This window comes from Monodelphis domestica, chromosome 1 (genome assembly GCF_027887165.1).
Source record: "Monodelphis domestica isolate mMonDom1 chromosome 1, mMonDom1.pri, whole genome shotgun sequence".
Taxonomy (NCBI): domain Eukaryota; kingdom Metazoa; phylum Chordata; class Mammalia; order Didelphimorphia; family Didelphidae; genus Monodelphis; species Monodelphis domestica.
This window is the reverse complement of record NC_077227.1, coordinates 472389894-472461982: the sequence shown is the minus strand read 5'-3', so window position 1 is coordinate 472461982 and position 72089 is coordinate 472389894. Positions and strand designations below refer to the sequence as shown.

The 72089-nt window shown below is 41.9% G+C and overlaps 1 protein-coding gene across 2 annotated transcripts; it reads left to right on the top strand.

Moving 5' to 3' along the window:
• The first annotated feature begins 23168 nt into the window (after positions 1–23168).
• Positions 23169–64081, top strand: DIPK1B (divergent protein kinase domain 1B). 2 transcript variants are annotated; one of them, XM_056812682.1, is made up of 5 exons: positions 23169–23915; positions 31155–31175; positions 57849–57956; positions 59249–59425; positions 62308–64081. In XM_056812682.1, the coding sequence occupies exons 1-5, from the start codon at positions 23853–23855 to the stop codon at positions 63118–63120; spliced, it is 1182 nt and encodes a 393-aa protein (XP_056668660.1). In that variant the 5' UTR covers positions 23169–23852; the 3' UTR covers positions 63121–64081. The 2 variants fall into 2 exon arrangements, with proteins under 2 accessions (XP_056668660.1, XP_001366197.1); XM_001366160.4 differs by having other exon boundaries at positions 31155–31289.
• Positions 64082–72089: the final 8008 nt, after the last annotated feature.

Sequence of the window (72089 nt, the reverse complement as noted above, 5' to 3'; positions counted from 1 at the left end):
AGCCAAGGCAAAGAAAGGGGTCAGTCCTTATCACTCATGTGACCAGTCTGAAGGAAAGCTGTCTGTGGGGCTCCTCCAAGCTTAAGCTCCAGGATTGAACTGAACTCTAGCCCTCTCCACAAGAAGCCACGAGAACTCCAGAGGCTGTTCTCTACTTCACTTCCTGCGTCTCACATGTGCCAATGGTGGCTCAAGCTTGACTTAGGACAGCCCAGAGGTCTGTCCTTTTTTTGCACATGTCTGTTGAAGGCCATTTTCTCAGATAATTAAATCTTGAATTTGATGCAGATCTTCCTAAACTTGTTAAACTAAGAAGGGAGGAGAAATGTAGTTTCCAAGACCTGATTCTGTTATTCCAAGTATCTCTATTGTTATTGATCAGGAAATAGCTAACTCAGATCTTCTAAAGAATGGTCTGATTAGGGTGGAATAGTTTTGAAATTCACAATATATATGTATATGTATGTGTGTGTATATATATGCTAGCTCTGGGCTTGTTAGGGTCCGAATGCTGAAGAATGAATAGGGACTAAAGCTAGGTGGGGCAGTTCCACATAGATATACACATGCTGGTGAACATCTGCCTGCGAGATGACAAAGATTTTTTGTTTATGGAGGGTTGGTACAAGAGGTCTAAATCTTTCCCAGAGACAGAACAAAAACATCTCTAGGGGTTTACAAAAACACTCCTTCAACATATCCCACTTGCAGCTTGCTATAACAGCTCAGCTTTGTACATGACCTTTGGCAGAGAGTCACAGCGTCTCTCTGTGAGAATTATTTGTGTCTTCTTTCTCCCTAGGCCATTCCCCAACATTTATTCATGGCTCTTATTCACATATATATGCAGGAGTCAGTGTGATCAGTCTTGGAGTCATCATGACCTGCGTTCCTGACTGTGACATATACTATGTGACTCTTGAAAAGTCATTTGATTTCTCAGTGTCCAGTACAATTCTCTAAGACTAGAAGTTTTAGAGCAGTTGCCAACTTGCAGTGGGGAATCTTTACAGGTAGTTCCCTACACCAATGAAATATGAAATGGAAAAAAAAAAACCCAAATCTGTGTATCTAGCACAGTGCTTTGTATGGAGTGAATGCTTAATGAATGTTTGTTGAATATTGAGTTGGCTCCATTAAAGAAAATTACCTGTTGAATGGAAGAATGTCTTCATTTCATCAATCAACAAGTATTTTTTGCATGCTTACTCTATATAAGGAAATGGAGAGGATCTAAGGCACAGCTTCTAGAATTTAGAACCTAGTTAAGATATAGCAATAGGAAAGAATAGATGTTTTGTTTCAATAATACAGAGGTGAGATGGGAAGCTGGATGATTCAGATAGATATTCTGGACAAGTGTGTACAAAAGTAAACCAGACTGACTGGGCCCAAGGGTTCAAATAGGAATTGAATGTTGAAGGTGTATGGGCGTTCTGGGAGGATTAACATCTCCTTTTTAGGGGTGCACATCCACCTTTGGTGTCCACCTTGTATGGAATAAAAATGGATTACAAGTGCCTGACTCAAAATTGAGCACAAGTACCCCACACCAATCTGTGTGAGATGTAAGGCCTCACTTAAAAATGAGCACCAGTGCCCCACTCACTCAAATAAACAAAATCAGAGTCAGAATATAGAAGTAAAAAGAGGCAGTTGTTCCCCTTCATGAAAGAGAGCACTTCAATGATGGACTAAGAAATGTTGACTGACTAGGCAGCAAACAGGCAATATATACACAAGACTCTTCCCCTCTCCCCAGTCAGGTTACCCATATCAGACTTTTACCTACATATCAAAACACCTGTGCTTCCAGCCTAACTCAGGTGAGGCAAGGGAAGCAACTGAGCTATTCATTGTCCCTTCTGTCCTTCATCAGTCTCCCTCCCAAGCTTGTCCCAGAGTCCTCAACCAACAAAATGGTAACAAGCTTTTGTAAGCAAAATGCTCATTCTGAGACTAGCACACTCAATCTTGTTCCACACAACCTTTTCCACCCAGCTCTTACCTATGGCTTAAAGAAAGTAGCTACATTCTAGTAAAACTGTCTGGACAGATGGCTAAACCAGGTTAGAAGTAACCAACAGGTTTCAAGCCTGAGTTAGGGGGATATCTACCTTAAGCATGTGAAGACTTCCTCAGGGATGAGTGGAAAAGAATAATATTTTTCTAACAGCCATGAAGGAAGCTGAAGTAGACACTATGGAGAGCTTAGAATTTGGTCACACATGGAAGATGTCCACTGCAGTCACTGCATCCACTGCACCCTGGGCCATCACCAGTCACCCTAGTTTTTGTTTTGCTATTTATTGTACTTGGATGACTTTGGAAGAAAGTGAGATGGATGACTGTGCAATTTTGCTTTACTTAAATTCAATTCACAGGCAAGTCATCTGTTCAACAAATTTCCTTGGATTCCCATTACCTCTGGGATCAAATAAAATTTCTCCTTTGATCCTTAAAGCTCTTCACAGCCTGATACTCACCTTCCTTGGCAGACTTTTTATTTTTTGTTATATGTAGAAACAATGTTTGACAATTATTTTCTGATTTAGATCCCCCACTTCTTTCTCCCTCTCCCTAATATGGCGAATAGTCTGATATAGGTTATACTAGTGCTTTCATGCAATACATATTTCCATATTGCTTACCTTTTGATAGAAGACACAATGATACAATAAAAAAAAACTCATGAAGGAAATAAAATGGAAGATGTCATGCTTTGATCTGCTATCGGACTTGTAAACCTCAAATTTCCTTAGACTTATAAATGTTGGAAATTTCACCATTGGGATATTTCATACTTGGAAAATTTCTTACTGATAGTCTATTGGAATGGGAACCCCATTGGCATGGGAGGTTCCTTCTCTTCCCTTCTTAAGATTACTTTAGGACAGAAACCTTTTGCTGAACAATGGAAAGGACTTTGACCTATGCTTAAGCATAGAACAGGAATTTCTTTGAGTCATGATTGATTTTAGAATTGATACAATGGAGATACTTGGAATAAATCTCCACCCTATTCAGTCCTAACAGGATTGAGTAAGGGCTGCAGCCTAGATCAAAATTTAATTATTCCAATCTCTACCCTACTCAGGTTAACAGGATTTAGAAAGGGCTGTAGCAAAGGAGCAAAGATTTAATCATTTGAAAATATGACCTTCAACAGACATGTGCAAAAGCCAGAAACCTCTGGGCGGTCCTGGGTTAAGCTAGAGCCTCCATTGGCACAGGGAAATTGATGAACAGTGATTGGTAGATGGGAGAACTGAGGGGAGGAACTTGGATGGTTTCCTTAAAGATAGGGGGTCTGAAGACTCGAGGGGGGTTGAGTAGTTGGTCGGTGTGGTTCGAGTGTACTCTGGGAAGCTTGCTCTGAAGGAAGCTGAAGGTGGGGGCCTCTGAGACTGTTTCTCCATTTTGGTCACGTGAGTAATAGGGACTGATCTCTTTTCTTTGCCCCAGCTATCTAAGGGCTTGGGCCTTTTGGCCCAGCCTAAGCAGAAGGGGTATTTAAGCCCTATTTCCTTCTCTCCCTTTTCTCTCTCTCTATCTCTAATTACTTCCTCCTATTGTAATTAAACTCCATAAAAGATTGACGGCTGACTTAAGTTTTCATTTAGGAATTACATAGCTGATTCCTTGGCGACCTTAAATTAATATATATCAGTCTTTTAAAGTGATTCCCTTGTAACAGACTCCAACAGTTTCTTCTCTGGCTGTGGATAAATTTTTTTTTATTCAAAGGTATTTTATTTTCCCAATTACATGTAATAACAATTTTCAACATTCATATTCTGAATTATAAAATCCAAATTGTTTCCCTTTCTTCCTTCCCTTCCTCTTTTTGGAGATGATAAACAGTTTGATCTGGTTTATGCAAGTATTTTCATGCAAAACATACTTCTTTATTGGTCATTGTTGTAAAAGAATACGCATATAAAGCCAACCCCCCAAATAATCTGTAAAAAAAACTAATGTGAAAGATAGTATGCTTTTATCTGCATCTGACTGTGGATAACATTTTTCATCCCAGGTCCCTTGTGGATATCTTGGGAATTTGCTTTGCTGATAATGGTTTAGACTTTCACAGTTGATCATCCTACAGTATTTGTTTCTGAAGAAATTGTTCTAGTTCTACTCATTTCATTTTTCATCAATTCATATGAGTGTTTCCAGGTTTTTCTGAACTCATCTTGTTCATCACTTTTTATGGCACAATAATATTCTATTACAACCATATGCCAAAACCTGTTCAGCTATTCTCCAAGAGATGGATGACCCTTCAGTTTCCAATTCTTTGACACAGAGCTGCTAAAAATATTTTGGTACCGGTGGGTCCTTTCCCCTTATCTCTGATCTCTTTGGGATACAGACCCAGAAGTGGTATTGCTGGATCAAAGGGTCTGCATAGTTTTATGGTCCTTTGGGCTTGGTTTCATATTTCTCTATAGACTGGCTGTATCAGTTCTCAGATCCAACAACAGTATATTTGTGTCACAATTTTCCCACATTCTCATTGACATTTATCATTTTCCTTTTTGCTCCTTGGTAGACTTTTGATCCATTATCTTCCTTCACAAATTCTTTGGTCTATCCAGGAATTGATGCAGAGTGAAAGGAGCAGAACCAGGAGGGGAGGGAAAGAACAGGAATCTTGTGACCATGGAAATTTTTTTCTTAATTAATCAATAAAATAAAATAAAAACAAAAACAAAACAAAACAAAAACAAATTCTTTGGTCTAGTCATCAGTCTAGATATATGGACCTTGCTGTTGCTGCTGCTCACCCACTTCCTTCCTGCCTTCTCTGTGCCTTTGCAAAGGCTGTCCCAGATGCTTTGTTTTTTAATCTCTACCTTCCTTCAAAGAACTTAATTCCTCCTTTCTTCACCTTCTGAGTTGTTGGTGCCTCCCTGATGAAATTACCTTCAAATAGTATTTATTTTGTCCATACTTTGCATATATTTTTCCTTGTTAAATTCCTAGAAAGCAGTGAATTTTATTTCCATCTTTAAAGCTTCATGCCTAGTACAATAGAGTTGACACACAGCAGGTGCATGGCAAATGTTTTTTGACTGATTAACTGAAGAATATTCTATAGAGAGGCATCATTTCATAGAGGACAGAGAGCTGGCCTCTATGCCAGGAAGATCTGAAGTCAATTCTGGTCTCTGACAGATAACTGATGGCACAAGTCACTTAACTTCTCAGTGCTCTAGTAATAATAACTAACATTCATATAGGCCAGGAACTGTGCATAGGACTTTATAAAAATTATCTCATTTGGTTCTCACAGTAACCTTGGTAGATAGGAGCTATTATTCCCATTTTAGTTAGTGGTAGTCTCTTGGTGACCGAGAATGACTATTGTCTTTGTGCATTGTCATCTATTGATGTACCCTCATGTGGCTTTGAAGTCCAAAGACTAAGGCGCAGAGTTTGTGGCACATGGGGCCTGGGACGCCAGTTGTTACGGGAGGTGCGGTTGTGGCCTGGTGTCGGCGTTCACGCACAGCGGCAAGACGTCGACGTCGCTCATCTTCAAAGGTGGTGGCGGCATGGTGAATGTGGGTTCGCCAGCTGCTTCTGACAGAGGCAGCGAGTTCCAGTTGCTTTGGTGTAATGCCAGCCCACTTCAAGTTGGACTTTAGCTGATCCTTGAATCTTTTCTTTGGTCGGCCTTGTTTCCTGAGTCCAGCTGACAGTTCACCATAGAATACCTGTCTTGGTATTCGCTGTGGGTCCATGCGGATGACGTGTCCAGACCATCGTAGCTGGGTTTTGAGGACCAGGACTTCGATGCTGGTGGAGTTGGCTCTGTCGAGGACTTCCTGATTGGTGATTCGGTCCTGCCATTGGATCCTCATGATTGACCGGAGGGAGTGTTGGTGGAATTGCTCCAGCTGTTTCATGTTCTTCCGGTACAGTGTCCATGTCTCACAACTGTACAGGAGCGAGCTGAGGTCCACTGAGTTATACACTTTGAGCTTCGTCGCAGTGATTACACCGCTGTGTTGGAGGACTTTGGAGAGCAGCCACCTGAGTGCCTGGCTGGCCTTTTGGATCCTGGCATTGATCTCATGGTCTAGGGACCCATCGCTGGCGATGGTGCTGCTCAGGTACTTGAAAGTGTTGATGTTAGAAAGCTGCGTGCTGTCGATTGTAATGCACGGCTGGTTAGTTGGCCTCCCTGGTGTAGGTTGGAACAGCACCTCTGTTTTGCTGAGGCTGATAGTCAAGCCAAACAGTTTTGTTGCGGTGGAGAACCTGTCCACAATGGTTTGAAGATGATTTTCTTGGTGGGCCATGAGAGCACAGTCATCTGCAAAGAGAGCTTCCAGGATGAGTCTCTCTGTTGTCTTTGTTTTTGCAGTCAGGTGGCGAAGGTCAAATAGTGAGCCAACCAGTCGGTATTTGATGTAGACACCCAGGTCTAGATCCATCACAGCATGTCGTAATAATTGGGTGAAGGATAGGTTGAATAGTACCAGAGCGAGGACACAGCCTTGTTTCACGCCATTGGAGATGTTGAAGCGATCGAAAGTCTCTCCACCAGATAGGACTTCCCCTGTCATGTCGATATGAAAGAGCTGGATCAGTTTGATGAATTTTGCTGGGCAACCACGCTTGCTGAGGATCACCCACAATGCGTCCCTGTTCACTGTGTCGAACGCCTTTGTCAGGTCTACGAAGACAATGTAGAGACTCAGGTTCTGCTCAAGGCATTTTTCCTGCATTTGCCTCACCGTGAAGACCATGTCGATGGTGCTGCGATCTGGTCGGAAGCCACATTGTGATTCAGGCAGGTTCTGCTCTGAAACAGATGACAGGAGTCTGTTGAGTATAACACGGGCGAGGATCTTTCTGGCAGTGGAGAGTAGTGAGATGCCTCTGTAGTTGTCACAGGCTGCTCGTGCGCCTTTGTTCTTGTATAGGGCTATGATGGAGGCATCTCTGAGTTCTGAGGGCATGTCTTCCTCTTCCCATATGCTGGTCAGCACTATGTGGAATGCCTGAAGCGCCTTTCCATTTAAGGCCTTGTACACCTCGGTTGGGATCCCGTCTTTACCGGGTGCCTTGCCTGCACTCATTTGTTTAATGGCTTTTTATGAGGGTAGCCATCTGGTCATCGATTCCCATTTTAAAGAAGAGGAAAATGAGGCAGGCAGAAGTTAAATGATTTGCCCAAACATTTAGTGAGTGTCTGAGGCAAGATTCAGCAATTCTCTAAGACTAGAAATTTCAGAGTAGGTACTAACCTGCATTGGTAGGGAAAGTTCCTCACCAGGAACTTCCTCCATCAATGAAATCTCAGATCCAATCCTTCTCCTATATACAATAAAAATGGCAACAATTAATGCTACAAACATTTATATAGCACCTTATATGTGGCAGGCATTGTGCTAAATGCTTTACAATCATCTTATTTAAAAATTTTTATTTATTTATTTAATTTAGAATATTTTTCCATGATTATAAGATTTGTTAGATTTATAATGGTTGAAGGCCTTAAACTGTAACAGTTAAAAGAGTGATGTTGTAAACTGTAGTGAGTTAAAATGGTGGAAGATATAAATTGTGATAGATATAAGAGAGGGTGAGTAAATTTGACTGCAGAAAATATGTTTCACTACAATGTCTTGGTTTTTAAATCAAATATAAGGTGGTCACCAGGGAAATATTCCCAATTATTCAAATACCCAAGTCAACTGGGTTTTATAGAGATTTTAATTAATACAAATGTGGAATTAAAGAAAAGAGAGAAAGAGAGAAAAAGGAAATAAGTATGAAGGGCCGTAAGCCAACATGAGCTAGACCTGAGTCTTTTTTTTTTTTTAATTTTTAAACATTATTTTATTTGGTCGTTTCCATACATTATTCACTGGAAACAAAGATCATTTTCTTTTCCTCCCCTCCCCCCCCACCTTTCCCTCTCCCATAGCTGACGCACGATTCCACTGGTTATCACGTGTGTTCTTGAATCGAACCCATTTCCCTGTTGTTGGAATTTGCATTATAGTGTTCATTTAGAGTCTCTCCTCAGTCTTATCCCCTCCAACCCTGTAGTCAAGCAGTTGCTTTTCATCAGTGTTTTTACTCCCACAGTTTATCCTCTGCTTGTGGGTAGTATTTTTTAGATCCCTGCAGATTGTTCAGGGACATTGCATTGATACTAATGGAGAAGTCCATCACCTTCGATTGTACCACAATGTATCAGTCTCTGTGTACAATGTTTTTTTGGTTCTGCTCCTTTCGCTCTGCATCACTTCCTGGAGGTTGTTCCAGTCTCCATGGAATTCCTCTACTTTATTATTCCTTTTAGCACAATAGTATTCCATCACTAACATATACCACAATTTGTTCAGCCATTCCCCAATTGACGGGCATCCCCTCGTTTTCCAATTTTTGGCCACCACAAAAAGTGCAGCTATGAATATTCTTGTACAAGTCTTTTTCCTTATTATCTCTTTGGGGTACAAACCCAGGAGTGCTATAGCTGGATCAAAGGGCAGACAGTCTTTTATAGCCCTTTGGGCATAGTTCCAAATTGCCCTCCAGAATGGCTGGATCAATTCACAACTCCACCAGCAATGAATTAATGTCCCCACTTTGCCACATCCCCTCCAGCATTCATTACTTTCCATAGCTATCATGTTAGCCAATATGCTAGGTGTGAGGTGATACCTCAGAGTTGTTTTGATTTGCATCTCTCTGATTATAAGAGATGTAGAGCACTTTTTCATGTGCTTATTAATAGTTTTGATTTCTTTGGCTGCGAACTGCCCGTTCATGTCCCTTGCCCATTTATCAATTGGAGAATGGCTTGATTTTTTGTACAATTGATTTAGCTCTTTGTAAATTTGAGTAATTAAGCCTTTGTCAGAGGTTTTTATGAAGATTGTCTCCCAATTTGTTGCTACTCTTCTGATTTTGGTTACATTGGTTTTGTTTGTACAAAAACTTTTTAATTTGATAGACCTGAGTCTTAAGAGAGAGAGATCAGTCAGTCAGTCTTTTAACACTCACCACAAGGTCTGTCTAAGCAAAGATTCTAGTGACACCAGGCCAGCTCCATCTCAGCTGACTTCACCAGAGAGAGTTCCAGCCAGAGTCCTCCTCAAAGAGAGATCCAGCCAGAGACTGTTCCAAAGGGCCTCTCTCCAGAGCCTCCAGAGGGACAGAGTCCCCTCAGAGGAGCTCCAGCGAGACCTCCTTAGAGATTGTCCTCCAAGAGCTTCCCTTCTCCAGAGCCTCTCTCAAGAGATTCTTCCCAAGAGATCCTCATCAGAGATCCTCCAAAAGGATTCTCTTCTCAAGAGATTCTGCTTTTTCTTATATAGGGGTTTTTCTCCTATGTCACCTCCCCTAAGTCCTTACATCCACCAATCACTGTAGATGTTTTCCAAAGGACTGCCCATCTGAATTCCTGCTAAGTCAACTAATCTCCTCAGTAAGTCTGAACCAGAAAAAATGCTGCTGTGTCGACTAATCTCCTCAGTAAGTCTGAACCAGTGAAAACAGAGCTGAGTCAACTAATCTCATTAAGAGAAAACTTGCCTGACCCTTTTAGGTACCTAGCATCTCATTGTATCAATTCTAAAAAACAGGCATGGCTCAAAGAACTCCTTACCTTATTATAAGCATGGGTCCAAGTACTTTCATTGTTTAGCAAGGAGTTTTCTCCCCCAAAGCAGTCCCAAGTACGGGTGGAGTAGAGGTCCTCCCATAGCAAGGATTTTTCTCCCCTGAAGCAGTCTTAAGTATGGGTGGAGTAGAGGTCCTTCCATTTCTGATCCTGGCAAGTTCTCACATCAAAATGGGGAATGTTTCCCAGTAGGGAATTTGTTCCAATGGAGGATTCCTCAGTGTGGAAATCTTTAACATTCACAAGTCTGAGAAATTTCAAGATTTACAAATTCACGTTCTTTCCCTCACCTCCTCCCTCTCCCTGCACTATAGCCAACAAGCAATTCCACTGGATTTTACATGTATCATTGAATTATCTTATTTTTTAAAAATTAATTTATTTATTTTTATAACCCTTACCTTCCATCTTAGAATCAATACTGTTTATTGGTTTCAAGGTGGAAGAGTGATGAGGACTAGGCAATGGGGCTTAAATGACTTGCCCAGGGTCACACAGCTAGAAGTTTCTGAGGTCATATTTGAACCCAGGACCTCCCCTCTCTGGACCTGGCTCTCCATCCACTGAGCTATCCAGCTGTTCCCAATTATTATCTTATTTGATCCTCATGACAACCCAGGGAGGTCGGTGCTGTTATCTCCATTTTACAGAGGCAAACAGAGGTTTAAAGGCTACCTAGGGACACACAGCTTGTTAATGCCTGAGACTAGATTTGAATTCATCTTCCGGATTCCAGGCTAGCACACTGTGTGCTTCTGTGTCCCCTTGATGATGTCAGAGAACACTTGTTGCCAGAGAAGGAAAGTATTGCATCAGAGAAGTGGCATTGTAGGCAGATGAATCCCTGATGGGTAGAGACTGACTTTATTATAATTGACTATGCTAAAATGGAAAGTTAAAAAGAGAGTGGGAGCTATAGGAATAGAGAAGGAAAATGAATAGGAAGAGAGGCAGTGATGTCTTTCTTGTTACAGGATCCCAAATTTTGAGTTGCAAGGTACCTTAAAGAGTATCTAATGTAACCACCTTATTATTTTCCAACAGGAATCAAAGAATAGAGTGCAAAGTCAGAAAGTCAGGAAGAGGAGTTCAAATGCAGCCTCAGGGGTTTACTAGCTGTGTGATCCTGTACAAGTCAAAGTCACCTTACCTCTATTTGTCTCAGTTTCCTAAACTGTAAAATGGAGATGATAATAATAAAAACTCCACCCAGAGTTTTTGTGAGGATCAAATGTGATCATATTTGTAAGATGCTAAGCACAATGCCTCGTCGTACATGGTTGTTCAGTCAAGTCCGAGCCTTCATGACCTCATTTGGAGTTTTCTTTTTTCCTTTACTTCCTTTTATTTTATTTTTTAATTTGGAAGACTTTATTTAATTAATTAAGAATATTTTTCCATGGTTACAAGATTCATATTCTCCCTACCCCCACCCCCATCCTGTAGCCAACACACAATTCCACTGGGTTTTACATGTGTCATCGATTAAGATCAATTTCCATATTATTGATAATTGCACTAGGTGCTCATTTAGAGTCTACATCCCCAGTCATATCCCCATCAATCCATGTGACCAAGCAGTTGTTTTTCTTCTGTGTTTCTACTCCCACTGTTCTTTCTCTGGATATGGATAGTGTTCTTTCTCATGAGTCCCTCAGAATTGTCCTAGATCATTGCATGGCTGCTAGCAGAGAAGTCCATTACATTCAATTGTGCCACAGTGTATCAGTCTCTGTGTATAATGTTCTCCTGGTTCTGCTCCTTTGCTCTGCATCAGTTCCTGGAGGTTGTTCCAGATCAAATGGAATTCCTCCAGTTCATTATTCCTTTGGGCACAATAGTATTCCATCACCAATAGATGCCACAATTTGTTCAGCCATTCCCCAATTGGAGGGCATCCCCTAATTTTCCAAATTTTTGTCATTTGGGGTTTTCTTGGCAAAGTTACTGGAGTAGTTTCTCATTTCCTTCTTCAGTTTATTTTACAGATGAGGAAACTGAGGCAAACAGGGTGAAGCAACTTGCACTTACTAAGAAGTATGAGGCCAGATTTGAACTCCAGAAGATGCCTCCAGCATTTAATAAATGTTTGTTTCCTCCCTTTCTCCCTGTCTTCTTCCTTCTTTCCCTTCCTTCCTCCACCTCTTCCCCACTGCTTCACTTCCTTCCTTAACAATTTCCTCTATACCATTCTGACTCTTACCACTTGTAGCTAGGTGGTACAGTGGATAAAGCCCAAGCATTGCGTCTAAGAAGACCCAAGTGCAAATCCCATTGTACTACTTACTCTGTGAACCCATGTATTTCACTTACATTCTTTCAGCTCAGGTTTCCTCATTTGTAAATTTGGGATAATTAATCTCACCACTTTACTTAGTAGTTGTGAAGGATCAAATGGCATAATATACCCAAGGCACCTCAAAACCCTTAAATCTTATATAAAACTCAGCTATTATTAGGAGAAGGCTTAGAATCTTTAATAGCCATTTGAACCCTTCAATATTCATGACCCTATTCTGCTAGTTCTTCATACCTTCAATTAGGGCCTGAGGGCAAGTAGCTATCAAATTCTTCTTTTGTATCCTCCCCTAGCCTGGCACAATACTATAGACTCATTTCTCTGTTAGTTCAATGAAATTGAACTTCAAGACTTTGTACTTTTTTAGCCATGATGATTGTCTAGTCAGGGCTTGAGGACCCAGAGACAGACTCAGTAGCCTAGCATTATGGGAATTCCACTGTTCTTGCTGGGACCTGATGAGACAAGTATGAATTTTTACCACAAGTTATCTCAAGAGGGGTTGAGGATGACTGATTTAGGTGGGATTAAGTACTGGAAGAGCCTGCTCTGGCTTTGATGGGAGAAGCCTCCAGTGAGAAGAGGAACAGCCTCCCTCTGACCTCAGACCTTCCATCTCCTGCTGTACCTGGCCTTGAGGGAAGAAGAATAAAGTTTGTATGCCCTGGGATTTCCATCTCTTCTTGCATAGAGATGACTGCCTTCTTCTCTAATACCTGTGTTGGTGAACCTATGGCAGGTGTGCCGGAAGGGGCTGCTCCCTGTAAGAGAGTAATATATTTTAAGAGCATAAGACTGTAGAAAACTTGTAGAAAAGACGCAATGAATGGAAGCTTGGAGATCTGTCCATCAAGGAAAAATTCCAGGGGAGAATGTGACCTGGAGAAGGCAGTTAAAAACAGAAACACACAAACTGCTTTGGGCTGACTCTTTTTCCTGAGACCATTGGGAGAAAGAGTTGAGGATTTTCCTCTCCCTTTTGGTCACTAATTTCCTCTCTGAGATATTGGAGTTTGACTCTGAAGACCCTTTCAAAGCTGTTAAGAACATCCCTCTTATAAGGCTATATAATTTTAGTTATTCAATTTAAGATTTATTCTAGATTAAGGAAATCCTAACCCCTCTCTCCTATCCAACCTCCTTTCCCCCTCCTTCCTTAAAATAAACCCAATTTCTAACAAATTTAGAGAATGAGTTATTTGTCAGATTTTCAGTTAACTTACTCAGTCTGAATCCCAACTTCACTCCAAAGGAAGAGAACAAGGGAAGTTGGTGGGAGGGGAGGAAGAAGACAGGGTCTGATTCCTCACTACCATATTGCTCAGTGTGCTTGCTCAACAGCCCCATATTACCATAAACCATCTAACAAAATAACCACCTAATACATCCCCTTCCCCTCTCCACCAGGCCTGAGGACACACTCCACTTCACTTGTCCCTCTGCCCAGCAGCCCAATGGGAATTCTTCCTCCCTCCCCTGTCTGGGCTAAGGTGGTGGCTCACATGTATCATGAGGGTTGCAGTTTGGGTCCTCTGTCTCCAAAAGGTTCACCATCACTGTATACTCTTTCCTGTCTAATCTCAGCCTTGAAAGTGTAGTAAGGAAATTAGGAAATATATTGATTAAATATTGATAAGAACTTTAGGAAAGGGGTCTCTGAGGGTATAGGCAAAACAGAGTGCTGTGCGTGAGATCAGAACTTGGAAGGAAGGAAATAGGCCTTGGATCTTTCTTCTCTCAAAACCTTTCTCCAACAAAGCAGATATTACAGATTCTTCTCCATGATGATTTCTCATGGTAAGGAAGGTAGGAAAACCTCTTCAGATGGTTTAGAGTTCTCTCTCCCCTATATACAGCAAAGAGCAAGATCTGAGTTGTCTTGTTTTCACCAGGAGCCAGAGAAAGAGAGAATAACTCTCGCAAGCCCTGACCAACAGTCAGCGCTTTGCCTGTTTTCCAATCTGTTTTGCCTGCAGTCTCAGAGACCCCTTTCCTAAAGTTCTTATCTTATCAATACTTAATCAATACATTTCCTAATTTCCTTACTACAACTGGGAAGAGTAGGGCAATAGCACCTCCCATTGGACAATCTGACCACATCTTCTCCTGTTGTTTCCTTCCTGATCCTCTAAGAAGGGGAGTGGTACCCTCTACTCAATGATGATATCTGATATCTGCTCATACCCTATATGTGCCAGTGATTCTGAGCCCCTGAAAGTCATCATCCAAATTTCATTCTCCATCTCCCCAGGTGTACTGCAGTGCCTACCATAATAGGTGCTTAATAAATGTTTATTGGTTCACTAACTATAGATGGCCATTAACAAAGTGCTTGGAAAACACAACCTCATCCTTCCCTGGAACATTTCAGGGAATACCACAGAAAACATCCAGAAGAATGGCTGTACCTGAAGATATTATTGAACTGACTAGTAGAATGTAAACTCTTTGAAGAATGGGACATTTTTTCTCTTTTGTCTTTATATCCCAAACACCTGGTAAAAGGAACTTCCTTGCTCATTGAATAAATTTCTATTATCCTGAATTTAATCTGGGGAGTTCTTGTCTCTCTGTCCTTTCTGGTCTATAATATGGATTCACCCAACTGCTGCCAGTGATAATATATGAATTAAAGGGTAGGAAAGAAAGACATGGGAAGACTTTCTAGAAACATTATTAACCTTAGTAAAATTGTGAAGAGACGGGCAGACAGCATCTCAAGATACCAGGGGTGGAAAGAAAAGAAGAAGCCTGCTCAGAGGAGAGCCAGTAGACCCCCCCACCCCAAAAAAAGTGATATGAAAAGAAAAAATCTGGTAGAGACAGAAAGGATACCCAGAGAGTAAGAGACCCAGAGGGAAAGTGGGAATGAATATCAAAGAAGTTTAGGGAAAGGGCCAGTCTTCTAGGGAAGTGCCTCCAAGAAGTGTGGCCCTAATTGTGGTTGCCAAATTTTTATAGCAATTGTGATTGGATTAATTAATCATTCAGTGAAAACTGTTCTTCAGACATTTTAACATTCAATACTAATCACTTAATTACTTGGCTTTATGCTTCTGGAGGAGGTCTGCTCCTCCTAATTAGATTCTTAAACCCTGGATCCAGCAGTCACTGGTTCTCCTCATGGTAGTCTGTAGCATGTCAGATCCTGGAGATGCTGATGCCTTTTGACTGCCTTCTGTTTGTTGTCACCTTTCATAATCTCTGCTGCTCTGGGACAACCAATGGTCTAGCTTGTCTTAGGTGGTTATTGCCTCAGTAATCATGCTATGGATTTATCTGGGGAGTGAATCACGTGATAAAATGAGTTCCTATCACAAGCCACAGGCTAGGAAAGAAAGGTCAGAGTTATCTGATAGAGACAGTATTGTATGGGCCTTAGAGAAGCAGCTTCCAGCCCAGGAAAACCAGGATTTAAAAGCTGCTTCTGATACCTGCTGGTCCTGTGGGTAAATCATGCAAATCATTTAAACCCTCAAATGTTCTAGGCAACTGGGTTTAGAATATAAGAAAAGGCGCCAATCTACATTTAGTAGGAGTTTCCTTACTAAGGAAGAATATCCATCTATACCAAAGAAATCAAACGTACTGTATCTCTTTGATAGTGAGGTGGAATGCAAAGTAGAATGGAGAGAAAGTCGAGTGTTTCTGTGTTCTAGAAGTTACTCTACCTTCCTGGCCACAGCTGAAAATGGGACAGTACTACCATCACCACTGAGAGTTTCACAGCTAAATGTAAAAGGACCTTGAGCTCTCCAGTGGGGAGGCATCATGTTGCCCAGGGTTAGCTATGCAAATGTATGTATGTATGGGCTTATTTTCCTGGGTTGCATGAGTTCATTAGAGCAGCAGTAGAAAATTCTTTGGGGGCTTCTCTGCTTCTCTGTTGGTGAGATAGGCTAGTCCCTGGCATGTTAAAAAATCTTTTGCTTCAGGCTAGTCAGAGAGGGGGATCCCCCTTGCTAATTACAAGCTAAATGCAACCAGGCAACATGTACTGCAGTGCAGAAGGGTCTCCAGCCAGCAAGAACTCAGAAGAGTGTGAAAATAATGATCTTAGCAATTCACAGGTTTTCAATAACATTGCTTAGTAACAGGTTGAGTGTCTGCCTTGGTGACCTCTTTCCCTCCCTCCATCCCTCCCACCTCTAGCAGACAGACAACTGAAGGGGGGATTGTCTTTGGGGAGAGAAGGGAAAAGTCTAGATGTGATGTAGAGAGGAAAAGGTAATGAAAATTTGAGGTTGGTTTTTACTTTTAACTTGAGGTTATTCAATCCCCCCCTTCTCCCTTCCCTCTCTCTTTCTGTCTCTGTCTCTCCTTCTCTCTCTCTCTCTCTCTCTCTCTCTCTCTCTCTCTCTCTCTCTCTCTCTCTCTCTGTCTCCTTCTCTGTGTCTTTCCTTCTCTGTCTGTCTGTCTGTCTGTCTTCCTCCCTTCTCTTTCTTTGTTTGTCTCCCCTCTATTTCTCTCCTCTCCCCTCTGTCTCTCTCCTCTTTCCTTTGCCTGTTTTTTTCTCTCTCTTTCTGAAGTCTTTAGAATTCAATTAATGAATAATTGACAAACATCTACTGGGGGAAAGGCACTGAAGAGGGACAAAGATAGAACCTTTGCAGATGTCATTCTCCAAGAGCTTACTTTTGATGAAAAAGGGGAAAGGAGATTGAGGTGGGGGAGCACAAGTGTTGAAGTAACAGAGAAATCTGGCACTTTCCACAGAAAAGTTGCTTACCTCCTCTCCCTCCATCCCAATCTTTTCTCACCATTCTTGCCAACTAAATTAGTGGGTAAATTCAGCAGGGAGAAAAGACAAAGGGTCTTAGGTCTAGTGAACTTTAAAAATTTTGGCTTTGAACTTGAGGGAAACTTATCTCTGCCGTCCCCAGAGTACAGCCAACTCACTGGGCACTGCCACTAAACCAGGAACCCAAGTTCAAGATAAGCAGCTTCCTGAACTGAAAAGACTGCTCCTATAAAGGGTAATGGAACATATTACTACCAGCAGAAACCCTTTCAGATCCTGCTTCTTCTTTCTTGTCAGTGGTCTGAGTGGAAAAACAATTTGCTAGCCTTTATCTAAGTGCTCCATATCAATAATTTGGTACTGGTGGTGACAAAACAACAATTAATACTAATAGAAATGTACTCTGATTTAGGCTTGTCTGTCAGAAGCAATTTTATTTAATGTGAATCTCTATCCAAGTCATTTTTAGTGTGGAGACAGGGCTGTCCAAATTTGCATATATGACTCTCTGCCCCAAGGAGATTTCACGTAATAATAGGAATCTTGAACAAAAATACAATCTGGCATAACATTACAGTCCAAGTCATAATTTTATCTTTACTCTCTTATATTCTTTTGGCAGCTATATGGCATAGTGGACAGAGTGCCAGACTTGGAGGCAGGAAGACTCATCTTGAGTTCAAATCTATACTCACATACTTATCAGCTATGTAACCCTGGGTAAGTTGTGACTTAACAATGTTTGCCTCCGTTCCTCATCTGTAAAATAAGCAGAAGAAGGAAATGGCAAACCACTCCAATATTTTTGCCTAGAAAACCCCAAATGGGGTCACTGAAGAGTTGGATATGACTGAACACCACCGACTTCCCCCTTTTCTTTATTAGTTCTTTCTCAGTGGAAAAGACTAGGTCCTAGCATTAGTCACTTCAAATAGGTAGGTAGGTTCTTAGGTGAACACTGCAAGAGTTATATTTGTTTATTACTCTTAATCCATTTCCCTAAGAAAAGACTTTTCTGTCCTGAATCAATTTCCTTCCTTCCTTCCTTCCTTCCTTCCTTCCTTCCTTCCTTCCTTCCTTCCTTCCTTCCTTACTTCCTTCCTTCCCTCCTTCCCTCCCTCCCTCCCTCCCTCCCTCCCTCCCTCCTTCCTTCCTTCCTTCCTTCCTTCCTTCCTTCCTTCCTTCCTTCCTTCCTTCCCTCCTCCCTCCCTCCCTCCCTCCCTCCCTCCCTCCCTCCTTCCTTCCTTCCTTCTTTCTTTCTTTCTTTCTTTCTTTCTTTCTTTCTTTCTTTCTTTCTTTCTTTCTTTCTTTCTTTCTTTCTTTCTTTCTTTCTTTCTTTCTTTCTTTCTTTCTTTCTTTCTTTCTTTCTTTCTTTCTTTCTTTCTTTCTTTCTTTCTTTCTTTCTTTCTTTCTTTCTTTCTTTCTTTCTTTCTTTCTTTCTTTCTTTCTTTCTTTCTTTCTTTCTTTCTTTCTTTCTTTCTTTCTTTCTTTCTTTTCTTTCTTTCTTTCTTCTTCCTACCCTTATCAACCACCTTTTTTTTTCTTTTTTTAAAAATCCTTACTTCCCTCTTAGAATCAATATTGTGTATTGGTTCCAAGGCAGATGAGAGATATGGGCTAGGCAACTGAGGTTAAGTGACTTGCCCAGGGTCACATAGCAGGAACTATCTGAGGCCAGATTTGAATACAGGTGCTCCCATCTCTAGGCTTGGCTGTCAATACACTGAACCATCAATACCCATACGAACTACCTTTCTAAGGAATTTCTCTCAGTCTAGAAAGGGCTTTGGAGGAAAATAGTGTTTCTTAATGGTTCTAAAGAAACCAAGAAGTATGTCTTTATTCTTCCACAATGGTTATAGGATTCAGAGCTGGATGAGGCCTTAAGATCATCCATTCCTTTCTTTTTCTATACCTTTTCATATCTAATTAAAGAGGAACTCAAAACTTAGAGGTTAAGTAATTTGCCAAATACCTCTCAGTTAAGTAAGTAGCATATTTGTTGTTGTTGCTGTTCAGTTGTGTCCAACTCTTTTTGACTCCATCTGGGTTGGCAAAAAAGATACTGGAGTGGTTTACCAGTTCATTCTCCAGTTCATTTTGCAGATGAGGAAACTGAAACAAATTTAGGTGCTGTATGAGACAATATTGCTTAAAAAAATAGAGACCATTTAAGTGAACAGAAACAAGGTTTAATTTTTCTCATTAGAAGGAGTCACACCCTAATGGCGATACCCAATGCATGGGTGCAGATACAAGCATTTTATAGACTCCTGATGCAAACCCCCACCCACTCTGTTCAATACCCGTGGTCTGGGACAGAATTTACAATCTAGGTGTGAAAGATTACCCCATCAGAAAGCAAAACGTTACATAGCATGAGTGCCTCCCACACCCTCCACAGCAAGTTCCTTTAGGTGGGGGGAGGAGGGATAGTTATGAAGAGGTAGCTATGTCTTCAGGAGGGACTCTTCTGACTTCTAAAGGTCAGAGGAGATGAGGAGGTAGGGTAGCGTAATGGTTTGCTTTCTTTGATAAGAGCTCTCTTAACCCACTGGGCCTGTGGCAATAAAAAAATGTCCTTTAGATGCTATTCTGAACTCCTAAACAGGTTTTTCCTTCTCTAATGGAATCCCACCCTGAGAACAAATTAATTATGTTCTCTCCATACAGGTGCTCTAAATAAGTAGTAGAACCAGAATTTAAACCTTGATCAGTCATTCAGTGAGTCAATAAGCATTTTTTTAAACTCTTACTTTTGTGAAGATTGGATTTGGCTCTCCCTTGATTGTAACAATGAAGGTACTTAGCTCTTCCTTTATTGTGAAGATTAAATTGTAATTCCTTGTCTATTTTTAGATTTTAATCCCCAAAATGTTAACTCAGTATTTAAAGTAGAACTACCCATTTTAACTACAAAAAGATGTTAACTAACCAAAAAAGGTGTTAAAAAACCACAAAAGGTTCAAACACCCATTTCATACATTAAGTGGGCAGTCCTGGACAGGACTGTCTGCTGTGATTGGTAGACATAAAATTTAGGGTTGGTGACACAAGAGAAAAAAGGTCTTTAAACAGAGAGACACTGGTTATAGATCAGTCACTTGGGCTTGAAGTGAAGAAGAGTCACTCAGAGGAGAGACTGGAATCAGTCACTTGGAGTTGGACTGGAAGACAGACACTTGAGGAGAGACTGGAAGACAGACACTCAGACTTGGAGTGAAGACACTTGGCTGTGAAACTGGACCCCTGGAGGAGCTCATGCAGGAGACCTTAGATTGCTTTCCTTTTAAAAGACAGTCACTGTGGTGAGTATAAAGGCTGACTTCCTTGCTCTTTCTGGAGGTGTGAACCTCCAAAAAAGGCCCATTGTCTTCAGACTCCTTTCCCCTGGCTGGGGCCTTAGAATTGCTGCCTGGGTCTGAGGAAGCCAAGGATCTCTCTCTCTCTCTCTCTCTCTCTCTCTCTCTCTCTCTCTCTCTCTCTCTCTCTCTCTCTCTCTCTCTCCTCTCTCTCTCTCTCTCTCTCTTCCCCCCCTTCTCTCTCTCCCCTTTTCTCTCTGTTTAATATCTTCCCTCTATTGTAAATAAACTACCATAAATTCCATTCTACTTTAGTAATTCATTTTGGGATTTAGAAATTAAATCCCTGGTGACCAGCAATTTAAGATTCAATCCAACCAAAAATTTAACACTTTCTGTTTTAAAATGATCAGTTTCAAGGAAGAAAAGTGGTAATAGCTTGGCATTTGGGATTAAGTGCCTTGCTCAGAGTCACATGGCTAGGAAATATCTGAGGTCACATTTGAACCTAGGACCTCTTGGCTCTCTATGAGCTACCTAGCTGCTCTCTGAATAAGAACTTATTAGATGCATACTATGTGCCAGACATCTCCCATCATAACATGCTACCTACATGTTAGGGAATGCTAGGGAATACTATATCTGTCCTTCTTTCAAGTAGAACTGAAAACTACTACTAATCTTTTTCTTGTAAGAGATACTGGTGTGCACACATGGCTAGTCTCTGCTGGTTTTAGATCTGAAAGAGCCCTATCATGTACTCTGTCTATGTGGTATAATCTTCACTGAATCAAACAGCTTGTTTCCAGCAGAAAACTGATTCTAAAGACATTTGGGTAGATGGATAAATACCCAAATTCTTCACCTCAGAAATTCTTTGAACCTGTCCTTGATTTAAGAAATCAGAAGCTGCTCCAGAACCAAATGAGAATCTTAATAAAAGAGTATTACTACAATGACAGTGGGATTTGTTTACTGGAAAAACTGGACTATTAAAGCAGAGAATGTCAAATTAGTCAAAGCAGATATCTATGAGCTCTTTTGAAAGCAAAGGAGATCCTATAGCCTCCTTGTTACAAGGGGATTTCCCAAAGACTGGAAACAGCCTGTCTTATTGTGGGGTATATGTATTTCTTTAAGATTTTTCTGACCATTTTTTTTAATTGGGTAAAGGTTGGGAGAGGATGTTATGAATAACTGATGGATAGAAATCTCTTTCTTGAGACAAGCTAGAACCAAGGAGATGGTTAAGGTTGGAGCAAGCCTCTCTCCCACCTCCAGCTTTATCATGGAATCCAGGTATTTACAGGAGACTAGCCCTTGCTGGCTTGGCAAGTAGACAAGGAAAAGAATAAGATGCCCCTTGAAAAGACAAAGAAAATGAAAATCGCTAAGGATGGAAGGGGCGCAGGAGAGAGGTGAACAGGGATAGGAACCAGCCCATGGCCTGTGGTCTTTGATGTAGCCTCTCAAACAGTTTAGCCCAAGGACAAAAAGTCACAGCCATTAAAATTTGAACAGCAGGCACAAGGCATGGAAAGAGGAAGAAATGTACCAATGGTTCCTGGGCAGCCTATTTGGTCAATTACTGGAAAATACTCATCTTTAGGGAGGCCCCTGGGGGGAGAAGAGAATGGGGTTTTCCAGAGAAGAGTTTTTGATCTCTTCCTCTTGTCCTCCAAACTGTTAATCAGCCTCTGGGATTCCCCCATATCTTCCACTGAGTCCTCTATCCAGGCAGAAACACTGTGATATGGTGCAAAGATGTCAGGCTCTGTTCTTCTCATTCACTAAGTAAGAGAGTAAATCATTTAAACTTTTGGAGTCTATTGTTTCCCTATCTGCAAAAAAGGGCTAATAATAATATAACTCTGGGAATTGTGGTAAAGATTAAGTGAACTAATCTGCCTGGGAGAGAGCACTTGACAAACATAAAGGTCTCTACAAAAGTAAATCATTATTTGTTTTCCTTTATTATATGTAGAGGGACTTATGGGGTGTTCAGGGAAGACTAGCACTTCCAGTCTGAGGGCTACTCATCCCCTTTTGGTGTCTACCTGTCACCCAACATTCATCTTTGGCTCCAAGAAGCTGTAGCATGTGCAGTGGCCATACCCTGGTAAAACTTTCTCCAGAAACAGACTAGACCATGTTGAAGGTAACTGACAGGCTTCCAACCCCTCTGTGAGTGGGGGTGGGGTGGGGTGGTCTACCCCAAACATGTGAAGATTTCTCTGCCCTGTACTCCAGGGACAGATGATAATTTGTTCAAATGGCCCTGAGGGTGTATGAAGCAGGCACTGTGGATCACCTAGACCTTGGCCAGACATTAGAAGAAGCCAAGGACATCCACTCCAGCCTGGGTCATCACCATTCTTCCTTCCAGACTTCTGTCCTGCTACTGGCCTTTGATGACTCCAGAAAAGAGAATAAGACTGACAATTGTGTACAGAGATGTCACTTTAATCTAATCTACAGACAAATCAAGACCACCCCATGATGTCATTGGTCTTTTTTCAAATGAAGGATGAATAAGTATGGGTAGAAGAGATACATCTGTCGGAAAGGTCATAGAGTAGGTAGCTAAAGAGCCTAAATGGAACTCAGGTCCTGGGGCTCCAAATGCAGGGCTCTTTTCTTTGTGCCATGCAATGAACTATTAATGCCATTGTTAGTTACAGAAATGTCCAATTCTTCCACCAAAGTAGCCATTTACAATGTACTGGTGGTAGAAGTTGCTCAGGAGAGGGGATTGGAGTAAGTCTACTTGATGTGGTGGTGGTAGGGAGATGGGGCAGGATCCAGGGCTAGTGCTTGCAACTCCTCTGTTAAACCCATCCTCAAACTGGGTAGGAAGGAGACTGGCTTCTGCCCTATGCCTTTCACGAGTCGTAAATGTCCTATGAGAAGGTCAGGGCTGATTGATCTTCTGAGGACAACCAACAAAATCAAAAGTTGTAGGGATAACGGTGGAGGCCTCATTAGCTAAGGCACCCAAGGAAGAATAAGGCCTGGTTTAGAAGCAGATAACTAAATCCTCAATCCTTCTCCCACCCCTCTACCTCACCCCACCCCCTACTCCCACCAGACAGCTTCCACCATCGTAACCTCACCATCCTCTTTCCATCGGCAGTCAAAAAGTCTCGACTGCCAAACGCCCTCCCCTTTAACTGGAGCGCTACGCCGGCTCCGGCAGTGGCTGGAAAGCTCTGGGGAGTCGGAGCATCCATCCCGCTGCAGTAGCAGCAGCAGCACCGGCGGCAGCAGCGGCAGCAGGAGCAGTAGCAAGCATCAGCTGCTACTGCAACCTCCCCCTCCCCGCTTCTCGCGGCCCGAGCCGGCGGCGTGCGCCCGGTCTAGGGGCCAGCGGGCAGGCTGAACGGCTCGGATGCGGAGGCGGGGAGGGGGCTGGCGTGGCTGGGCCAGGCCGGCGGGGCTGAGCCGCTAACAAGAGAGCAGCACTGCAGCAGCCGGGGGGAGCTGGGGACGCCGCGCCGGGTTGTGGGCTGCGAGGCGGCGCTGGCTCTTGTCTCGTCCAGCTACTGCTCAGTGCCCGCTGCGGCCCCGGCGGGCTGCCGGGATGGAGAGGGAGCAGGGGCGCCGGTGGCTGGGGGCTGTCAGTTCCAACCGGGGCTGAAGGCTCTCGTCCTTCGAGGGGCTCCCCGGGGCGAGGGGTACCCAGAAAGATAGCAGACGGGTAACAGGAAGAGAGACGAGGTGCACCGAATCCCACTCTCTTCCGTGCCCAGGGCCGCGCGGAGTCTCCCAGGCCAGCTGTGGGCAGCTCCCGGGGACTCCGTACCCCTTTATTGCCTTTCCCCTGCCTCCGCCGTCGGGCTCTGAGCCCGGGTCCCGGCCAGGATGAGGAGGTTGCGGCGTCTGGTACACCTGGTTCTTTTCTGCCCATTGACCAAAGGCTTGCAGGTAAGGCAAGGCAAGAGGGGCACACTGATGGCCAGAAGTTTGGGAGGGGGGGGTGACAGGGTAGTTGGCCGGTTCCCAAGTATGGAGGGCGGGGGCGGTGCTGGGCAAAGAGAGAAAGGTCGCCACCGCTAGGAAGGGACCGTCAGATGGGCTACTTTCAATTTTTGCTGGGGCCATTCTATGGCGTGTACTCTGTGCAAAAGGAAAGTCATCAATCAACCATAGGATTTCCTTAGTTCTCCACCTTCCCAATCCACCCACTCCCCTCTCCCAAGTTGGTATCACCCGGGAGATTGGGTACGCCAAAGTTGTTTGTTCCTATTCCTTCCAGGAAGGGAAAATAAGGAAGGTACATTCCACATTCCCTTCTGCTCCACTCCCCATCCCCCATCCATGGCTAAGTCTTTGTACCCCCTGCTTTTTTCCAAGCTGTGTAGCCTTGTCAGTCCGCCCAGCCCCACCCCAACCGTGATTCTTCCTCAGGCCAAGAAGTGAGGAGGGCAGGCCATCACATACGGTTTTCTGCTGTCCCCTACCTAGGAGCTAGATTCTGGACCCAAACAGCTGATGGGAAAGATACCTCAGGCCAAAATGGAAATGCTGCCCTCTGCCAGGTCAGACACCCTTCCTAGGCTGGGTAAAGGGCACAATTATTCATTGGCAGCCTAGAATTCTCTAGGTTTTGGAGAGGTGCTTCTTGCCTCTAGCACACTTGCTTTCATGCCTTCTAATCTGCTTTGTTTTTAGAAAGGGAATCTGTGTTACATTTCATCCAGGCAGAAACCTAGACCCTTAGTACAGGCATTGCACAACTCTAAGCTTTAGCTCTTCCTTTCCCTCCGGATTAGCTTGTAAGTGGCATTGAAAGAATAGGTTCTGGGGGGGGGGGGGACAGGGAGAGAGGAGGGAACAGAAAAATAATTTCTGCCATTAGATTATTTTTATTCCTAAAGGCTGAGGTCAAGTCTGTGTTGATAGGTGAGAAGGAAGAGAAAGGAAATGATTTGAGAAAATAATTGTGAGATGTGTAGAGCACAGAAATTGAAGAAGTGTCTCCTACTTACCCTAAGTTTGACAGAGGGGTGAATTGTGTGTTACAGGGATCTGGTGCTTTAAATATACAGAAAGCACAGAAAGAGAGCAAACATGCTCTAATATTTAGTGCCTTCCCACAAAAAGGTTTTGAAATTGTCTAATTTTTTATTCACTGAGTCCTTGAGATAACTAGTCAGAAATCAGCCCAGCTAAGCAGGGTTGGGGGAGAGAGATTGTTTATAGGTTAGTTGAGTGATTAAGATCAATCTAATATATTTTGAATGATTTCTCATATTATGATTGATATCATATTGCTTCCCTTTTCAATGAGTGGGGGAGGGGTTGAAGGGAGAGAATTTGGAGCTCAAAATTTTTTTAAATATTAAAAATAAGTAAATGATAAATTATTATTATTATTAGTAGTAGTAGCAGCAGCAGCAGTAAATATAAAGATCATTTTGATTTTCTAACTTGGTCTTAACCCGTTAGGGGCAAAACCATGGAGGAATGATTCTGGCCAGTAACAGACAGGCCTTCCTGGCATACACATGCCTACTGCTTCTCCTTCTGTTTAGGAAAGAGAAAAGGGCAGAGGTATAGTGGGGCCCAGGGGCCCTCTTTTATGATTCAAATCTGGGGAGGGAGTAGATATGTCTGAAGGCTTTCCCCCTATCCATTTTTCTATATTTTTGTTCTCAGCAGCTAACATCAAATAAAATGTGCATTCTCATATACACTGTAGTAGAGAAGCAGGAGAGGCAGATTTATACATGAAATTGTAAATCTTTATTATGTAGAGATTACCTTTCTTTCAAGTATATAATAAATTCAGTATGTAACTTTCAAAGCTGCCTTGCTTTATCAGTGATCCCTTTGTGGCCTTCCTTCTCTTTTCTTTCCACTTTTTTTTGAGAGGAGACCTTCCTTCCTTATCCCTTCCTTCCCTATCCCTCCTGCCATCCCCCAATTTGAAAGAACAGAAAATCAAAAGCTCGTAATAAATAATGCAGTCAAGCAAAACGAAGTTTCATATTGGTCATGTGCAAAACAAATGTTTCATTCTATATCTTGCTGTCTTTGAAGGTTTTCCTTTGGAAAACTATCATGTTTATATCTATGCTGGGTTAATATACCAACAAGAATTTATTAAGCACCTACAACATGTCAGGCATTGTACAAAGCCCTGGGGATATGAAGAAAAAGTTGAAAAACATCCCTTGCTCTCAAGGAGCTCACATTCTAATGGGGAAGGTGGCATGGACACAAATGGGTATATACAACTTACATAGAAAGTCTGTGTAAGTTCCCTTTAGAGGGGAAGATAACTGGGGACACCTGGAAAGCCTGCTGTAGAGGGTATCCACTGCAGGAATGCATAATTTGCATAGCTTTGAGTACTAAGGGAGAAGACCTACCTCTTCTGACCAGGAAGAGGCAGGCCTTCCTGGCATATACATTCCCACTGCTTCCCCTGTTTAGGGGAGACTTAGAGTCTTGGAAAAAGCTGGGGATTCTAAGAGTTAGATATGAAGAGAGAGAGCCAGGCCTGGGCACAGACAATGCGAAGGCACTGAGTAGAAAGATGAATTGGTATGTGTAAAGAACAGCTACCACCATTCTGGCTGTGGAGCAGGTAGAAAGAAAGAAAGAACATGGGAAAAGCCTGAAAATGCAGAATACCTCACACATTTTTAACCACAGCAGCCAAAATCTTGTCCAGCTCCAAGGATAGTCAAAACTTCTCTCTGAAAAGGGCACTGATGCCGATGGGCATTGAAAGCCTCACACTATGTCCAGGGCTGTAAAGGCACCAGGATACTCACTTAGGTAATTGAAGAGTCTAACAGCTTCTGGGCCCTGAGAGCCAGTGGGGTGATTTTAATCGCCCATTTCTGATTCTTTTTTTATTTTTCTATCAGCATCTGAGCTGCCAACTGTGTAGCCTGAATGGTGTGGAAGGGAACTCTCTTGGCATGTGTGCTAGTGTGCTTCATTTTCTCTTTGGTATTTCCACCTCTAGTCTCACCCCAATAGATGAGGCTGCAGGTTTGCATAGGTTAGAGGACTAAGAGAAAGGACTTACCTGCTCATCTTGTTCACAGGAACGGAAGCTGTATGTATACTGGATATGATTCTGCTGGAATTGGTAGCCTGAAACAAGGACCTTGAAGGAGTTAAAACCTTATAATTTTCCGCCACTTTGGACACTGGCTTTCTGGACTCCCTGTGTGAGGCAACAGGATTGTGTTCCCAGGCTAGTGTCACCTCAGTGATATTAGGACTGAGGGAGGAGGAAGGGTTTGGCAGACTGATTATCCCAGGCTAAGCCTAATTAACTCAGCCTCTGCCTCGGTAATGCAGGACTTAGGGCAAGCTGTCAGGGAGACCTTAGGGATGCAAGAGCTTCTTGTCCATCAGGAAAAACAAGCAGATAAGGAAAATACATGTGCTACAGACTGGGAAGCCCTCCACCCTCTCACCCCTTCCCATGTTCAAGTCCTGCCTCTACATTTCAAACCTGAGAAGGCAGACAAGTCTGAGCCTAGCCTGACAGGTGGAAGAGAGCTGTGGTAAGAGATAGAGAAGAGACCAGCTGCCAGGAAATGCAATTTGATGGTCTGAAAAAAAACAGCCATGCTCCCCTACCCCCATCTCTTACAAGTTACAAGTGCTCCCTTACAGCTGGCTGCAAACTGAACACTTACCTAGTGCTAAGTCACTCCACAATAGAGCACAAGCATGAACCCTCAGGAACACCCAGATGTGCCTTTGAAGAAACTACAATCCATGAATGCTAAATCCCCCCCCCCATTTCCTTTGGGGCTCTGACCACTGCCAGGGCCTGAATTCCAGACCTCTCTCTGGCCTGCCCAGGAGAAGGGGTGCAGATTTAACTCACGTGAATCTTGACCCAGCATGGGATTTCCTCCTGGTCTCAGTCTGCCCAGCTTTGAATCTCAGCAGCATTGGGGTTTTTCCACTTTCTTTGGAAGAAAGCCGGTCCCATAATCAAATGGCTGGCTTTTCTGTCTTCTGGATCATTAGCCACCCCTTACAATTCTTGCTTCATATCATGTTCTCTTCTGGCATTGTTTACAGTAACCACAGGGATGTTCGCTCAGCTCCTCTCTCCTTGATCAGTTTCCTAAACCTCCCGAATCTCATTCATTTGTTTAATAGGCATCACCTAGTGCCAGCAAATGTACAATACTGGATTGGTTTTTAGAGAGCATGGGGTATAAAGATGAGGACTGTCCTAGTCCCTTAAAAGCTCTGCCCATGTGCTTTGGTTTCAATCTCCTCCTTGACATTGTGCTCAGACATAAAGATGCAGGTCCTTTTTTACCCAGGATTGTCAAGATGTCACTTGCATAGAGGCACATTTCTTTTGGATTCTGACATTAGAAAGTGCCACTGAAAATAGAAGAAATAAAAAGAATCCTTTCTCCTTATAAAATTCTGATTTAAGACTCTTCCCCAGTTTCCCACTGATAATTCCTGGGATTCATTTGGCACAAGATTTTGCCCAAAGAGACACTGACCAACAATGGACAACAACTTATACGAGTTAGTTAATTGAATCCAATTCCCTCATCTAATAGCCAGGGAAACTGAAGCCCATATGGCATCTCCAAAATCCTGTGGGAGGTTAGTAGTAGAGCCAAGAAAATCTTTGTCTTCTCTTCTCTGTAAAGGTGTCTTTTCTACTTTCACCTAAAATGCCAGGACTTTCAGAAAAATTAAGTCAATGAGCATTTATTCAGTGCCTACTGTTTGCTGGGCCCTTTGCTGAGAATGCAAAGGAAAGCAAAAACAGCTCCTGCTCTCAGAGTCTAATGGGAAAGTCAGCACACCAAACAACTATGTGCACATAAGATGCATACTAGATAAATTGTATACATTTCTCAGAGGGAAGGCACTCAAAGAAGAAACATCTACTTGGGGATATGGAAATTTCTGATGTAACCAAAGGGACTTGATCCTTAACAGAAAATTCCATCCATTACAGAGTGAGAAAGGATAGATGCATTGGTGTGCAGGAGGCACCTGGGAGAGGGGGCTGATTCTCCCCCATCCTCAGTGTGAGCATTTGCACTGTGGAAATAGGCAAATGCTACAAACTGGGGCATGATTTATTGTTTTGTTGATTGCTTAGACTTAAGAAAGTGATGGAGAAATTTTTCCTAATGTAGATTAATCTTAAAAGTATGTGGTGTTTACTTCCCCACGCTGGAGATCCAGTTGTTAAACATTTAACAATATGCTACTGGAGAGAAAGCATAAATATAAGTAATATTAAAGGTTCTTAAAAACTGTGAAACTTCAGGCACTTAGTTCCTTGCTCCACACTATTAGCTCATTGTTTTGATTTTTATTAATGTTTTTAAAAACCCTTACCTGATAGTATGAATTCTAAGACAGAAAATCAGTAAGAGCTAGGCAATTGGGGTTAAATGATTTGCCCAGGGTCACACAGCTAGGAAATGTCTGAAGCCAGATTTGAACCCAGGTTCTCTTGACTTCAGGCCTGGTGCTCTTCCACCCGTTCTACCTAGCTCCCCCAAGCTCATTGCTTTTAGCCAACTGGAAGTCAGATTGTAATTCATCTAAAAAACAAACAAACAAACAAAACCAAAAGGATCACTAAACCCCAAAGCCTCTGTATTTCTTGCTTTTCTGTTTTTCCAGAGGACAGGATCATGTGGAAACAGGAATTAGTGCTCATGAAGATGGTGGGGTTGTTGATAATAATAAGCTCTGGGCGTTGAATCCTAGTGGCATTTTGAGAATCTTCAAAACAAGGCTGTTCCGTAGAGGACACACTTTGCCTTTGCCTATTGGAAGCACACTCTTCTTCTATTACCTACACACATCTTTGATGATGCTGAGGGGGTGGGTGGGTTTGACTGCTAACATCCTCCCTGAAACTGAAAATAATACTGCTAGGGATTTACCTAGCACCTTTTTCTTAGAGCTCCTGGCACGCACGCGCACACGCGCACACACACACATCCTGTATCTACAATCTCCTACATCCCCACAGATGTTGAATTTCAACCTTTGGCAGAGATGACTCAGCACCCCCAAGAAAAAGGGGAGGAGGAGGCAATGATTCAGTTTTCCCATAAGATAGACACGGGAAAGGTTAAGAGACTTGTCCAAGGTCACATAGGGCTTGAAGTCAGATTTCTTGCCTCTCTCCCAACTGACTCATTCTACCTCTGGCAGGTGCACAAGAGAGAGAAGATAATTTTGGCTGCAGGCTCTAATGAGGGGAACTGAAACCAGAACCAAGGTTTCAGGCCACTCCAGGCTGGCCATCAAGTTGTACTGCCTTCCCCAAAATGTCATTTGGGGAACCTTACGGTAGAAGGTGGAATTTCTTCTATCTGCTCCTGTCATTTAGGCATCCTTAGGCTTTAGAGATCAGGCCTGTGATTGGCAAGGAAATCAAGCTCTGGGTTTATCAGAAGAGCAGATAGGGCCCAGTGGTAGGTCAAAGAGCTGGTGTTCCCTAGCCCTCTGGGGGGAAGCCCCGGCCTCAGGCATCATCAGAACATGATACTTTGGCCAGGTGCTGCTGGGAGAACAGAGGTGGTTTTTCTTTGGGACTCAAGTATTTCAGTCCAAGAAAGTCTGAGGCTTTTTCATTTGACAAGCCCTCTGTGTAATTAGATTCTCCCGTTGGCAGGCATCAGTCCAGGGCACAGTTTCTGGGATAAGGCTGGCCCACAATGGTATGCAGTGATTTGCATGTGGGGACTTGCAATGAGCTTCCAGTTGGTCATGATATAATTCCCCCAGGTCTCATGTATCAGAATGGGAGGAGGGATCTAGTAAGTGGATACCCACTACCTTTACACAGAGAAGAGATTGCTGGGAAACTCAGTTTGCCCTAGTTACTGCAGCAGGGAGGGCCTAAAGCAGATTCCAAATGACAAGCTAATTCTGAAGGTCCTTCTTTTTAATTTCTATCAAAGACAAGCCAATCCCCTTTTTCCCCAAACCAAAAATTTCTTGAATAGGAAAAGTCCAGCACATTACAGATATTTCCCTTATGGGCAGGGGTAGTAGCTATCTGGGAGTTTGCTAGGGAGAACTTGGCTCTGATTCTAAATAAGTCATGAAAAATCCACAGCTATATAATAAAGAGTTGACTGTAGTCTTGTATGTACAAACAGTCATTTTTTTTTCTTTTTACAGAATCGTCTTCCTGGCATCAAGGTGAAATACCTCTTCCTGGCATGGCTGGGCATCTTTGTGGGAAGCTGGGTGGTGTACATGCATTACTCTTCATACTCAGAACTCTGCCGAGGGCATGTCTGTCAAATGATCATTGTAAGTGCTGCTTTTCCACCCTACCTTTACAATTCTCCTGAGCTTCCTGTGTGTGATAGGCAACAAGGAAAAAGAGGATGGAGCTGTGTTAAACAATTTTTGAATCCATTTCACTTGTGTTCTAAATATAATTTCATCTGATCTATAGGCAGCTGCCCTCCCTGGGAGGACAGATGATCTTTGACCATGGTTTTGTTCAGTCTTGTATTAGAATGGTTTGAAATTTCCTTCTCTGGTTTATTTTCCAAGTGAGGAAAAGGAGACAGACAAGGTTAAAATGACTTGCCCAGGGTCATACAACTAATTGTCTGAGGCTGGATTTGAACTCAGATCCTCCTTACTCCAGGCCAGGCACTCTATTCACTTTACCACCTATGCATGGGACAGGATCCATTGTCATAATCTAGCCATGTGATCTTTTGCACGCAAAGGTTAAATGGAACTCCAGACATTGATTTTATCACTTGAGAAATGAGAAGGTTGGTCAAAGGGGCTTTTTCCAGGTACTTCTAGATTCCTGTTTTCAAGACCTCAAACAATGAAAGCACCTTATCTTTCTTGACTGGAGAAGTGGCTGAATCAGTGAACAGTGTGTGAGGAGAGAGAGGAACAGGAAGAAACTGGATGCTATCAGGACTGACTCAAGGTAGATTTGGAAGCTAAACACTTCAGATCTGGTGGAACAGGACCAAGGGAAGGAATGAGTTGGAGAGGAAAAGAAAGAGAGGAAGAGATAGAGATACAAAGAGACAGAGACACTGGATCCTTCAAACTCCAGGCCAGTGGACTTAATTTTAATTTCTGGCAAATTTCTAGCATATATCATTAAAAAGACAGTTTCTGAATACTTAAAAGGGAAGCAGAGAATTGTACAAAAACAGCATGGATGTATCCAAAATGGATCCTCTGTAGATAGAACATACTTGGATTTTGCAATGGAATTGAATATGACATCCATATGGGCTACATGATCATAAAGGGTTGGTTGGTTTGTTCTTCCCAGACCAATGATTTCATTGGTTTAGGAGTCTCCCAGAGAGGCAACCTTCTTTACTAAAGCAGATCAGCAACTTGCCACAGTTGATCCTCTTGGTGGATTGCCTGGGGCACTTTGGGGTTAAGTAACCATCTCAGTACTCCTCCAGCCAAGCCAGTGACTCCAGCTTGGAGTTTGAAAGCAATAAGGTGATTGTGGACCACAAAATACAATAAAAACAACTTTACTTATGATGAGATTAAAAAGGATGCAATTACTAATTAAATCCCAATAAAAAGCTGCTCCCCACAGCAGTCCACAATATTCACTTAGGAAAGCATCTTGCTAAAACCTCTGGGGCACCAATTTGCCACAGGCTGGTCCTTTTCTGTCTTTGGGGGCACCTAAGAGCCATTGTTCAGGGATGAACCTGTTCATATATGTCTTAGATTCAAAGAGTTTTGAGGTCCTCTTGAGGCTAGATAGTCAGGGATTCTGCTTGTTTTTGCTATGAAGCCCCAATACCCTCATGTTGTCCCTAGTCTGCTCCAGTCTCACATCATAGACTCTGTGTCCTGAAACAGAAGCTTTTCAGCTACCTTTCTCCTCCCTAGAGTGGGCCAGGCTAACCCCTGAGAGAGGGAATAAATATTTGTATGGTGCCTGTGGCACAGTGGATTGAGTACTGACTTTGGAATCAGGAAGATTCATCTTCATGAGTTCAAAACTGGGCTCAGATACTTACTAGCTGTGTGACCCTGGGCCAGTCATTTAACTGTTGGCCTCAGTTTTTCATCTATAAAATGGAGGAAGAGGAAATGACAAACTACTCTAGTACCTTTGCCAAGAAAACCCCAAAATGGCATCACAAGGAGTCGGACATGACTGAAATGCCAACTATGCACCATAATTTGATGCTCATGACTGCCCTATGAAGTAGTATTTCCAACTTATACCTGAGTCAACTAAGGTAAACAGAAGTCAAGTGATTTGACCAAGATCACACAGTCAGTAGATGTCTGGGGTCACATTTGAACTCCAGTCTTTCAGATTCCAGACCCAGTGCTCTATCCTTTGCTATACTTACCTGCCTCTTGCTGGATGTTAATGGAAACTGCAGTATAAAGAATGTTCCCCAAGCTTCAGTCTCTTGATAAAATCATCTTTTGCCATTTAATTAAAGAAACTTAGTCTAGCATAGCCATCCCTGTCCCTCTTTCACCCTCATAAGGAAGTGGAGAAATCTAAGGTCGGCTTGCCATTGCCCTGGCTCAGAGGAAGCTCTAGTTGATAGTCAGAATCTCCCTCAAGTCTTGCCTAGACTTGGAAAAGTGAGGGACCTGGAGGTGGGGTGGAAAATTTGTGGCCTAAGAGATTGAAATGGGCAGCTCCGGGGCTCAGGCACTGAGGGGGTTGGGCTTGGGGCTGGAACAAGGTCATCTGATGTCAGTGCTTGCCAGGGTCCAGCAAAGGAACACAGAGCAGTGCTAGGCTGAGGCACATGCTTACTGCAAGTTTTCTTGGTGTTTATTAATAGACATAATTACAGAGAGCATTTTAAAAAAATCTCCCAACCCAGATGCTAACCAGCTCTTTCCATCCCCCCTCTCTGAGCACTGCAGACTTCCTACCTGCTAAGGGCAAAGCTACTTAGCATTCACCCCATTGCTGTAATTAGTGGAAAATCAGGGATTTCACATGGTGTGGTAAGCATAAAGAAGACTGGGCAGTAATGTGATGCATTAGGCACAAGCTGAGTGTTTTCTGCTGCTTCTCCAACCCCCTTCCCTCTTCTGCCTGCTTTCAGCAGCCATAAGCACCATAGAACTCTCTGTGGGGGACATAATGTGATGAGAAAAGCCACTCTGAGTACCATGGGGTGTTGGAGCATGGGTAAAGGGATCTGTGTGTTTGGGGATGCTATGCAGGTGTCCCCAAACACTAAAATGCAGCTTCTTTGATGAAGGTCACAAAGTTGAAGGTGAAGACTTGACCACAGGAATCCCATAGTTACCCTCTGCCTCTTGGATGTAACCTTATGAGAACCCGAGTTAGATCAGGGACACCAGAATTAGAGAAGGGGGGAGGAGGGAGGGAGGAAGACAGGGAGATAGGAGAGAGGGAAGGAGGCTGAGCAGATTTGAGAAAATCTGGCTGTCAAATGGAGTTCTCTGTCTCAGCTGGGCAAGCCCATGAGCTGTTTAAATACAAAGAGGGGTTGATTAAGGGGAAAGAGTAAGAAAATTAGTGCAAAGCTTTTTCCATTTAATTTGCCGGTGATAAACATTTATTAAATGCTTACTGTGTACTAGGCAGTGAGCTAAGTGCTGAGGATACAAAGAAATACAAAAGACAGTCACTGCCCTCAATCTAATAGAGGAGACAATATGTAAACAACTTAGTACAAATAAACTATAAACAGGAAAAATAGGAATTGATCAAGAGAGGAAAAGAACTAAATTAAGAGGAGATTGGAAAAGACTTTCTGTGGAATTTTAGTATAGATTTAAAGGAAGCCAGGAAAGCCAGAAGACAGATTTAATTATTACTAAATGCTAATAATCCCTGGCTTCTTTCAAAACCCAACTCAATTACCACTTTCTTCCTTGGTATTCCTAAATACATGTATGTGTATTTAGATAACATAAATATGTATATATATGCATGTATATATATATATATATATGTTGTTTCCCTTGTTGGAATATAAGCTCTTAGGAGCAATGAGATAGCTCAGTGGATAGAGAGCCAGGTCTGGAGACAGGAGGTCCAGGGTTCAAATGTGACCTCAGATACTTCTTAACTCTGTGACACTTAGCAAGTCACTTAATCCCAATTGACTAGCACTCTTCTGTCTTGGAACCTATTCTCAATATCAATTCTAAGTCAGAAGGTAAGGGTTTTACCAAAAAAATTAAAAGCTGAGGATGCAGCTTGATGTACAGTGATGCTCTTGGTAGATACTTGCCTCAGGTCTGTCCCAACTGGCTTCCAGAATGTGTGCTCTAAAGGGAATGCTAATCTTTGTTTTTCTGTATACAAAATAGACCATGGGAGGTGAATGAATGGTCAAGATGATAGAATTAGGTATTCTTAATTATTCTGCCTTAGGTCTAGCAGGACAGATTTCCCATCAGGAGAGTGTATGGTTGGCTATTGTAAGGATAATTTTAGCGTTGTGACTTAAAATCTATTTAATTGGTTGCCAGGGGAAATCCCAAATAATAAAATGCCCAAGTTAGCTAGAAATTATGGTGATTTTGATTAATATAGAGAGAAGGAATTAAGGAGAAGAGAGAGAGAGAGAGGAAAGAGTTAAATTAAACTGCTCCAGCTCAAGATGAGCCAGGCAGGAGTTAAAGGCCTTGGCCAAAGGGGCCTTTCTAAGCCCAAGGGAAAAGAAGTCAGTCTTACCCAAGTCACCATGAGACTGTCTCAAGGAAGCTGTCTGAGGGAGCTCCTCCAGGCTGAGTTCCACACATGAACTGACTCCAGGCTGCTCATATAGACCTTTTCACCCTTGTGGCTCCTCCTCTAAATTTTCACATCTACCAATCACAACAAAGGCTTTCTCCAGGACTGCCCATACTTTTAGTTCTCATCTTCTTTGATTATATCTTTTGAGCTACTTCACACTTCTTTGTTAAGTTCACCTTTTGTTAGTTACTTGACCTTTTTGTGATTAATTTAACCTTTATAGGTACTTAACATCTTTTTGTAATAAGATACTAAAAATAGACTTAGTTTAAAGTTCTAGTTTCACTATAAGGTGAGAACTAAGTACCTTCATTGTTCAATCAGGAGATTACAACTTTATCTTCCCCTAAAGTAAGGTTTAAGTAGGGTGGAGTAATGTAAAGTTCCCAAGACATTCCTGATCAAGTGTCTCCATTGTTACAATCAGGAAATAGCTAAATCAAATCTTCTAAAGTATGGTCTGAGTAGGGTGGAATAGTTTTAAAATTCACACTATAGAATGGGTAGTGTAAGCTGAATAGGTGCTGAGTGAAGGGAAAGAAGGGAAGGAGGAAGAGAGCAAAGGGAACAGGAAGAGAACGTTGCCAAAGCACCCACCAAGGAGTCTCTGTCCACAATGCAAGATATAAGTGATTGAGATGCTTTAAAAATCCCTCAAAATTTTCTCCTTCAGCTAGAAAGTGAGGTAGCCAGAGCACTGGACCTGACACCAGGAAGCCCTTGATTTAAATCCTGCCTCAGACACTAGATTTTAATAGTCTGTCAAATGGGCTCCATGACAGTCCCCAAAAGGGCTAAAAACCCTTGATATAGAGATTCTCAGGGCCTGAGCACTCCATAAATAATCAAGTCTATCTTTGCCTCATGACCAAGGAGCAAACCAAGGACATGAGAATGAACCTGACTGGTGGTACAAAGAAACTATGTAATGGGTTTCCTAATCTCTTCTGCTAAGCTGTTAAGGGCCCTATTTGCTTTGAATATGTTTTGTATTCATGCATCTGTATAGTTTTCCTATTAGAATATAAACTCCTCAAGGTTAGGTACCAGAGTATCTTGCCTTTATCTTTGTACTCATCACATGTGATAGGTGTTTAATGAATGCCTATTCAAATGAATTTCAACCTGTACCAGTGAATGGGTGCTCACACCCATGAGGTCACAGATTTGTTGGCATTTTGGAATATGAGTTTATCAGGTCCTTTTCTAAGGGCAGATTTTGATAGGGATTGGTGGAAGCCCTCGAACATCTGAGGCAATGGGGTAGACTTCTTCATAGTTTTGCCTAGGTGCAGTCCTGAATTCCTTCTTGAGGAAAGGAAGGTGGCCCTAGCTAGATTGTGTGTGTACATGGCCACTAAGCTCATCTGCATTTGAGGGCATTTGGTGGATGGTCTTCTGGTCACTGAATTAATCAATCTGTAAACAAATATTTATTAAGCACTACTATGTGCCAGTCTGTGCTAAATACTAAAGATACAAAGACAGAAATCAAAATGGTTCCTGTTTTTAAGGAGGATATGTTACACAAGAAGTACTTGTGTAAACATCATCTTCTGGTTTCAGTTGATTCCTCTTGAAAATGAAATCAGTATTAAAGGTGAGAGCCCTTTTCTTCTCTCCTATGGGTGTCTGGGCCATGCATACCAAAGGAATAGGGCTCTTCTTCTATGGCAGCTAAAGGGGTGTACACTCATTTTCTTAATCCCTGGCTAGACTATATTGGATGCATGTTGGCTGGCATAGATGAAGCCTTGGAAGAGAAGGTTTCCTGCCTGTTCCATTTCAGTGCCAGAGAACTGCATTTATGAATCATGGTTTCCGTAAACACAGAGGGAATTCATAGCACTGGGAGGAAAACATCAAGTCAATTTAGTTTCCCTTTGCCCAGGGGTCATTTAGGGAGTCAGAGATTAGTGAGGAGTCTCCTTTGATGTAGTTCTAGATCCAACTTGGCAGTGTCTGTTTGGCCCCACTGGCTCCATTGGGGCCAGACTTGAGCTAACGTGCCACTCTCAAGTGCCAATATGCTGTCCATATAATTCTAGCAACTTCTGAAGACTTATATTCTTCTTTGGTCACTGAAGAGCTGTGATCTGTATAGTAGAGACTATCTACACCTGTGATTCCATGAAGCCTAGAACAATTGAAGTATTGATGTGTGCCAAGAACTGGTTTCACTAAGAGGGAGTGACAGGCAGGGGAAAAAGATACTGATTGAATTTTGGAGGCATTGATGTAATGACTAAGTTTTCATGCAACTTGATTTGTGACTAAAGGCAAAATGGTATAGTGGTTTGTTGGCAGTTGCTATTAGTAGCCACCTGAATGATTATTTTCTTTGGATCTCCTAGAATAAATAAAGACCAGATCTGCTCCCTGCTTCTAGATAGTTGAATTTAGCAATGACTTGTTTTCCTGTGAGACTTGGGTGGATCGATTCCAAGGGCTTAGAGTTGTTTCCTTGTCTGGCCCTGTAAATCTAGCCAACACCTAGCTCTGAAATTGAGGTCCAGTCCCTGGGCTTTTATTATTCAGTTGACTCTTCATGACCTCATTTGGGGTTTTCTTGGCAAAGATACTGAAGTGGTTTGCCATTTCCTTTTCCAGATCATTTTATTGATGAGGAAACTGAGGCCAACAGGGCAAAGTGATTTGCCCAGGGTCACACAGCTACTAAGTGTCCAAGTCTAGATTTGAAATTAGGTCTTCCTGACCCTGGCCTGGCATTCTGTGCACTGTGCCACCTCACTGCCACCTTCTCCTTTATTGAAGCAGCAGAAGGCTTGTCTCCCTCTTTCTCTCTTCTGACATTTCTTCCTTTTCTCTTTCCTTAAGTTTTGGTGCTTTAAACAGGACATTTCAGTTCCAGAAACATGCCGTCATAGCAACTGCTGATGTCCATTCAGGAATTCACCTAATGCATGCTTCAAACAATAAACGATTTTCATTCAATGGGAGAAAAGAACACAGTTGGGTTTTCTTCTTCCCTCATCCCAATTCAGTCCTTCCTTCTGTGTGTCTAAGAGTCACAACACAGACCAAGGAGGTGGGGGGAAGGGAAGGGTGAAGCTGAGCATGGGAGAAATCAAAGATCAGGAGTCTTTCCTTTGCCAGCAGACTCCCACTGGAAGAGAAACCAGATAGCTGTGAGATGCCATTCAGAGCTTGGGAAGGGGTGCTAATTGTTTTCTAGGTCTTGATTTAATTACTGTTAAAAGTTTCTTTCTTTTTGTCTAGCTTGGAGAAGGGAACACTGAGTGATAGCAGGGAAGGATGTTCCTAGGGGTTATTCCATATTTTCTGATCTAAACATTATTGAGATAATAATGAGGTTATATATATGTATATATATATATATATATAATTATAATGTGCTTTGCAAACCTTAAAATGCTATGTAAATGTTAGGTATTATTGTTACTATGATTGAATATAGCTATTTATCCCATGAGTCAGTTTTGTAAAGAGTGTTGAATATGGAATCACAGAACCTGAATTTGAATCTTGATTCCACCATTTATTACCTTTGCAACCTTGGATCACCTAAGACTTTTAGATCAGAAACTACTCAAAAAAGGCTGCGCTAGGACTCAAATATCCTCTAGATATTCCCAACCCATACATCTGTCTCTAAGTATTCCAGAAAGCCTGAAATGTTTTAAAATATTTCTAGCCATTACCTCCTTCAATGACCTGATTTAGTGCCATTTTGTCTCTAAAATGCCTCTAAAAATGTCTAATTATGATGGTACTTAATCCACCATCATTAGGGCAAATAATTTAGTAATGGGGTTGAACTGCACTAAGCCATCTCTACTCTCTCCTCCAATTCCCCTTATGATCTCTTCCCCCAACCCTCCCTAGCCTATACCTTCTAAGACAGAAAAGTGGCAAGGGCTATGGAAACAAGGTTAAGTGACTGATCCAGGGTCACACAACTAAAAAATATGTGAGGTCAGATTTGAACCCAGGACCTCCTGTCTCCAGGCCTGGCTCTCTATCTACTGTGCTAACTAGATGCCCCCCACTTCCCTTTATGATTGGCAGCCTGCACTTGTAGAATGGTTGATCATGGTTAGGTTCAAGCTATGGCTTTGAATCAGGAAAAGAAAGTTGTCTACACTAGGATAAACCCCATAATTTTGGTCTCAGACATATATAGTTCCAACCAACTGAACCAATTCTTAATTGCCTTTTTAAAAATTTATGAGTTTATAGATTTGGCTATCCTATACCTCCCCCCTTTCTTTCTCTCTCTCAAAATAAACCATGCCTTAGAGTTAACACTAAGCATTGGTTCCAAGGCAGAAGAGCTGTAAGGGCTAGACAATGGGGGTAAAGTGACTTGCCCAGGGTCACATTGGTAGGAAGTGTCTGAGACCAGATTTGACTTCCCATCTCCAGACCTGGCTCTTTATTCATTAAGTCACCTAGGTGACCCTAACCTACATCTTTCCTGCAACAACTTGAATAAGGACAGTTAAGAGTGGGAAATGAGTGAGCTCCAGGTCAGAATGTCACTATTCCCCAGCAATTTCCCTTTAGCAGTTGAAAATCCATCTTTTCTCTTTTCCTTTTAACTCAAGGAAGACCCAAATCCAGGGAAGGATGGTGGGGGCTAGACTAGTCCAAGAAAGAAAGACTCATTTCCTCAGATGGAAAGAGGCTCTAAAAGACTAGAAACTAATAAAAATCTAAAAGATCAGAAAACTAAGCAGAAGAAAGAAACTAATATGATCAGAATTCATTTAAAAAACAAGAAGCTTCTAATTGAGAGACAAGATGGAGGGGCTACAGAACACCTGGATGAATATGGTGTGATCTGCTGACAGACAACACTGCATCTCACCTAGTGGAGCTTGTGATGGGACTTGCTGTAGGGATTCCTGGTCCTGGTAGAAAAGGGAATGGAGGGGTGTCTGCACGAACCTAGGTCATGAGGAAAGGAGAGTCTCCGGTTTGCAGAACCAAAAATCTGAGTTCAGGATCTTCTAATGGGACTTCTCTCCATGGAACAATGGCAAAATCTGTCTGTCTGTCTGTCTGTCTCTCTCCTTGGCAAAATCTGTCTATCTTGGTAGCCAAGCAGTGGCAAGTATGGGGAAAATAAATGGATAGAATAGGAAAACCTTGTTAAGGAAAGTCAGAAGGCTTCCCTTGCTGTCTTAATTTCTCCTTGCCTTCCCTTGTCAACAGAAGGGCAAACTTCACTGGCTTCTGGTCAATTAGCATCCTTTATAAACCAATGCCTACAGCTTCCAGCTTCTCAACTTCTTATGCAGTCAGTTAGTGAAACATTTAAAAAGCACCTACTATGTTATGTGGTCACTGGGCTAAGTGCTTGGAATACAAAGAAAAGCAAAAAACAGTTCCTGCTCTCAAAGAGCTCATAGTAATGGAGAAGAAAACGCAAATGACTATATGTTATATATATGAATTTATAGTATATTATATATATATAATATTGTATACTTAGAAGCTTATGCTTTTGTCTAACCTATATCTCTTTTGCTGCTACTTGAGCAGGAAGAGTTGACAGTTATATCATATGATATATGTAATGCAACTATATCATATATTACTACCATATTATATAATATAATGTGCTCCCAAATATCTCTATATGACAAATTGAAGATAATCAGTAGAGGGAAGGCACCAACATTAGGATGGGGAAAGGCTTCTTGTAGAAGATGGGATTTTACTGGACCTTAAAGGAAGTCAGGGAAGCCAAGAGGCAAAGAAGAGAAGGGTGAGCATTTCAGGCAGGAGGGACAGCCAGAGAAAATGTCCAGAGCCCAGAGTTGGAGTATTTTGTTTAAGAAACAGCCAGGAGGCCAATGTCACTGAAGAACAGAGTATGGTAGTGGTAGTAGGGAATTCTTGTTACCTTCACTCCTCTCCCATTTGAGCACAGTCCAGTCTCTTCATTTACTGGTGAGAAAAAAAGTCCGGGGAATTCACTTGCCAAAGGTCGTAGAGCTTATTAGTGACAGAACTAGAATGAAAACCCAGGTTTTCTAACTTCTAGCTCACAAGAATCTGGGGGGAAATAAGTTCTATAAGTATTTGTAATGGTAAACTATTTTACTTTGTAACAATTCTAAAATGTTTCTCCCTTCCCTTCCCAAAGAAACATCCCATATAAGAAAAAGAGAAACAGTTAAGCAAAACTAACCAATATAATATGGAACCACATTCAATATCATCTGCAATATTTCACATCCATAATCTCTACCTCTGCAAAGAAGGGAGGGAGGTGGTGTATTTTTAAATTTTGGGGAGGGACAAGTTTGAATTTAATAATTTCAGTGTTCAATTTTTATTGTTTTGTTGTTTCTGTTTCCATCTTTGTAGTCAGTGTGAATATTATTTTCCTGGTTTTCTTTATTTCATTTTGCATTAGTTTATATGTCTTCCTGTGTATCTTGTTTTTTTTTTTTTAATAGTCATTGTTTCTTATAGTACAATAGTATCCCATTAAATTCATGTACCATAACTTGTTTAGTCATTCCTCAGTCAATGGCCATCTACTTTGTTTCTAGTTTTTTGTTATTGAAAAAAGGTGCTGTTATAAATATTTTAGTGTATATAACACTGATAGTACCTTTTGGCCTTTCTTTCTATTGGCCTGTGTGGGGTAAATGATTAGCAGCAGGTTGTTTGGAGATGGACATTTCAGTCTTTTTATTCATAAAGTTCAGAGTAACTTTCCAGAATGATTGTATTAATTTGTAGTTCCACTAACATAGTATGAGCACACCTCTTTGTATACCTTTTCTAATATTGACCATTCTTATGTTTTGTCATCTTTGTCAATGTGTAAAGGGAACCATTATTGCTTTCATCTACAACCTGCATTTACCAGATCTGTATAACCCAAATCCTCTAACGAGCTGTTATTCCCCTTCAGCCTTCTCTTTCCTATGAAAGAGATGAAGGGCAGAAATAATTTCCTCAATCTCCTCTCATCACTCAACACTGCCTAAATTTACAGTTGGGGACAGAGTCCCTCCCTACTAAGTGACTTGTCCAAGATTACACAGCTTCAGGGGAAACTTGGTAGCACAGTGATAAAACATCAGGCCTGAATTCCGAAGGACCCGAGTTTAAATCTGGTCTCAGACACTTCTTATCTGTGTAACCCTGAACAAGTCACTTTACCCCAACTACCTAGCCCTTGCCCCTCTTCTGTTTTAGAACTCTTACAAGGACAGAAGGTAAAGGTTTTTTAAAAAAAAGATTATACAGTCTTTTGGTATTTAAACTATGGAGTCTTTTTTGACTCCTTTGTCTCATTCCAAGTAGAATTTTTTTTTGTCTTGTTTTTTGTTTAGGGCTCAAGAGTTGATACCAGGGAGATAAATTCTACTTGCCCTGGGACTTATCACCTAAGAAATAGCACTTTATTTTTAACTTCAGCATTATTATTGATTTCCAGAAACTAACACCCTAAGAGCATGTCAGATATGATAATTATTTTCATCATAATACTCAAATTTTATTTATTTCTGCAGTTTTCTGTCCTAAGTGTATTCAGAAAATTTTATTTAACATTAGGATTTTTTTTTGGAGGAAGGGAGTTGGGGATAGAGATTGGATCTATGATTTCACTAAAGGAAATAATTCTTTTTTTTTAATTTAAGTTAATTTATTTAGTCAATTTAGAACATTATTCCTTGGTTACAAGAATTATATTATTTCCCTCCCTCCCATTTCCCCACCCTCCCTGCAGCCAATGTGCCATTTCATTGGGTATTACTTGTGTCCTTGATCGAAACCTAAAGGAAAGAATTCTTAATGTGGAAACAACCTCCTATGATGTAGCTTATCATCTCTTCTACAATGCATGGTCTTGGAGAGTTGATTGGGCATCAGCAGGTTAAGTGGCTTGTGGGTGCTTGCACAGCTGATAGGTATCAGGACTAGACCCTACATCTTTCTGACTTCTACACCAGCCCTCTATTCCCTGTGTCATACTGCCATCTCAACACTAGGTCCTCTAGGCAATAGAGATATGGAAAAAAGAAACACTTGAACCCAATTGCTTAGTGTAGGGATGAATTTCCCTGTCTGAGAAATGAAGTTCTCTTGTTTGGCACCTGTTGCTACATTCTACTCTAAAGTTAAGGACTATCCTAGTAGCTTAAATAATGTGCTCGATGAGGCATCTGTATTTCCCCTTTGACCAGTCCAATCAGAGTTATGATTCCAACCATTCTAATACTCTTATCCAGGCTACCCAGGGATAGATAGCACACTTCCAGGGACAAGACTTTCCATGGGAGAGGAGGCGAAATCTGTGGCCAGGAGCTTGCATGAGTTTGTTGGCTATAGGAGGATGGAACCTCTGCCTTTATTCTTACTAGCATCAAGCAGGAGTAAGCCAGGCTTTTGTGGCTCTTATCTGAATCCCCCCCCCCCCAATAGCATTCTATTATTACTCTTTTGGGTATCCTTAGCCATCTCCCTTGCTGCATCGGGAAAGATGATCTATTCTAGGAATCCCAAATGTCTTACTACACAATCATTTATATCTCAGTAAGTGAATGGCTAGCTATTAGGGCCAAGACTCCCTGGAAAAAGACTCTTGGCCTGTGTCCCACCTTTCTACCAGTTCAGCTTTGTTTCTGTCAAGTCTGCCCAGCTCTTGACCTTATGTTTTTTTGGAAAGAAACAGAAGAGAGAGATTGATTTTTCCTTGGTTTAGCACTGTCTAGATGGATAGCAAGCTCCCAGAAGCAAGTGATTGTTAATCTTAGTAAAGGCAGTGGGAAAACTCCTATATAGTGGTAGTTTTTGCAAATAGAAATTCTATGCCATAAGCAATTATTATTATTATTTTAAACCCTTACCTTCCATTTTAGAATTATTGCTGTGTATTGGTTCCAAGGCAGAAAAGCAGAAAAGGCTAGGGGTTAAGTGACTTGTCCAGGATCACACAGCTAGGAAGTATTGGAGGTCAGATTTGAACCCAGGACCTCCCATCTCTTAGGCCTGGTTCTCTATCCACTGAGCCATGCAGATGCTCCCCCCAAGCAATTATTAAACATCTGTTATATACACGTTGGGCTCAATGGTAGATGCTAGAGACTCTAAAGTAGAAACAAAATAGTCCATGACCTCAAGGAGCTTACATTCTACTAGAGGATATACATGCATAGCAATAAGCAAAGTAATTTAGGGATCAAGGAAGGTGTTGACAACTCAGGAAATTGATAAAGGCCTCTTGTAGCAGGTGGCGTGTGAACTGAGCTCTGAGAGTTTATTTTATTAGGTTTATTTATAAGGTTCCTTTTGCTGATGCTCTGAATTTCTTCTGGAGAAGGAATATTTGTGTGTGTGTTTTTTAAAAATTGTTCTTTATTTTCTTCTCAATTACATGTAAAAACAATTTTTAACATTTGGCTTAAAAAAAATTGAGTTTCAAATTCTCTCTCTCTTGTCCCTTTTCCTTCTCCAAGACAGTAAATAATCTGATATTGATTTTATATAGCAATCACATAAAACATAAAAAAAAAACCTTATGTTCCATCCTAGAATCAATACTGTATATTAGTTCCAAGGCCCAAGAGTGGTAAGTTCTAGGTGATGGGGGCCAAATGACTTGCTCAGGATCACACAAATAGGAAGTGTCTGTGGCCAGCTTTGAACCTGGGTCCTCCCATTTCTAGGCCTGGCTCTCTATTTATTGAACCCCCTAGCTGCCTTTCACGTAGAACATTTTAAGGGAAATCCATTTGGAGAATGACTTTGTGCTTGTGCCACATCAAGCTATTGTGCCAATCATCTTGAATGACTTTAGAGCTAAAATGTCCAAGGCTTGGTCAGTGACGATATCACTTGATTTTTGATCTTGTCTTTTCTCCTCTCTGTAACACCTGCCAGTTTGGGGTTTTAAATTTGCTGTTCTGTGGTTTTAAATTTGCTGTTCTGTGATCGCTTAGGAAAAACAAACTGATAAAGTTCAGCTTAATGCAGATGGTGCTTAAAAAACAAACCAACAAACAGGCTGGATAACTCCATAGCAGGTAAGAAGAAAAGTGAAAAGCAAAAAGAGCATAGTTTTTTAAAAAAGGATATCTCATCATAGGTCAAAACTAGAAGCTACTGTCATTTATAAAGATTTTCAGTGTTTTCTAGTAAGAACTATAAGGCAGCTCATTGAATTTGGAGCCTGGTGGTTCCCTGCGTTTCATCATTTATCTTTCTTTTTCTTAAAGTGGCTATAGCTGAAGGCTGAAAAGAAAATTAAAAGGTAAATTTTTTAAAGATAGGAATTGAAATTTTGCTAATCCCCAAAAGTTTCCTTTTAAGACTTTTCCTAACATACTTTCTTTTCACTAATTGAAGGAATAAGGTTGATCTGCAAAATTTTTTCTCCCACAAGAATTAAAATAGTTAGACATGCATCTTACTCAGGATAGTACCATTTTGGGAGGAATGTAGCAAAGATTTTAAACTAAGTCCAATAATGAAATTGATAGAGAAAAAAATACTCTGTAGAGAGTTGAGGTAAGATAAATGAATCTCTTAGAGGCTGTTTTATCTTTTTTTTTTTTTAATTAAAAACCCTTACCTTCCATCTTGAAGTCAATACTGTGTATTGGCTCCAAGACAGAAGAGTGGTAAGGGCTAGGCAATGGTGGTTAAGTGACTTGGACAGGGTCACACAGCTAGGAAGTATCTGAGGCCAGATTTGAACCTAGGAGTCTCTAGGCCTGGCTCTCAATCCACTGAGCTACTGTAAAGATTAAAATTTAGGGGAGATGGGGAGACTGAGGCAGGTAGAAATTAGTTTCTCTCTGCAAGGAGTATTATATTTTTTAGAGGTTTATTAAAGGTTAAAGATTAAAGAATATACAAGTAAGAAACATGTGCCTAGGCCAGAGGCCTAGACAAAATAACCTCCCATCACGCAAGAGACCGCCTGCTCCAAAACGGAAGTCCAAAAAGAGCCAAGAGAGAGAGCCCTCAAAAGCCTTTGAATCAGCTTAAATACCTTCTGGATCTCGGCCCAGGTGAGATTACAAGGCATTCTGGGGAAGTGGAGCAAAGGCTCATGGGGATTGTAGTCCTGTATTCGAGTCTATTTTTTACACTACCCAGCTGCCCCCAAGGCTGGTTTATAGTATCTCAACACTCTACAGAAGAATTTTTAAAGGCCAGACTCCATAATATAAAAAAAAATAGAAAAAAAAAGAATGCTTCTTGTATGTCTCATTTTTAAGCTAAATTAAATTGTTAATTTAGGGAAAACATGTTTCATTCTTTTGATTTCCTTAGTTTGATGAACTTTGATTGAGCAAACAAACATTTTCCTTTAAAAATTCCTAAATCAAGGTGGTTAGTAAATAGAAAGCCAGGTCTGGAGACAGGAGGTTCTGGGTTCAGATTTGATTTCAGATCTTTCCTAACTCCAATTGCCTAGTCTTTACCACTCTTCTGCTTTGGAATGGATACTTAGTATTGATTCTAAAACAGAAAATAAGGATTTAAAAAAATTCTTAGTTGCACACCCTAATAAAATATGCTGAATATTCTTATTCCTTTCCCTTTTTTTTAAGCTAAAATAAAGGGCTGATAGGTGAGTATTGGGGGTAGGTTTGTAGAATTAAATACCCCAAATTGACTATTGTTGCTCTTGTGAGTGAGAGGCCCGTCCTATTTGCCAGCTCTAGTGTATTGTTTTGTTGCCCAGATGCAGAAATAAAGCTAGAAACAAATGTGTTGTTTAGATGGTTTGGTTCTCTTGTCTGGTCTTGGGCCTTTTAGCTGCTGAAGTTTTCATTGTGAGGAGTGGCTCTGGCTTCCTTTTTTTAACTACTTCCATCTCCAGAGAGGTTAGACTAGACTTCAGAGTCAGGGTGAAGCCGGGACCTGCTCCTTGATGCCAAGTAGTTTTCACTCAATAACATAAGATAGGTAAGCATTTGGGAGGGCTGATGAATAATTATACTAACAAGCGTTACTCTTGTAATTTGGAAGTTTTGCTTTGAAAAACCCCACCTTCCCTGCACTCCCACTGCCCCTTTTAATGAGAGGACAAGTCAGCTTTCTAATATGATGTTTAAAACCTCACCCAAAGGGTCAGCACCTCCTCTGAGGCTGCTGAAAGTGCCAATCCCAGAGTCCTTAGTCCTTGCACTTAGTGGTTCTTTACTGTTTATTTTCTCGGATTTTCTTTTTTAATCATAAGCAATTACATTGCCACAGGGCTTAGAACTGGAAGATACCTTAGAGATGGGAGTCTAGCCCCTGATTATTTTGTCTCATTGATAATTTAGGTGAAGCAAAACCAATTAATAAAGGGATTGTTTCTGGCAATATATATGACATTCAGTATCCATAATCCCCTACCTTTGCTGAGAAGAGGGAATTGTTTGATCATCTCTCCTCTGGAACCATGGTTGGACATTGCCTTGAATCTGTGTTCAGCTATAATGTTGTTTTCATTTATATTATTGTAGTTATACATATTCTCTTATTTCTGCTTTCTTTGTTATCCATCAGTCAATAAAGGAGTTCTTATGTTTTTATGAACATATATTTTCATTTCTTATGCTACAAGAGCATTCCATTCCATTCACATTTACCACAAATTATGTGGCTGCTCCTTAAATGGACAGCCATTTTGGTTCCAATTATTTGATACCATAACTATTGTTATAAATATTTTGGCATTAAAAATTAAAATTAAAATAGATATTTCAGTATATACAAAACCTTTTTTCCCCATCATAGTATATACCAGGTAGTAAGATTTCTGGGCCAAAGGGTATGAAAAGCATAGTAACTTTTTTTTTCTAGATTACATATTTTTTAAAACCCTTACCTTTTGACCACATGTAGCTGTTATGTGCTGCACTCACGATGTGAAACACAGACCTTCCTTTCAAGCCTAGCCCTCTCTCCACTATGTTGTACACATCAATTCACTTAAAGATGCATAGTTACTGGGAGTCTTTAAGTCAGTGGTCAGCTGTGGGAGGAAGAAGAGTAATGGAGAAAGATTTTTTTTGAGATTTTCAAATTTAAAAAGTAGGAAATTAGAGGAATAGTGAAATACAATGCAGTTTTAAAATGTCCTTTAGAGATTGCAGAGGCTCTTGGTCTTTCTGTGCATGTCCTGAACCTCTTTGGAATAAAGCCTATGAACCCCTTCTTAGCATAATGTTTTTAAAATAAAATTTTAAATGAATAAAGTAAAAAATATAGAATTATAATGGAAATTGCATTAAAATGAAGTTGTAATTTTTTCTCTTCAAAATAATAGAATCCCTGAAATCTATTCATGAACTTGATGGACTCCAGCTTAAGAACCCACAATCTAAATAATAATTATTTACATTAATTATATATATATAATATGTGATAATTATAAAATTATTATTAGTTTAGAAACACAAAATTATATACTACATAACTTGATTTGCTAGTAAAATATGGCACTTTGAATAAAATCCTAGACTTGGGGTCAGATAGACCCAAGTTTAAATTTAGCCTCAGATATTTATGGGTTATGTGATCCTGGGCAAGTTACCTGATCTTTGCCTCAATCTCCTCATCTGTAAAATAGGGATAATAGTATCATTTACCTTCCAGTGTCATTGCAAGGGTAACATGGGACAATATTTGTAAAGCCCCTTGCAAACCATGAAGTGCTCTATGAATATTAGCTTTATGGAAATTTTAAAAAGAAAAGAAAAAATCACTCAATGCAAATTGGCATTACTTTATTTTTTTCAAAAAAAAATTTTTTTGTGAGGAGTAACAAACTTCATAAAAAGCTTATCCCTCACTCCTAACTTCCTATGTTTCTGATTTTTTTTTCTCTGTGTATTCACATCTCAAAGCCCAGGGTGCTTATTTCTCTGTACTAGGCCCAAGTACCCAGGTAGTTTGGTAGAGTTTCCCTCATGGGTATTTGTACCTATATTTCTTAAACCTATCCCCATGGCTTGATGAATCTAGGACCAGCCTTCTCAAAAGATTTTCCCCCCTCAGTCCAGACTTTTTTTTCCCCCTCTTTTAAATGTTTTATGATGCCCTCATTTTCCAACGGCTCCCCTACCAGAGCTCTCCTTGGTACCAAAAAAGGACCAAGTATCTCTGTAAAGCCAAAATAGGAAAAAAGGCTAGATGCTGGACTTGGTACAGAGGAGCCCTGATGTCTTCTCACTATAAGAGAGCCTAATTATCTAATAAATCCCAGTCCTAACCTGGGAACAAAGAACTCCTACCTTCCAGGTCTACCTCTGCCCTCTGTCTTTGGTTTTCTTTCTCTCTCACCCACTCTATCCATTATTACTCTTCTCCATAAGTCCTCCATTATTTTGATACTTAATAAATATTTCTTCTCCTTTGCTCAGAATAAGGAAGACAATCTCTGTCTCTTAAGCACAGTTGGCTTCAATAAATATTTGTTGATTGCTTGATCTCTTTCAGATCTTACCCAAATTCTAGAATAATTATTCCTTCCCTAGCATTTTCATAGCTAATTAAAAAAATTTTTTGGATACAAACACCAAATAAAGCCTTTTCACTCACAGAAGATCACAAAAAACAGATTCTCTATGTACCTGGGAAATCCATTTTATACTGCTTGCTGTTTTTTTAAAGTATATAATAAATTACACATGTTCCTTTCAAAACTGTCCCACCTATCTGTGTTTCCCTCTGTTTCCTTCTGCATTAAAAAAAAAGTTTCAATGGTCCTCTTTTCTTTTACATCACTATTGTAAACTTTTCTTCCCCTTAGCACTTCCTGGATTAAAAAATTAAGAGAAAGAAGAGCAAAAAACCCTTATAACAAATAAGCAAAATTTACACAACAGCCTTTCCTTTTCCAAAACTATGTCTCTTTCGGCACCTTGAGTCCTTCACCTTTCTGCCAGGAAGTGGGCAGCGTACTCCATCGTAAGTATTCTGGACTCATGGTTGGGCACTCCAGTGCCCCCAAAGTCCAAGTCGATGGCTTATTCTAAGAGCTCTTTCTGTTTGCCCTCCCACTCTCCCCCAAACCAACATCCCCCTGGGACATCTGGTTTCTTTCTCAATTTCCCCACAGCGCCAGCCAGACACACTAAGCTTTGTGGCCCCCTGGCTGCGCAGAAGCAACATCAGACACGCTGGGGAGAGGGACAAAGGGTCTTGTGTGTGTGACTGTGGGTTATAGGGAGAGGCGGGCGCCGTGGGCCAGGGAGCTGTTCTCTTTCATGTTTCCCTCTGGGATCTGCTTCTCACCTTCCCAAGTTCTCTTACTCCCTAGAAAGTTCAAATGGCTGCCCTTCAGGGATCTTTTCCTAAGATTTATCTCCTTTACCCTGGGCTTCCCTCACTCTGGAGGGGTTCAGACCACTACCTAGGGAGGGCCAGGATCTGCCTGTCCTGGCTGGAGCCCAGGGACGAGCTACAGGATGGTTTCACAGAGCCAACTCTCAGCACTGGCTTTGGTGCGGGCGGGGGGTGGGGATTAGGAGGGACTGCTGGCACACCATTAGAGGGGTCTTAGGATGCCAAGAGAACAAGGCAGCAATAACTGTGAGGGATGCACACCGATATTTCCTCCTTATAGACGCCTTCATTTTGCTTTCTCTCTTTCTGCAATCAAAACTTGGAGCTGAGGAGCTGAACTGAGCTTAGCGTCCAATTGGTGAAAAGAAATTGAGTAAAAGTATCAATGACCAATAAAAATAGACTTGATCCTCTTAGGGAAGAATAACTTGTTAAATTAAAGGAATGGCCAGTGGAAATGTAAGAGAGAAGGTATTTGGAAATCTTCTACCCATATTCCTGCTCGCTCGCTCTCTCTCTCTCTCTCTCTCTCTCTCTCTCTCTCTCTCTCTCTCTCTCTCTCTCTCTCTCTCTCTCTCTCTCTATCTCTATCTCATCTCTAAACTTGGTACTTGCCCCACTCTTTTGGGCCCAGGTGTCTCAAGTAGTGAAGTGTTTAGTTATTCATTACCTTGGACAGGTTTCTTAACATTTTGTCGTATCAAGGACCACTTTGGGAGTCTAGTGAAGCCCAAGTACCTCTCCTTAGAGAGGTTAAATTCGTAAAAGAAAAGACATGCTATTACAAAGGAAATCAATTATGTTGAAATATATATAAGTATACAAAAATATATTTTAAAATAAGTTGATAGAGTCAGCTAGGTAGTTCAAGGGATAGAGTGCAAAGCCTGGAAATGGGAGGTTCAAATTGGGCTCAGACACTTCCTAGCTGTATGACCTTGGGCAAGTCACCTAGCCCCATTGTCCCCTAGAACTGATATTTAATATTGATTCTAAGACACAAAGTAAGGGTTAAAAAACCTGATATATTTGAAGTTAAGAACTCTATTCTAACACTAATGCCACACTTTTCCCTGCCCCATTATCCCAAATAAAAAGGGTCAAAGTATTTGGAACCAGCATTGTTTAGCAGCACAAATCGACAGACCACTATCATAGACTCTCTCAGCTGTATGGGAAAACAAGTTAAGATTGACTAGTGTCACCTCCTCATTTCCCAGAGGGCCAAATACACTGAAGCCCTGGGACTTGATCCAGCTCTCACAAAGCTTGGGATTAAGTCCTTTCAGTACAATACTCCTATCCCACCCTGTTTTCCTCTCTTGGAAGCTCTCAATTAGTTTTAATCAAGAGAATCCTTTGAGCAAAGCAACTGTCCATCTTTGCTTGTGACTCTGTACCTCTTAGGGTTCAATAAAAACTCTTAATGGAGAAGGTGGGCTGTCACCATCACAAAAACAAAGTGGAGAATCCAGAGGTATGGAGAATTTTCTGCATACCTGAAGCGTTGGGCCCTGGTCCTTTCATGGGGGGCTCTATATAAGGCTGTTGGGCTTTGTTGATAGGGATGTGGGTTTAGCTCATAGGTGGAATAATCCATGAGATATTATCTAGAGGCAGTCTTAGTGCCACTGTACAGACCCAAAGGACATCATTTTAGTGGTGTCCAATAATTAGCCCATACTTGCTGGTAGAAGTTAAGTACTCTGGGAAGTCAGGGAAGAGAGAGATCCTTGGGGGCTGGAGAGGTAAGGAAAACCTTTCTGGAGGAGGTGTAGTCTCCTTGCTAGGTAAAATGTGGCCAGGTAGAGGGGATTTTCTGGCAGAGGAAATAACCATGAACAAAGACACTAAATGATGAGAGAGAGAGAGAGAGCGATAAGCCTACTTCCCCTCCTTTTTCTGCCTACCCTCTTTTTTTCTTTTAAACCCTCACCTTTCATCTTAGAATCCATACTAAGTATTGGCTCCAATGCAAAAGAGTGGTAAGGGCTAGGCAATGGGGGTCAAGTGACTTACCCAGGGTCACACAGCTAGGAAGTGTCTGAGGTCATACTGGAACCCAGGACCTCCCATCTCCAGGTTTGGCTCTCTATCCATTGAGCCACCTTGCTGCTCCCATGCCTACCTTCTTTCTAAAGCAGTTCCATACCTGGAAATACTATCCTTCTTCCCACCCCAATCTTTTTCCCTCCTCCTCCCACAAGGCAATGGAGTCTTTAGCTGTCTCTCCCTCTGATCCTAACAGATAGTGGGCTCTTTAGCCCCAGAGCCTGGAACTATATTTTAATTAAGGTCCTGGCTCCATCTGTCAGATGGATGCTGGTGAGTGATAACGAAGTATTGACCACCTCCCCACGGGGACTCATTTATTTATCTTTCTCTTAGATCCGTGTAGTAATGGGGAGCCTGGCATGTGCAGCTTTCAGGAGGGCTTAAAGGAGTCATCAGGGGAGACCAGGGGGCTCTAGAGGTTCAGAGCTGCTTGAGAGAAAGGGCAGGCACTGGACACTTCAGCAGCCATAGTCTGCGTCTGATGGATGGGGATGGAAATGTGGGCAATGTGCCTAGTATGACGGAAGCCTGAGCCTCACAGGGGTTAGGATCATTTCTGTCAGTCAACAAGAATTTGTTCATGCCAGTCCCATGCTGGGCACTGGTGACGGAAACCAAAAACAAGGTTCCTTCCGTCACGTTCTACTGAGAGACTATATGTAAATAAGTGGGTCCATTTATAGCTGGTGTATATATATATATATATATATATATACACACACACACACACACACACACACACACAAATATACAGTATACATTTATATACACATGTACATATACATACATATGTTCATTCATATATATATATGTGTGTATATATATATATATATATATATATATATATATATATATATATATATATACAGGGCAAATGGAAAGAACTGAAAGGGGAGGCATCCATATCTTGGGGAGACCAGGAAAGTCTCTTGCAGGTGACCTTTGAGCTGATTCTTTTTTTTTTTAAACCCTTACCTTCCATCTTAGAATCAATACTGAGTTTTGGTTCCAAGGCAGAAGAGTGGTAAGGGTAGGCAATGGGGGTTAAGTGACTTGCCCAGGGTCACACAGCTGGGAAGTGTCTGAGGCCAGATTTGAACCCAGGATCTAGGATTGGCTCTCAATCCACTGAGCTACCCAGCTGCCCCCTTTTGAGCTGATTCTTGAAGGAAGACAGGGAAGCTAAGAGGCAGAAATGTGGAGGGAGGGCATTCCAGGTATGGAGATAGAGCATTATATTGGAGGAACTACAAATAGACCAGTGTCACTGGACCATGGAGCATGGAGGGAAATAAAACTGTAAGGGGAGCTAGGTAGCATAGTGGATAGATTACTGTGCCTGGAGTCAGGAAGACCTGAGTTCAAATCCAACTGCAGACACTAGCTGTATGGCCCTGAGCAAGTCACTTAACCCTGTTTGCCTCAGTTTCTTCCTTTGTAAAATGAACAGGAGAAGGAAATGGAAACCATTCAAAGATCTCTGCCAAGAAAACTCCAAATGGAATCATGGAGAATCAGACACAACTAAACAACAACAAACTGTAGGAAGACTAGAAAGATAGGAAGAGACTAGGTTATGAAGTGCTTTAAAGGCCAAAGACAAGAATATAAATTTGATCCTGAAGGTAATAGGGAGTTCACTGAGCAGAAAGGGTGGCATTGTTAGCTTTACCTTTAGAAAAATCCCTTTGGTAGCTGAGTAGAGGAAGGATGGGAAGAGGGAGAGATTTGAGTGAGGGGCACCAATTAGGAGGCTATTGTGATAGCTCAGGTGAAAGGTGATAAGGGCCTAAAACTAGGGTTGTAGCTGTGTGAATGGAGACAAAAGGACATACGTGGGTGATGTTGGGAAGGAAAAAAAAAGATTTGGGAGCAGAATGGAGTGATAGTGAGTTATGATGACCATGAAGTTGCAAGCCTTGAGTGCCTGGGAAGATGATGGTACCCTCAATAGTAACAGGGAAGCTCAGGAGGGGATTTTAGAAGGAAAAAAATGAATTTTGTTTGGGACATGTTGATCTTGAGATACCTTCCAGACATCTATTTTAAGATATCCTGGAGGCAGGTAGAAATGTCCAACCACTACAATAGCAGGGAGCATAGTTTTTTTTTTCCCCCTTAAACTCTTACCTTCCATTTTAGAATCAATACTATGTATTGGTTCCAAGGCAGAAGAGTGGTAAGGGTTGGGCAATGGGGGTTAAGTGACTTGCCCAGGGTCACACAGCTGGGAAGTGCCTGAGACCAGATTCAAACCCAGGACTTTGTGTCTCTAGGCCTGGCTCTCAATCCACTGAGCCACCCAGCTGCCCCTCTAGGGTGGTAAAGTTTTGGCTCTTTGGGGTCTCCCTATAACATCGTTTATTATATTATAGGATTTGATATAAAGTCGATACTTCACATGCATGGGTAATAGCCAATACTAGTATAGCTACTAAAAAGCACTAACAGAAGTCCTTCAGCTATCTACCCCCCCTCAAAGACTCAAAGAAGGTCTTCCTCTGGAGCCGATCCTCAATCAATCTTGGCCCCTTTTCTCATCCCTGACAACTCCCAGGAAGCAAGAGCCGCCAACTCGGGACCCCGTGGTTTATTTTCCCCCAAACAGTTCTGACCAGATGCCGTTTTATCCACTCTACTTATAATTAAATGTTTCTTACTGAAGAATTACTTCTGATAAAAGTCTCATCGAACCATGCATTTGCTGGATGGAGAAACTGGAAGTTCCCTTTTGGTATTCTTGGCCAGCAAGCAATTCCACAGAAACAGTCTTGCAATGCCTTAAAACAGCCATTTTGACTCTCATTCAGGAACAGACAGCTTGCAAACCAAGCCAGTGGCATAGCAGGGCCAAGGATATCTTACTAGTTCTGAATCAAGATTCAAATAGGAACAGGGGAGGGACAGTTATTCTCAGCGAGCAGCAGCATTCAGGACCTGAAGGTGTCAGTCACTTCTAGGTGGCATATCCCAATTACCTCTGCCTCAAGTCTTTTCATTCTTATTTACCTCCCACACCTCCTCTTCCAGCAGCTAGGGGACAGAGTGTCAGGTTTGGCGTTAGAAACACTCGTCTTTCTGAATTCAAATCTGGCCTCAGACGCTTACTAGCCTGTGAGACCCTGGGCAAGTCACTTGATCTTGTTTGCCTCAGTTTCCTCACCTGTAAAATGAGCTGGAGAAGGAAATAGCAAGCCACTCCAGTATCTTTGCCAAGAAAACCCCAAATGGGATCACAAAGAGTCAGACACAACTGAAAAAAAGAATCAGCAGTAGCTCCTCCTGCTATTCCGTTCTCCTTAATCACCTTCATCTCATCCACTCCAAAGTCTTATCTTGTTATCCAGTTGACCAAGATGCAATCAGAGCTTTCTCTGTCCAAAGCCTCTTGTAGGAAGACAAAGAATAGCACAACTTGTGATCAGAAAGATAGAGACACCCGTACAACTCACGATAAATAATGATAATAATAATAACAACGGCGACAGTTAGCATTTACGTAGCATCTCCCATGTGCCAGGCACTGTGCTATATGTCTTACAGATATGATCTCATGTCTCCTCAGAACAACCCTGGAAGGAAATAATAAATGGCTACTTAGCAGTTGTACCGAGGATAAAATGAGATAATATTTGTAAAGCACTTGGCACAGTACCTGGCATGGATAAGCACTAAATAAGTGCTTGTTGACTAGCTTTTGTTTTTTAAACCCTTCCCTTCTATCTCAGAATCTATGCTAAGTATTGGCTCTAAGGCGGAAGAGTGGGAAGGGTTAGGCAATGGGGTTTAGTGACTTGTTCAAGATCACATAGGGTTAAAAATGAAGGTTGGGGTGGGGCAGCTGGGTAGCTCAGTGGATGGAGAGCCAGGCCCAGAGATGGGAGGTGCTGGGTTCAAATCTGGCCTCAGGTACTTCCCAGCTGTGTGACCCTGGGCAAGTCACTTAACCCCCATTGCCTAGCCCTTACTGTTCTTCTACCTTGGAATCAATACTGTGTATTGGTTGGTTCCAAGATGGAAGGTAAGGGTTTAATGGGGAAAAAAATTAAGGTTGGACTAAATATAAGAGAATGTGGTCACCAAAATTAATATATTTTGTCAAATGACTTTTTATCAGTTTTATTTACAAAATAGAGGGAAAGAGTGAAAGGAAATGTCTGAGACCAGATTTGAACCCAAAACTTGCTGTCTCCAGCCAGGCTCTTTTGCACTGAGTCACCTAACTGCCCGTTGACTAACTCTTCAGTGCCACCTTGTACATGAATCCTTTCCTGACCCCTTCCCAGCTGCTAATGCTTCTCCTTCTTTACCTTTTATTTATTTTAAATATACATACATTACTGTCTCTCTGAACAGAACAGAAGCTCTTCCAGGGCAGAGATTCTTCTTCTGTCCTTCTGTTCTATTCTTCTGTGTTTCTATCTAGTGTCTGCCACAGCAGTGGGTACTTAATAAACGCTTGATGATTAATCCCCAAAGAAGATGTGTTGGAGGCACGGGGACTCGAACTGGGTCTCCGGAGACTGTGGGCTTATAAAAAGGCAGAAGGGGTGGGGAAAGGTATTCCTTCAGAGGCACAACAGGGCGCGAGGGATTGGGCCATGGCCCGGGGATCTAGGGGATGTGCTCATGTGGCAAAGGAGCTTTGGAACGGGGAGCCTGGTTCCCTCTTGCTTAGTCTTGGCTGTGATCCAAATATGTTCCTGTTGGCTAAGCCCCCTGACTCCATGCCCAACCTTCTCTCCCCACAGTGTGATCAGTACAAGAAGGGCATCATCTCAGGTTCTGCCTGTGCCAGCCTGTGTGACGAGCACACCCTGGTGTTCCAGCAATGCCTCTCCCCATCTCCCACGAAGCAGGTGAGGCGAGATGTGGGGCCAGCAGAGCCAGGGCGGAGTGTGCGGATCGGGGGCTTTGCAAACAAGGGCAGCATCGCCTCCCAAGCCCTGAAACGTCCCCAGCACACCCGAGGGGGTGGAAATGGAAGGCTGTCACAACGTCCAGGGATTTCCTCGGCTTTTGTGCCTTCCGCCTCTGTGGATGACTTCCATGTACAGGAAAACGTTTGGGAGGTCGTTGATTCAGTCCTGTGTGTCTGTGCTTCCGATCCACGAAAAAAAGGGAGCCCCCGAGTCAGATATAGACTAAGCGCCCTGACCTCAGCCACTGTGTGGATTCTTCACTCTCGGCACCGACTACCTTAGGTGCTTGTCTTCATGCCCCTGACCAAACGTAGGGTCCAAATCAGAAACCAGATGGCTAAGGGCAGCCCATTTCCATTGCTGGAGGCGACTCAAAGCCCATGTCACATGTAAAACCCAGTGGAATTGCACGTCAGTTACAGGAGGGGCTTGGGGGAGGGGAGGGAAAGAACATGAATCTCGTAACCATGGAAAACTATTCTAAATTAACTAATTAAATACAATTTTCAAAAAAAATTTTTTTTTATTTAAAAAAAAAAAGGCCTGTGTCACACTGTCCTCTGCTGTGCCAAGAGCCTCGTTATATTGCAGCAGGAAGACCCAGGGAATCACAGACTGCTGCTCCGAGCGCTAGAAACCTTGTCCCAGGCCTGATCCTTGTAGGAGTGAGGATCTAGTGCTTTCCGCTGGGGATTGCCTCCTGCTATTTTTCTTTAAACCCTTATCTTCCATCTCAGAATCAATACTAAGTAGTGGTTCCAAGGCAGTAAAAGCTAGGCAATGGAAGTTAAGTGACTTGCCCAGAGTCTCACAGCTCAGAAGTGTCTGAGGCCAAATTTGAACCCACAACCTCCTCTTTTTAGACCTATTTCCCTATCCACTGAGCTACCCAGCTGCTAACAGGAGAAAGGAGGGTTGCAGAAAGGTTTTCAGAGACCAAGAGGTTCATAATCTATATAGTTCCCATGTTCCCACTGACCACTCAGAGGGAAGGAAACTCAGGAGAATCTGTGCTCCTGATGGCTCCAGTTATCCATTTATTATTGTTATTATTATTATTATTACCCTTACTGCTCTTCATTTGGTTCTGGGCCTGGAAGTTGCTAGGCATATATCCAGTGATTCTCATAGGAACCTTTTTGCAAGAATCTATTTTGGTGGTTGTGAAGGGAAGAAACTTAACTTTCTACTTGGATGGTTCCTCAACCCTTTTTTTCTTCTTTGTACAGGTGTACAGTGGGATTTGGAAGGGGAAATCGGTGATCATCAAATGTGGCATCACAGAGGCCTTGAAGGCTGAGAATAATCCTGACACAGCCCCACGAAGAGACCTGGTTCTGTTTGATAAGCCAACAAGAGGCACCTCCATGGATGAGTTCAGAGAGATGCTTCTGAATTTTCTCAAAGTTAGTTGGCTTGTTGGGACTGAAGATCTGTATTTTGCTTTTTCATTAAGGCCTGAGTACCTGACCCTGGGCACTTGGCTTTGGGACTCTGGACCTCATAACAGACCAAAAAGATGGCCTCAGTTTCTTTAAAGGACCCAAGGCCAGGTCGTTTGTGCTTAGGGCAAGCTCTTAGAATGGCATCCATCTGCTCCCAGGCCTGACTTAGGCCTCCTTTGTCTCTGACCTTCTTCCTCTCTGATCTGTGCTTCCTCTGGCCCTAATGTTGGTCTCTTCTCTCTGTTGTCTCCATCCATCCCTGACTTTTATTTGTTTGTTTATTTTTTAAACCCTTACCTTCTGCCTTAGACTTAATACTGTCAAGTGACTTGCCCAGGGTCACACAGCTAGGAAGTATCTGAGGCCAGATTTGAACCAGGACCTCCCATGTCTAGGCCTGGTTCTAATCCACTGAGCCACCCAGTGGCCCCCCATTCCTGACTTTCATAGCGACCCCAGTGAATGTTGCTAGTTATCCCACTGCCTAGACCTTTTGTCTTTAAATGAATGAATGAAAACCTACCAGTTCATATTTAGGAAATATTGATTGGGTGTTAGGCCAACAGAACCTAAGCAAAGCTGATTGTCAGAGGCAAAAAAGTCCATCTAGTGGCTTTGGCATTGATTGAGTGGCTTCTAGAGAGGCATATTTATAACTGTTAGAACTAGAAAGCACTTCCAAGATCACCCAGAACAACCTATTCATTTTTATAGATGAGCAAATGAAGGCCCAAAGAGGCCACATGACTCACCTAAAGCTATATAATGAGTTAGAGTCAGATTTGGAACCCAAACCCAGGTCTCCAAGGCTAGTCCAGGGCTATCTGACACCTTCCCTCTTAGTAAAAGGGGCATAATCACTTCTGGCCCTACCTGCCTTATAGGGATGCAATGGGTATGCATTGGTTCATGTTTTTTCAATTAAACACCCATTTTCTTTCCCACTTTTTAGAAAAGGACAGAGAGAAGGAAGGAAGGAAGGAAGGAAGGAAGGAAGGAAGGAAGGAAGGAAGGAAGGAAGGAAGGAAGGAAGGAAGGAAGGAAGGAAGGAAGGAAGGAAGAAAAGAGGGAATGAGAGAAAGGAAGAGAGGAAAGAAGAAGGAAGAAGGAAGGGAGGAAGGGAAGAAAAGAGTGAAAAAGAGGGAGGAAGGAAGAAAAACTTTTGCAACAAATATGCTTGTTCAAACAAGACAAATTCTCACATGAGTGGTGTCAAATATGTCAATTCCACATCTTGAGTCCATCGCTTCTGTCAGGAGTTTAATAACATTTATTATTATTGGGTCCCCTGGAACCATGGTTGGTCATTACACTGATCAGAGTTCTTAAGGCTTTCAAAATGTTTGTCTTTACAGTATTGTTGTTATTGTATAAATTGTTCTCTCAGTTCACATCTCACTTTGCATCAATTCATGTCTTCCCAGGTTTCTCTGAAACAGTCCCTTACATCATTTCTCACTGATCATATTTTACATTACATTCATAGATGATTACATGTAGAGTCATTCCTTAATTGATAGATGATCTCTGATTTTCTAGATCTATCCTACTATGAAGAGATATTATAAATATATTTGTCCATATGGTTCCTCTTCCTCTTTCTTTGATTTCTTTAGGGTATAGGCCTGCCTGGTAGTGGTAATAACTGGTCATATGGTATGCACAGTTTTGGTGCCTTTTGGAGCATAGTTCTAAATTCTAGTACTTTCCAGACTGGTTGTGCCAATTCACAGCTTCCCCAACAGTGCATTTCTGTGCCTGATGGCCCTCTATCATTTGTCATTTTCTTTTTTGTTAAATTTTGGCAATCCAATGAATGTGAGGTGGAACCTTAGAATTTCTTTAATTTGTATTTCTCTAATTATTAGACATTTGGAACACTGGAATAAGATTATTTATAGCTTGGATTTCAGTATATTCTAAGGACCCTTTTTGATATCTTAGGAAAAAGATTCTCTAGTGTGGGAGAGAGAACAGTTTATGAATGTTAGAACTAAAAGAGACCTTTAATATTGTCTAGTATAACAATCAACTGTGATAGAATTGACTATTCTGAGTAAAAAGATGATCCAAGACAATTCCAAAGGACTCATGATGAAAAATACTGTCCACCTCCAGAGGGAGACCTGATCACGTCCGAATGCATATCAAAGTATGATTTCTTTATTTTTTTACTTTTTTTTGAGCATCGAAATATGTTGCATGATTTCATGTGTATGTATGATTGATATGTTATTTGCTTTCTCAATGGGTGGGGGAATTCGGAATTCAAAATTTTTTTAAAGTGAATATTAAAAAATATTTTTAAAAATCTAATAAAATACCTTGATTTTGCAAATGAAGAAATGAAGGTCAAGAGAGGGACAGGGATCGACTTATCCCAAACCACTGAATAAGTGGATTAGGAGAACAGGACTACAACCTAATTCTCTGGACTCACAGTCTGGTGTACCTTTTCATGTTTTCCTGTCCTTTCTCCCCAACTAGACTATGAACTCCATGAGGGAGTCCATCCTTTTCATATCTGTTTCTCCTACAGTACAGATAGGCAGGAAATCTTGTCTACTGGCCAATAGGTTAGGTGGGGACCAAGTTATGGAGGGCCTGGGGAGCCAGGCTGAGATGGCCCTGCCCAGTGTTTTGTTTTTTTTTAACCTTTTTGGTTCTAGTCCATCGCTTAGCTTTAATTGCATTAGAAATAATTTGGTCACTTGACCCCCATTGCCTAGCCCTTACTGCTCTTCTGCCTTGGAGCCAATACACAGTATTGATTCCAAAATGGAAGGTAGGGTTTAAAAAAAAAAGAAAAGAAATAACTTAGTTTCTTTGGTTCTATCTGGCAGGCTAACCTCGGAGATCAACCTTCTCTCACTGGCCTGGTAGGCCAGATCATCACCATGGCGGATGTGAACCAGGATGGGAAAGTGTCTCTTGCAGAAGCCAAGTCCATCTGGGCCCTGCTGCAGCTCAATGAGTTTCTGCTCATGCTCTCCCTGCATGAGAAGGAGCATACGTCCAAGCTCCTGGGGCACTGCGGGGATCTGTACCTCACAGAGAAGATCCCCCACAGCTCCTTGTACGGCACCGAGGTGCCTCCCTTCCTGAGGCCGCTGCTGCCCTCCGCCATCCACAGGGTCATCCAGCAGTGGTTTGCGCCGGCGTGGCCTCGAAGGGCCAAGATTGCCATCGGCCTGCTGGAGTTTGTGGAAGAGGTCTTTCATGGCACCTATGGCGTCTTCTACATCTGTGAGACCAGCTCTGCCAACGTGGGCTACAACGCCAAGTACGACTTTAAGATGGCTGACCTGGGGAAGGTGGCCCCCGAGGCGGCCGTCCGGGCCTTTCTCAAGGGCCGCCACTGTGAGCAGAATGCCGACTGTACCTATGGCCAGGACTGCACGGCTCCGTGCGATAAGCTCATGAAGCAATGCAAGGGGGACCTGATCCAACCCAACCTGGCCAAGGTGTGTGGCTTGCTCAAGGATTACTTGCTGTCGGGCACCCCTGCAGACCTCAAGGATGAGCTCCAAAAGGAGATCCAAATATGCATGACTCTGAGCGGCCTGGCCAGCCAGATGGAGGTGCACCATTCATTAGTGCTCAGTAACCTCAAGACCTTGCTCTGGAAAAAGATATCGAATACCAAATATTCCTAAAGGGACAGGATTACAGCCCACCTCTGCTGTCCTTTGTGGGTAACAGCTCATTCCAACAAAGGGTTCTGTAGGACAAACATTTCCGCGCCGCCGTGGAGAGCCCGTGGTAACAGAGCTCTGTTGCTCAGGCTACAAACAATTCTATGCCACTCGTAGAGTCAAGTGCTTTCTCTAATTTCTGTCCACACCATAGCTCCTTCTGATCAGGAAAGATTTTGGTAATCCGCTATGAGGAGAGGAGAGCTGAACTCTTTTCTTTTGTCCAGTCATCCGAAAAGCATTTCTCATTTCCACCACCATGACGAGCACCGCACAAAACTCATCCAAACTCCCCAAATGCAATTTGAAACAGAACAAGAGCTTGAGGATCTTAAAAAACAAAAACAGAAAGAAAGGCGTGGGATAGGTGGACTTTTTACCGCCAGCCCGTCCTCTTTTTCTGACACTAGATACAAAACATTTGTCACTTGCTAGAGGTCAGCTTTCATCTCCGGCTCCAGAAGATGTTGATTTTAAACAAAAATTGAATAACGACAAAAATAATTGGGACCCCTTCCCACCCCCTACCCCAGTACGAATCCATGATTTACCTCCCTGTCTCTGCTTTCCTCTCTTCTCCTTCACTAGAGAGAGCTTTCCACCAGTAGGAAGCTTTTAATAGTTACAACACCTTTTCATCCATGGAAAAATGTACCTGTAATCCTTACAAGATTATTGTCCTAAACCCTTCAGACTCCCAGGCCAATAGTGTGAGAACTTGGAAACCATTACTAAAAAGGCTGGTGGAGAAAGCAGAAATCAGCTGTGCAGAGGAATTAGTCTTAACTGTGCAATCTTTCCTAATTAGGGGAGGATCTGTATTAGTATAGACCAAGGGAATCATAATGCTGTTTTTAAAAAAAAAATCTTTTTTTTTGTTGTTGAATACTGATGTAAATAAATAGCTTTTATGTGACTGCCACTGGTCTATCTGAGCTGACACCGTTGCTCCAAGGGTGTTTCTTGGGGATGTCGCTGTTCTTTTAGTGTCAAAGCTACCTTAGCCACAGCTCATTGACCTCCCATAATGGAGATCCTTTCCTCCTAGTATTCCCAGCTCTGGGTTATTCAAGTGATGGAGGGTTAAGTTGTCATATTAGTCCCCTGCTATCTTAGTGTTGATAAACACTTCCTGATAAAATCCCTCAGTTGGGCAGGTCTGCTCAGTATCCCTTGCTCGACTTGCCAACCCAGGCTCTGGGAAAGGTTAACAAATAACAAATCCTTCTAGATTTCTCGGACAAAGATGAATTGTGTAAATCTTCAGCCTCTTTGTGGGGAGTCTCAACCACTATTAAAATAGGATTTACAGATCCAGTTGATGTCCAAGCTGCCCTGTGTGTCCTCAGAGGAGAGGGGACTTCCTGAGAGGCACATTGGGAGGTGAGGTGTTTGGAGGAGGGACAGGACTTCACCAAGTTTTGCATGGAGGTACAGACTAGAAACTCCCTCCCATTAGCTGAAGGATTAATAATAATAAAATACTATTGCTTCACTCAAGATATTATAAACATTCGAGTCTTGGTTTTAAATGATTACATCCATTCATCTCAACTACAATGACGCCTGGAGAGACTGATGGTCTCCTATCTCTTGCACAGCTTGCATGACAATCTAGCACTGGAGTTGAATGCAAAGTCATATTTGATTCTAGGCAGCCTCTCTCCCCCATTTCTGTAGTTTCGCCCTTTGCTTTATTAAAGTTATCTTCTCCCTTCTCCCCATGCTCTCCATTTCGCTCCCCAGCCCCCACTCCCAACTTCCTCCTCTTCTCTGGTGCCTCCAAGTTCTCATTAACATTCCATGACTGGTTCCCCAGGATGCAGGGCTCCACTGGCTCCGCTCCTACTTAGATAGCCTACTGCAATGAGGCCAAGACACTACCATGGAAAGCTGTTTGAATGTACTGTCAGGTAAAGGCAGATGTTTAAGACAGCCTAAGGTATGAGCTATTCTACAGGGGAAATCTCATTTTCTAAATTGGGCTATGATCGTTATTAAAAATCTCCAGCATTATTTATGGATTAATGGGAATTCTCAACTTAAACCTACTAGCTTGATTTGGAGAGACTCACATTGAAAGTGACTAAATCCCCTAGCAAGAAAGATTAAGGGGGACAGCTGGGTGACTTAGTGGATGGAGAGCCAGGCCAAGAGGTGGGAGGTCCTGGGTTCAAATCTTACCTCAGATACTGCCAGGCTGTGTGACCCTGGGCAAGTCACTTAACCCCCATTGTCTAGTTCTTGTTGCTCTTCTACCTTGGAACCAATACACAGTAGGATTTAAAGAGAAGAAAAGAAAGAAAGAAGGAGAGAGAGAGAGAGAAAGGGAGAAAGGAAGGAAGGATGGAAAAAAGGAAGAAAGGATGGAAGGGAGAGAGGGAGGAGAGAAGGAAGGAAGGGAGAGAGGGAGGAGAGAAGGAAGGAAGGAAGGAAGGAAGGGAGAGAGGGAGGAGAGAAGGAAGGAAGGAAGGAAGGAAGGAAGGAAGGAAGGAAGGAAGGAAGGAAGGAAGGAAGAAAGGAAGGAAGAAAGAAAGGAAGGAAGGAAGAAAGGAAGGAAGGTTAAGAATCCTGCTCAGGGGGCTACAGATAGGTAAATATTCACTGACTTGACACTTTCTAATAAAGTCCCTGTGGGCTCAAAATAAGGTGTTGAGGGTCAGTGAAGGGGGTCTACAGAAAGCTGCCTTGGGCAACATTAGACTGAATTGGAAAAAGCTGGACTGAGACCATTAGTATAATCTCAAATACCCCTTACCTTAACTGGTATGGTAATTTCTATGGTACTGATAAAAGAATCAAGTCACTTGTCCAAGGAAAACATGAACTTGGTTGTTCCATTGCTTTTTAGTCATATTCAACTCTCCCTCTTTGTGACTCCTTTTGGGTTTTCTTGGCAAAGATACTGGAGTGATGTCCCATTTCTTCCTCCAGCTCATTTTACAGATGATAAAACTGGGGCAAACAGAATTAAGTGACTTGCCCAGGATCACACAGCTAATAAGTGCTGGGACCAGATTTGCATTCAGGAAAAGGAGTCTTCCTGACTGCAGGCCCAGCACTCTGTCCTCATGCCAGTTAGCTGCCCTAAACAATAGACTAATGAACAACAACAACAACAAAAGCAAAACCTCTCAAAATTGGAACTGACCTTGCCTTAAGTATTCTCTGATTTTTCTTCTAAGACAAACCTCTCAAACACCCTATGCCCAATTTTGTAGTCTGAACTGAAAAAACATGTTTTAGGGATTTTTTTTTTACTTTTAACTATTGGCCATGAAAAATTCACTACCCAGGGATACTAAATCATACATATATACATACATGCATACGCAGAAACACTTTCACACATGCATTATCCCTCCCACATCATAGGAATTAGGGGCGCAGTACTTCTGTGATCTAGAAATTCCTTGCAAATTTTTTGGCCTCCCTTTGATTCTGAGAAGTCTAAGCTTGTCCTTTTTCTATTATGGGGTGTTTACATATAGTATCTTATTGTAAAATTTCAATGTAGCATTTGGTCACAGGCTATATGGTCTGAGTTTCTAAACCGTGCCTTGTGTTGTCTGCTGGCCTGTGAGTGTTGTCTGTGGCTTCCACAAAACTCAAAAAATTCCCCTGTGACTTCTTGTGCTGATCCGTGATATATGGAAACCTCAATGGGAAAAAGTCATACTGGGGAAGGGCTGTCCATATACGCATATATATAACATTAAACCTTTTCTTTCTCTTCCCAACCTTCTAATGGTTCTTCAAGGACAAATATTGAGTCAGCCGCACTCAAGCCATTCCTTGCTGAAATTTATTTCTAGTTTCCATTTGGTAAACAGTATTTAAACTCCTGTCCCAATAAGAGACACATAGATACAATAGTGGGAGAGGTGTGAAGATCACCGCACCACACAGAGCAAGCTGTTTCTTTTGTACTGACTCAACTAATCAGACTGTAAAGACAATTCAAAGCGAGATTCAAAGGACCAATTTATTTTCCAGTTTTGCCAACATTAAAATAGAAATGCTTTTTCCTTGTAGGAAAAATATAGTAAATACATTTCTTTCATTTTCTTTAATAATTTAGGCTCTAAAATTTCTGTTACAATAATCATAATTTTAAAAAATATCACCTGCCAGATTTTCAATGCTAATTTTTAACATTTTTATTGTTGTTGTTGTTTTTTTTAAGAAAATGTAAAAGGTTCAAAGTACCTCTTGGAAATTTCAACAACATAATTCAAATATAAAAACCTATTAGCTATCCATTATGCTGAATGCTGGTTAGTCAAGAATTCTGCTTATTATCCATATCAAATATAATAGCTGACTTTCAAAGAATTAGAACAGTAGGGAGAGATACAGTATATGAATTAGAGAGGTACATTCCTAGCACGTTTCTCTTGTCTTTTTTCTTTTTTTTTTTAATTTTTTCATTCCATCTTAGAACCAATAAAGGCAGAAGAGCAGTAAGGGCTACATAATGGGGATTAAGTGACTTGCTCAGGGTCACACAGTGTAAAGATTAAAATTTAGGGGAGACTGAGGCAGGTAGAAATTAGTTTCTCTCTGCGAGGAGTATTATGTTTTATGAGGTTTATTAAAGATTAAGGATTAAAGAAAATACAGGATAAGAAAACATGTGTCTAGGCCACAGAGAGGCCTAGACACAACCTCACCTACATTATGAAAAGAGCCATGTCTGCTCCAAAACGGAAGTCCAAAATGACCCCTCAGTAGGCGGAGAACTCCTTTAAATAATCATTTGTGTTCTCGCCCAGGCGGGAATTCAGTGTGATTACAAAACATTCTGGGGAAGTGGAGCAAAGGATTCTGGGGATTGGAGTCCTGGATTCAAGTCTATTTTTACAACAGCTAGAAAATGTCCAAAGTGAGATTTGAACCCAGGACCTCCAGTCTCTAGGCCTGGCTCTCAGTCAACCGAACCATGGAGCTGCCTTCTACTAGTAGATTTCTTTAAAGCATATGGGCATATGCATAAATTCTCTATGTGGTTAGCTGTCTCATGACACCATGCAGTTCTGGGTACTTTACATGACTCAGACACTTAACTGTGACCAGATACTTTCAATGTAAAGATGCAGATTAGAGAGAAACTATTGATCTGTGCCACATCTTAGAGGCTGCTCTTTTAGATGAATCCCTTATATCAACTTCTACCCTTTGCATACATATAGAATGCTGGCCTTGCATTGCTTGAGCTTCTGGGGAATGTAACAGGATTGCCTTTGCAAACCTTCGAGAATTTCATCAAACGCAGACAGCGTCTAGTCTTCATTGTATTTGGTGTTATTGTTGGGATTTGACATATGGCGTTATCCTTAATGGCAACTTCAGCCCCATGATCTATTTCCTTAGGTTCGTCATCTGGAGGGTAGAAGATTCTTTCTTCATTTCCTGGCACTGACAAGGTCTCCCCTCCATCCTCCCCACCGTCCCACTCCACCAGCCCTCAAATTCCTTTGAAGATATTTCTGAGGCCACAATTTCCTTCAGGCTCTCAAGTTTCCACTTGTAACAGAATTCCAAGCATGAGTAACATTAAAAATGGCATCTTTTAGGCTGAAACAAGACTGAAAGTCTGGCTGGCTGCCCTCATAATTTATCAGTGAATCTGAGAATCTCACAGGTAATAAGGGCATATTCTGATTAATGCCTTGGTCCATATGTTCAGTCAGTGGGGTTACCAGGCAGATAAATAGATGGCTGCACAATGGCGGTGTAGAGGCATCGCTGAGCCCCTTAAATGGTCATGCTTGGGGAGTGAATTGAGGAGGGAAGGCCGCCTGGAGCTTTTGGTGGCTCAGCTCTCCTAGGTTGTGCAAAGAAATCAAAAGGGCAACAGTATCATCCTAACATGAGGCCAGGTCAGGGGAACAAAGATCCCTGGAGAGGGTGGAAGAATTGGAGTTCTCATTGTGACCAGGTGGATGGTAGGGGAGTCTGGGAAAGCCTGTAGACAGGTCTAGGTGGATTATTCCTCTTTAAGCATAAATGCAAGTAAAAACTGGGTGGACGGGATGAACAAAAGGCATAGCATGAATCAGTAACTGAGAATTAGGATGCATCTGGTGGGATAGAACTGAGATTTGTGGAGGAATTGAATCTGAGATCTTGAACAAGTGATAAACTTGTTCCTTTTCAGACTTAAGCTTTCTAGGTTTGGGGACTAGTAGGACAGGGTTGTTGCAAGACCTGATTCTATGAGGTGACTCATTGCCTCATGGGGCAATGGGAAGGGCAGGGGGTCCTTCCTGATGGAAATCTCCTGCAGCCTCCGTCCATCTTCCCTGAGGGGCAAAGGGAGTCAGGGGAGAGCCAGTGGCTTTCCTTTAAGGGTTTGAGAACAAGGAGAGCAGGAGGACAAAAGCTGAGATGAATCAGTTCCAAGCCTTCCAGTAAAGATCTCTTCTCACTAAGTCAATGAGGGTACCTGGGCTCATATGGAACTGGCCTTGGGTGCATGGATGCAGAGGGATTCAGAAATGGAGTACAGGATAGATTAACCCTCCCCAACTCAGCCAAGATAAAATCATTGAAAAGGGCTAAGGAAGGAAACTCAGCCATGCATCAAGAGATCTAATAGCACTAGTATTCTCCAGAAATGAGGCATTGTCCCTTCGTAGGTTTATAAGGGAAATTTAAGTACACATAGGAAAAAAAGCCCCACTAGATTTTCTCAGGATTTAAGGTTGCCTACTCTGAAGCGGGACCTTTTCCCAAGGTCCCTTCTCTTAGAAGCACAAGCCTAGGGAGGATAGAACGGACCCATCTGCCTCACCCTTCAGACCCCTTGCTGGACGGAGACCCATGTTTCTGTAGGCTGTACTGGTAGCATAAGCTATTTTTCTCTTCAAAATCTTTCTTGGATTCTTTTGGATATGCTTTCTATAATACCAAGTCCCAAAGATGTTCACTCATCTGCTGAATACACAGCTTATCCCACACCTTATCTGCCTCCTGGGGGTATATTTCTGAGATCCCCTAACCTGAGTCTCTTAGGAATTTCTTTGGGACTTTATTTTTGGCAAGTGTGATTTCCAGGGTCTACTGCATACTAGTGATGGGAAGGTTATTTGGACCTTTTCTTACTCCCTTTACCTGACCCATACTCTTGTGGGATCCAGAGTTTATAAGGGTCTTGGACATCATTTGGGATTCCCTTAGGTGCTTTTTTCAACTATCCATTTTGATTAAAGGGCCTGAGGAAGACTTAAAAGGGATACTCAGAGCAGGTACAGTTGTGGCAACTGTTGTTTTTCAATTGCCCCTTTAAATGTTTTCTTTCAGTCTAACAGTTTAAAGTCATTTCAAAGGAGCCATCCTCAGGGAACCCCAAAGTGAAATTGAAATGTCACTGGCATAAAAAAACGCCCCTGGGTCATAAAGCTTAAACATCTCATCCACTGATGGGCCCCAAGTTTTGAGCTTCTCTCACTAATGTGGGGCGCATCCTTTATATGAAGGTGTAGGACTGGTGTCGGGCCCTATCATCCAGTCAAAAAAGCAGGATACAATAGGACAACACAATGGGCAGCTTTTCAGTTTGGGATCAAAGCACTGTGCTCTGCTCACCAGGTATATTGGCCTGTGTGTAGTCTCAATTACTAATCATAGGAGGGTTGAAGGGAGAAGACATGACCAGAGGACCAGCCAAATCTAATGTTGTACCTTAGTCCAGAGGCCAGGGGGTAGTTTGACTATGTTCTTCCTAAACTTGAAGATACTAATTTTGTTTACAGCGATTCAACCAATTCAGGCCCACCTCACTAGGGCCTTGATTCTTCTGTTTCTTTTGACCATTATGGACCCCACTTCTGACACCAAATTACAGGCTGAGAATGGAACCCAAATGTGAAAGTTTTAAGTTTATTAAAGCCTTCCAGTTGAGGGAATACAAAATGGGTGGCCAGCATCCCCCATCCCTTGGGAGTTTTACACCAGAGACATTGTAAGCAGAAAAAAGGGAAATAAGAGGATTGATTGCACATAAGGCTATTCTGCTGACTGGTGAATTTGCTGGGAAATCTTCATAGTCCTTGAGCAAAGCTTGGTCCTGTGTTCTTCCTTTTCTGTTCATTCCACATTTCCCAAAGCCTATCCTTCTAGAATGTTCTTTCACTGCAAGAATAAAAACACAAGAAAGGAAATCATAAAAAAAATCTGTTCAAGAATTATGCCGTGTCTGCCTGTTCCTTGGTCTCTGTCCTCAGCAGGTATTGAATCTCTGTTCCTTCAACAGTTGTCAATACTCTTTGCTAATAGCATCTCAGCTTCATCTCTTCAGTGTACCTATTTTTTCATCTTAGCTCTTATAACTCCAAGTCACTCTGCAAAACTCCCTGAAATCAGCTTAAGGTATAATTGGGAAATGTTTAACAAAATAAATAAAAATACAAAAAAGACAAAAAAAAAAGAATTATGCCGTGTCTCTATAAACAAGTAACTGTGCAAGCACCTTTGAAAAATTTGGTTTAGATTTTCCAATCACCAGAAGTAACCCTGTAGGCATTTGAAATCATGTATGTGCATGCACACACAATCATTCTGTATTTTGTTTAAAACAACACTATATTCACTTGTACTAGAGGGATTATAAATAGGCAAACACAGACCTGCTATTATTTCATCAGCATTAAAATCTGTCCCCCCTCCCTTCACGGTATCTTGGAAATCAAAGTGAGTATGAATTACGTTTTATGATGGTCTTCATAATAACTAAGAGTTGAATAACTTTAGGATACAGATTCTTATTACTACTAAAGATTGGTTGAAAAAATATGGAATGCCACTTTTAACTCAAACTATTTAGGGGTTACAGAGCTTCAGTATGGCTGAAAATTGTCTAGTTATTATTGACTTCTCCATCTGCTAGTTGGAGCCTCAAAAATAACCCATTAAACTAAGCAACACTG

Coding starts and splice junctions, on each gene's coding strand:
- DIPK1B (XM_001366160.4), top strand. CDS start 23,853: ATGAGGAGGTTGCGGCGTCTGGTACACCTGGTTCTTTTCTGCCCATTG. Junction 31,290..57,848: donor ATGTCTGTCAAATGATCATT/GTAAGTGCTGCT, acceptor CTCTCCCCACAG/TGTGATCAGTACAAGAAGGG. Junction 57,957..59,248: donor CCCCATCTCCCACGAAGCAG/GTGAGGCGAGAT, acceptor TTCTTTGTACAG/GTGTACAGTGGGATTTGGAA.